Below are 72,089 nucleotides of genomic sequence, written 5' to 3'. Positions count from 1 at the left end.
GACGTTCCTCTGGGGCGAGCCGGGCTCGTCCAAGCTGCATGGGTTCGTCCCCTTCAGCAGTGGGGGAAGCTGGAAAAGGAACAGGCGTTTCATGAAGGGAGGATCTAGGAAGAACTGGCCTCGGGGTCAGAGCAGGACGTGACGACCGCTCCCGGCGGCGCTCCCGGAGCCGGCCGTCCAGACGAATAGCCAGGTCAATGAGACCCTGAAGACTAGAAGGCTCATCCCGGGCTGCCAACTCATCTTTAAGACGCTCTTCTAGGCCACGGCGGAAAGCTCCCCGGAGGGCGGCGTCATTCCAGCCGGCATCAGCCGCAAGCGTCCAGAACTCAACGGCATAATCAGCAACAGACCGGGAGCCCTGGTGTAGCCCCAAAAGACGACTGGCCGCATCTCCGGCATGATTCGGGTGATCGAACACCGCCTGAAACCGACAGAGGAAATCTTCATAAGAACCCACATGTGGACCCACAGATGACTGGGCGGCCTCGGCCCAAGTTAGGGCTCTTCCCCTGAGGAGTCCAATCACATAGGCTATCTTGCTAGCGTCGTTGGAGAAGGTGGTGGGTCGCTGGCTAAAGACCAGGCCGCACTGGTACAGGAAACCCCGGCATTTATCCAACTCACCATGGTAAGGCTCCGGATGGGTGGTGAGACCCTCAGCCAGGGACGGGGCTGGGGAACCAAACTCGGAAACAGGTACGTGTGGCGCGGTGCTGGGGTTCAGGGACGAGATAGGTTGGGCGGAGGTAAGGGCTTCAACCTGCCGGGAGACCTGCCCTAATTGCTGCACAAGCTGGCGGTTGCTCTCAATGAGAGACCTGAGCAATTGGTCGTGCTGAACCAGCTGAGTGGCCTGGTGGCTCAGCAGGGACTCCAGGGTTCCCTGTCCATCTGTGGAAGGGTTCGCGGGTTCCATAGTGATGACCAGATTGTACTGTTAAGAGGGGTTTGGAATTGGAACCACGATGCGAACACAACCACAGAGACAGGAGCAGGGTTTAAGTGATTTATTAAGAATAATAGTCCAGAAAGAGAACCAGGGAACGAGGGTGAAGGCGAGGGTACGAGTGGCTACGCTTGGGGGTAGGAGGCTGACAGGAACCGCAGGTGGCAGGTGGATGAGAGATCCAGGGACCAGGCAGGGAAGGCAGGAACACAGGAACAGAGAGCCGGTGAGGGATCCAGGAACCAGGCAGAGAAGGCAGGAACACAGGAACTGAGAGTCGGCGAGGGATCCAGGTACCTAGGCAGAGAAGTCAGGAACACAGGAACAGAGAGCCGGCGAGGGATCCAGGTACCAGGCAGAGAAGGCAGGAACACAGGAACAGAGAGCCGGCGAGGGATCCAGGTACCAGGCAGAGAAGGCAGGAACACAGGAACAGAGAGCCGGCGAGGGATCCAGGAACCAGGCAGAGAAGTCAGGAACACAGGAACAGATTGCAGGCGCAAGGGAAACCAGACAGTGTGCATAGCAAACAACAACTGACAATCTGGTCCTGACTGAGAGGAAGGCATGGGCTTATAACCAGGAGGCTGATGAGAAGGTAATTAGGGCCAGGTGAGTCAAATTAGGCAGGGGAGAGATCTATTGGCTGGAATGGGAGGAGAAGTACCTTCAGCCACCGCTAGATGTCACCAAAACCACCAGAGGAGCGGCCACAGAGAACAGCAGCTCAGGAGGAGCTCTTAACAAGTATGTTGCTGTATTTGTGTATTTTGTGTATTTTGTATTTGGTGTAGTACACAATATACATTTCAAAAGGTTCGAATCTACAATTGCGGCTTGGTGGTGGGTGGGACTGAAAGCCTTGACTTTCTGAGTGGCAGTACTGCCCCTTATGCCAAGTTCACACTACATGACTTTCCAAGTCATTAGGTCACTGTACACAACTGGATCTCTTGTAATCGGGAGTCTTTCAAGTCGTGGCTTTCACACTACACGATCTATCACCAACTGGAATCGCAGGCGAGCTTCTCTGGTCTCCCAAACTACGTTTTGTCATGAAAACAAACGCGAGAAGTGACGAGGGGTTTAATGATATCACGTCTAAAAATGCACGTCAACAAGTAGCGAGCGATCAAAGTTTGTGCGCTGATGTGCAGCGTAAAATCAAGGAGAAAAAATAAATGAATGAGTGGATTTGGCTATGTGAACAGCATGGATTGTTCTATAGTGAGTTGGAGGTTAATAAATATTTTTGCAATGCAACATTGGTGTTTTGTTTTGTAGAGAACGATAAGGTCAGAAATACTGTAAAACGTTTGTCTGCCGATGTATTCTCATATAAACTATATTATGCCCCTGTACAACCTTTTTACACTCCTACCCCACGTTTCCCCTCACCCCGTATCTTGCGTTCTCATTGGCTGTTCGACACCGCACTCACTGCCGGTTGGGCAACTTAGATCCAGATATTTGACAAACTTCAGTCACTCAGATGGAGTTGTTGAGTAACTTCAGTTACTTCAGTTGTTGACAAACTTCAGTCGCTCAGATGGAGTTGTTGAGTAACTTCAGTTACTTCAGTTGTTGACAAACTTCAGTCGCTCAGATGGAGTTGTTGAGTAGTTCACACATAGCGATTGAGAGCCGAGTTTCGATCACAGAGCAAATGCCAAGTTGCTCCTGAGACGACAAATCTAGTGCCGACCAGTCGGCGAGCGAAAATCAGGGCAAAAATCGTCTAGTGTGAACTAGCACATTCAACTGCTTCCCATCTAGGCCACTATGAATGAGGCAAAGGAGAGAGTATTTGTCTTTATGTAAATAATAATAATAAAAAGCCCCAGTTGCTTTGTGCAGGGTTTTCTTAACAACATGGTAATTTGAAGTAAGTGTTTTTTAATGTAGGCATGTAGTTTGCACAGTGCTAAAGTGATGGCCCATCGTGTTCCTTTATTTGTTAATGACATTAGCTTTATAGCTCTAATGTAAAGCTAAGTAAGCAGGCATATTGTCTGTTTCCAATCTACTATATGGCTAATAGTATACACCGATCAGCCATAACATTAAAACCACCTCCTTGTTTCTATGTTCACTGTTCATTTTATCAGCTCCACTTACCATATAGAAGCACTTTGTAGTTCTACAGTTACTGACTGTTGTCCATCTGTTTCTCTGCATGCTTTGTTAGCCCCCGTTTATGCTGTTCTGCAATGGTCAGGACCCCCACAGGACCACTACAGAGCAGGTATTATTTAGGTGGTAGATTCTCAGCACTGCAGTGACACTGACATGGTGGTGGTGTGTTAGTGTGTGTTGTGCTGGTATGAGTGGATCAGACACAGCAGCGCTGCTGGAGTTTTTTAATACTGTGTCCACTCACTGTCCACTCTATTAGAACCTCCTACCTAGTTGGTCCACCTTGTAGATGTAAAGTCAGAGACGATTGCTCATCTATTGCTGCTGTTTGAGTTGGTCATCTTCTAGACCTTCATCAGTGGTCACAGGACGCTGCACACGGGACGCTGTTGGCTAGATGTTTTTGGTTGGTGGAATATTCTCAGTCCAGCAGTGACAGGGAGGTATTTAAAAACTCCATCAGCATTGCTGTGTCTGATCCACTAATACCAGCACAACACACACTAACACACCACCACCATGTCAGTGTTACTGCAGTGCTGAGAATGATCCACCACCCAAATAATACCTGCTCTGTAGTGGTCCTTTCGGGGTCCTGACCATGGAAGAACAGCATGAAAGCGGGCTAACAAAGCATGCAGAGAAACAGATGGGCTACAGTCAGTAATTGTAAAACTACAAAGTGCTTCTATATGGTAAGTGGAGCTGATAAAATGGACAGTGAGTGTAGAAACAAGAAGGTGGTTTTAATGTCATGGTTGATTGATGTTTGTGATAACAGATACTGGAAAATGGGACCGAACATGGACACAGGTATTAATTTACAATAGTAAATACAATACACAAACACACAATACTATATGCAAAACCCACTACCAGAGACTAGAACTAAACACCCCAGTGAGCTAATAAGTGCCTATGCTGATAAAAACCCACAGTGACATCTAAGTATCAATGCTAATATGTTAACAAAGTTAATGCTATATCAAAAGAGAATATACTACACTAACGCTAAAATTTTTACAGACAATACGGTTAAAAGATCACACAGAATACTAGGAAATATAAAGCAAGGCGAATTAGCACTAGAGCACACAGGAAAGGGCAATGCTGTGTGAGGAGCCCATGGAATTGGAAGCTGTTTGTGAAGGGATAATCAGGTATGCGATGAGCCTCAGGTGTCAGTACTCAGGTGATAAGGGCTGTGATCTCACAGCCGAGAGCTGAATGCTGAGCATGTTAGGACTTAAAGTTCAGTACAGTATGTGGACGCCTGACCATGAAATTCCTGTTCTAAAGCCAAAAGCATTAATATACTCTGTATTAATATGGATTTATACAAAATTATCACTAAATTATTATTGTAAGCACAAAACCCATTCTTTTTAGCGTGTGTTTTACATATTTGATTAAAAATTAATGGATACAGCTTAAATGATTTTCCAGCTTACTGAACTACTGGGTGACATCAACATTCCAAGCTTAGAGCCTGTAGTGTTCCATTATAATATAAACCATATCACAGAGTTTCATATCAACAAGTGGTTGTACTTTATTCAGTGAAAAACAGTGTAATGTACACTATATTGCCAAAAGTACTCACTCGTCTGCCTTCACACACATATGAACTTGAGTGACATCCCAATCTTAATCCATAGGGTTTAATATGATGTCGGGTTTACCCTTTGCAGCTATAACAGCTTCAACTCTTCTGGGAAGACTTTCAACAAGGTTTAGGAGTGTGTTTATGGGAATTTTTTACCATTCTTCCAGAAGCACATTTGTGAGGTCAGACACTGATGTTGGAAGAGAAGGCCTGGCTCGCAGTCTTTGCTCTTATTTATCCCAAAGGTGTTCTATCGGGTTGAGGTGCACAGGACTCTGTGCAGGCCAGTCAAGTTCTTCCACACCAAACTCGCTCATCCAGGTCTTTATGGACCTTGCTTTGTGAACAGGAAGGGGCCATCCCCAAACTGTTCCCACAAAGTTGGGAGCATGAAGTTGTCCAAAATTTGTTGGTATACTGAAGCATTAAGAGTTCCTTTCACTGAAACTAAGGGGCCGAGCCCAACTCCTGAAACACAACATCACACCATAATCCTCCACCACACTTTACACTCGACACAATGCAGTCAGACAAGTACCGTTTCTCCTGGCAACCGCCAAACCCAGACTCATCCATTGGATTGCCAGACGGAGAAGCATGATTCGTCACTCCAGAGAACACATCTCCACTGCTCTAGAGTTCAGTGGCGGCGTGCTTTACACCACTGCATCTAACGCTTTGCATTGCGCTTGGTGATGTAAGGCTTGGATGCAGCTGCTCGGCCATGGAAACCCATTCCATGAAGCTCTCTACACACTGTTCTTGAGCTAATCTGAAGGCCACATGAAGTTTGGAGGTCTGTAGCAATTGACTCTGCAGTTGACTGTGGAATATTTAGTAGCAATGAAATTTCACAACTGGACTTGTTGCACAGGTGGCATCCTATCATGTACCATGCTGGAATTCACTGAGAGCGACCCATTCTTTCCCAAATGTTTGTAGATGCAGTCTGCATGCCTAGGTGCTTGGTTTTATACACATGGAAGTGATTGGAAAACCTGAATTCAATTATTTGGATGGGTGAGTGAATACTTTTGGCAATACAGTGTAGCATGTGAGGCAGTAATGTAGAACTGCATGATGAACACAAACACTTTGAGCAAAAACACAGCATTTAGAACATAGATTATAAATGGTAGTCTGTAGCAAACCATTTATTACAAGCGCTAGCAAAAGATGCAAACAAAAAATAGATGCAGTTGATATCATAAACCTCTATTTAGACATTAGTGTAATTATTCTAAGCTAATAAGCAGAGTTTTATCTTCAAACTGCAACATGATGCAAAATATCCACATAATTTACGTTTACGAATATACACAAAACATATATTGGAAATGTAGCGTAGAAATAAACAAATAATGTATTGTAATGTAATAATGACTGTATTTTGCCGTCTTTACTTTCCTAGTCATTGTGCAAATGAATGTAATTTCCATTACAAGAAGGTACCAGTTAAAAGCTTAAACTGATACGTTTTGTTTTCATTGCAAAACAAAAGCGTGCGATAAATCACGGCACGGCAGCCCAAATCCCAAACACAGCAAAAAAATCATAACCACTGCTTACCTTAGCTTATGTTCTTCTAGATACTATTAAATGTATGACCGTGTGTCCCATTAGGAATATAATCCATTATTTTGTAAATGTGCTTACAATTAAAAACCTTCAAACTTTTCCCGGTTATGAAGTAAAACACAAACCCGTTAGAAAACCAAACAAGCGTTTCATTAACACATCATCTGTGTGACGCAAACTGAATAAATGCAAATAACCTCATTTCTTACTAAAAATTTAAATCAGAAGGTCTGATTGGTTCAGAAAGCGGTCTTTCAACCATTAGCGGCAATTCTGTAGGAACGTTCCATTCACCCCAGTTGTTCCTGTGAAGTGCACTACGTAGGGTATTCCACCATTCCAATCCAAAGGTAACAAAAATGTTCAAATAAAGTGAACTTCAAACTGTGTAGGGAGCGACACTGGCTGTAACATTTACCCATTGTGTGCATTGTGGGTTAAGACAGCCGGAGCGTTGTTAGAGAGCAGAATATTTATAATAATAATAATTATATATATATATATATATATATATGTATATATACATAATTGTCACATGTAACTAATGTTAAAACTTGCTGATCTCGTTGTTTGCGCATCATTTTTTGCGAGTCATGAGTCCAGTCTGAGTCATTTGAAATGAGTCTGAGTTGAGTCTGAAGTCGCTGTGTGCGCGACTCACGTGCGACTCGGACTCGAGTCCCCATCTCTGGTTTATGGTGCTTTTATCCAAAGCGAATTACAAGCAAGAGAGTGTACAATGTAAGCAATTGAGGGTATAAAGGCCTTGGTCTAAAAAAAATAATAAAGTTGACATGGATCCTCATGTGCTGATTTTAATTTAAAACTGCTTCACTGTTTGTGATTTTAATGTGTTATAGTTGCATCATTCCTGATTTATATAATAGTTAATAAAGCTTGTCTGTTTGATTAGAACTGCAGGGCTCTCACTGAATCAGTATGCAAACTGGTGCATGAGCACCGAGGGTGGGCCAGACTGAGTCTCAAAAAACAGTCTAAACTGTAGCTGCACTCCCAGTTCAAATCAAGTAGCAGCTGTTTGTCAGAAATGTAAATGTCTTTTTTAACCAACAGCATTAATTAAACAGTGATTACTTTTCAGTTAGCTGTTAAACAGTTCATTATTATCACCTTCATTATCATAGTGTTGTGTTTTCCTGTTTTTCAAGATTATTATTTGACTTTTGTATTTGAATCTCATGACAGTGGAACATCAAGATAATTTTACTGATACAGAATAACATAAAAACTCGTATTAAAAATATTTGCTATCAAATCCAGCTAGGTTCATCATTAAATATTTAATAGTAATTTAGCATAGAACGAGAGTACCTCTGCCAGACAAACCTGCCAGCAATTGTGCAGTAAAATAACACAACAAATTAAGCATATTGTTACATTTGTCCTTTGGCTTCGTTTATGGAACAGACTAGCCACAGTATTACTGAGAAAGAATGGAAAGCTGGATAGACACTGCCTCCTTCTGTCTGAGAGCAGAAGTGCACCGCATACACATTATACAGCTTTAACGTTTTTTAGATCTGTAATCAGTTTATTAATTTATAATATTGTGTGCATATGTGAAGAACTAAAAGTTGTATGTAGGCATTGTGTCTGTTATCTTATTTATTTATTAAGGGCCATGCACCACCCAAAAACACTGGGAGCTTGATGGAAATACATCCTGTACCTGAGACAAATCTATTTCAGAGCAAAACAGTTTCAGTTACTGTTTATGTGCTAACTGAAAAAAAATTTAATAACAAGTATGGCAGGAGCAAAAAGTATTCAGTATTATTCATCTTATTTTGCTACTTAAGACACTACTTAAGAAACTAGAATATAGGAGAAATGATTTATTCATCCTAAAGTTATTTATTATTATTGTATTATTATACAGTATGGTGGCTCGGTGGGTAGCACTGTCGCCTCACATCAAGAAGGTCCTGGGTTTGATCCCCAGGTGGGGCGGTCCGGGTCCTTTCTGTGCAGAGTTTGCATGTTTTCCCCATGTTCGCGAGGGTTTCCTCCGGGAGCTCCGGTTTCCTCCCACAGTCCAAAAACATGCAGTCAGGTTAATAGGAGACACTGAATTGCCCTGTAGGTGAATCAGTGTGCGTGTATGTGTGTCTACCCTGCGAGGAACTGCTCCACTTACAATATAGAAGCACTATGTAGTTCTACAATTACTGACTGTAGTCCATCTGTTTCTCTGCATGCTTTGTTAGCCCCCTTTCATGCGGTTCTTCAATGGTTAGGACTCTCCCAGGACCACTACAGAGTAGGTATTATTCGGGTGGTGGATCATTCTCAGCACTGCAGTGACACTGACATGGTGGTGGTGTGTTAGTGTGTGTTGTGCTGGTATGAGTGGATCAGACACAGCAATGCTGATGGAGTTTGTAAACACTTGACTGTCACTGCTGGACTGAGAATAGTCCACAAACCAAATATACTCAGCCAACAGCGCCCAGTGGGCATCGTCCTGTGACCACTGATAAAGGTCTAGAAGATGACCAACTCAAACAGCAGCAATAGATGAGTGATCGTCTCTGACTTTACATCTACAAGGTGGACCAACTAGATAGAAGTGTCTAATAGAGTGGACAGTGAGTGGGCACGGTATTTAAAAACTCCAGCAGCACTGCTGTGTCTGATCCACTCATACCAGCACAACACACACTAACACACCACCACCATGTCATTGTCACTGCAGTGCTGAGAATGATCCACCACCTAAATAATACCTGCTCTGTAGTGGTCCTGTGGGGGTCCTGACCATTAAATAACAGGGTGAAAGCAGGCTAAAAAGTATGTAGAGAAACAGATGGACTACAGTCAGTACTTGTAGAACTACAAAGTGCTTCTATATGGTAAGTGAAGCTGATAAAATGGACAGCAAGTGTAGAAACAAGGAGATGGTTTTAATGTTATGGCTGATCAGTGTATATATATATATATATATATATATATATATATTCAGGGGTTGGACAATGAAACTGAAACACCTGGTTTTAGACCACAATAATTTATTAGTATGGTGTAGGGCCTCCTTTTGCGGCCAATACAGCGTCAATTCGTCTTGGAAATGACATATACAAGTCCTGCACAGTGGTCAGAGGGATTTTAAGCCATTCTTCTTGCAGGATAGTGGCCAGGTCACTACGTGATGCTGGTGGAGGAAAACTTTTCCTGACTCGCTTCTCCAAAACACCCCAAAGTGGCTCAATAATATTTAGATCTGGTGACTGTGCAGGCCATGGGAGATGTTCAACTTCACTTTCATGTTCATCAAACCAATCTTTCACCAGTCTTGCTGTGTGTATTGGTGCATTGTCATCCTGATACACGGCACCGCCATTGGATGCACATGGTCCTCCAGAATGGTTCGGTAGTCCTTGGCAGTGACGCGCCCATCTAGCACAAGTATTGGGCCAAGGGAATGCCATGATATGGCAGCCCAAACCATCACTGATCCACCCCCATGCTTCACTCTGGGCATGCAACAGTCTGGGTGGTACGCTTCTTTGGGGCTTCTCCACACCGTAACTCTCCCAGATGTGGGGAAAACAGTAAAGGTGGACTCATCAGAGAACAATACATGTTTCACATTGTCCACAGCCCAAGATTTGCGCTCCTTGCACCATTGAAACCGACGTTTGGCATTGGCACGAGTGACCAAAGGTTTGGCTATAGCAGCCCGGCCGTGTATATTGACCCTGTGGAGCTCCCGACGGACAGTTCTGGTGGAAACAGGAGAGTTGAGGTGCACATTTAATTCTGCCGTGATTTGGGCAGCCGTGGTTTTATGTTTTTTGGATACAATCCGGGTTAGCACCCGAACATCCCTTTCAGACAGCTTCCTCTTGCGTCCACAGTTAATCCTGTTGGATGTGGTTTGTCCTTCTTGGTGGTATGCTGACATTACCCTGGATACCGTGGCTCTTGATACATCACAAAGACTTGCTGTCTTGGTCACAGATGCGCCAGCAAGACGTGCACCAACAATTTGTCCTCTTTTGAACTCTGGTATGTCACCCATAATGTTGTGTGCATTGCAATATTTTGAGCAAAACTGTGCTCTTACCCTGCTAATTGAACCTTCACACTCTGCTCTTACTGGTGCAATGTGCAATTAATGAAGATTGGCCACCAGACTGGCCCAATTTAGCCATGAAACCTCCCACACTAAAATGACAGGTGTTTCAGTTTCATTGTCCAACCCCTGTATATATATCAGTGGCGATTTCTCTAAGACTGCAAGGGAAGCTCAGCTTCCCCTAAAATGTCAAAAATTAAATGGTCAAATATGTACAGTTGTGTTAACATTTCATTGACTACAAATGCGTTAGAACACGTTCATCTCGAAGACGAGTTCGTTCAGAATCAGCTACTTATCACAAATTGACTCGATTTTGTTAACTTAACTCATACATTCCCGGAGCGTCAATGCATTTACCCGCAGACGCTGAGCGTCTCTTTGCTTCTATGGGGCTGCATGGGCGGTCATTGGATAAATGCCACGATTTTGTCCGCCCCCGGACGCTGAGCGTCTCTGGGGGTGAATGGGGCTGTGGGCGGGTCTGGACGCTGAGCTTCTGCAAGATGATTGGAGGATCAGTCGAAAGGCTGAATCCCGTTTTGATTGACAGCTGTCGCTGGGAGCTTCAGTACCATCGCGGATTTTGCGAGTGAAGTCGGAAGACAAACTGCAACCCATTTCATGCCATTTTCTTGAAAACTAACAAAGGGGAGAATTTATACATTTATATATAAATAAATTGACAAATTTTATGATGTAAGCCGAAAATGAGCTTCCAATGAGCTTACATTTTTGGTACTTAGCAGGTACTTTTATCCAGAACATTTTTAAACTAAGCAATTGAGGGTTAAGGGCCTTGATTAAGGGCACAACAGTGGCAACCTGGCAGTGGTGGGGCTTGAACCGGTAACCTTTCTATTACTAGTTCACTTCCTTAACCACTAGGCTACAACAATGTCTGTGTGTGGTAACTATTTAGTATGTAATTATGATTTCTATGATTGTATATGAATGGTCAGAAACTTGTATTACCGTTTGTTTTAATGTGAATATTCTTGTAACAGTTTTCTGCGATCTTGTGTGTGTGTGTGTGTGTGTGTATTGGGATTTTTACTCAGCCGCAGCCGCAGCAGCAGCACACAGTATGGCAGAGCGTGAAACGCCCAGCGACACTCACACCCTTCATACAGGCCTGATCTTGGCCATGCTCATGCTAATCCTGCTGATAGTGGGAGTGGTGCTGGTAACCGTTTACATCTACCACCACCCCAGCTCTGCAGCCAGCCTCTTCTTCATTGAGGTTTGTCTTTAATATTATTCTTATTTTAGTTGAATTGAAACAGATCAATCTTGATCCCAGTTAATAAGACAATTTATTAAATCATGAAATTGGAATGTGACGTGTATTACAGTCAGCAAACAACTGTTTTTTATGATATTTGCTTTTGAATTGCTTTTTAAAGTCTAAAGTTACTTTTACTTAAGTAGCTTTAATGTGCTTTAACTTGACTAATTTTTCATCAGTATTATTTAAGTATGTATTGTGGGTGCTTTTTTATTGTGATCCCTCTTTGATGTTACACACTTTCCTTCTAATGTAATTCCTTAGCCTGATGTTACCCATATACTTAATGTGATATGTTTTGCATTCTGGTTGCTTCATGCTATTATTATTCTTGTTCTAGTGTAAATTATTCACTGATTACATTATTCTAAACTTGCTGCTTTAAATAGCATTCAGTTAAATTCTAATCAGTTTTTTACTTTGATAATATGCAGCCTAATTTACATTTATTAATTTATTTATTAGGATTTTAACGTCATGTTTTACACTTTGGTTACGTTCATGACAGGAGAGCTAGTTATTCGTTACACAAGATTCATCAGTTCACAAGTTAAATGTCAAACACAGTCATGGACAATTTTGTATCTCCAATTTACCTCACTTGCATGTCTTTGGACTGTGGGTGGGAAACCGGAGATCCCAGAGGAAACCCACGCAGACACGGGGAGAACATGCAAACTCCACACAGGAAGGACCCGGACCACCCCACCTGGGGATTGAAGCCTAATTTACGTTTACAGCATTTAGCAGACGCTTTTATCCAAAGCGACTTACAATTATGACTGAATACAGTTTGAGCAATTGAGGGTTAAGGATCTTGCTCAGGGACCCAACAGTGGTGGTGGGGAGGCTTGAATCGGCAACCTTACGATTACTAGTCCAGTATCTTAACCACTAAGCTACCACCAATTTAATACATTGAGCCTGAGGAAGTGTGTTTGAAATGAACATTATGAAACAACAAACTAAACGTACCTGTTTTGTGATTCTGTAGCGACGACCAAGCCGGTGGCCTGCTATGAAGTTCCGTCGCGGTTCGGGTTATCCTGCGTACTCTGAGGTCGAGCCTGTAGGTCAGGAGAAGGAAGGCTTCGTTGAGTCTGAGCAGTGCTGAGGTCATGATGTTTGACCTTGTGGTCTCATATACTGTCCTGCTAAGAGGTCCCAGTTTTATTATCCCTCCACATCAGAAACAACAGTATAAGTAAAAGATCGCTCCTGAAGAACCTGATCATTGATGATTAGTAGCACAGATTTACATTCCTGAGGCTCAGCGAGGCCACATGAAGAGATGCTGATTATGAAACACTTATTGCTTGTTTCTGAACTGCACAATGAGCTCTAGATCTGATCCGGGATTGATACTTAAATCGCAGAATCCCTCTTGAACAGATTTGGACTGTAATTGGGTGCATTTTTTATTTTACCATGAACAGTTTTGACTTCCAGTTTTTGTTTAGGAGGAATTATTTAGGTCTTTATATATCTTTGCAATGGGTTTTGGGTTGTTATTTTTATGTCAATGTCTTTTTTTTCTCCGATTTTTTTTAGTTCGTTTGATGGTTTTAAAAAATATATCATCAGAAAACCTTTATGAATCTGATAATTGCTTTATCTTTAATGCAGTTTTAAACATATAGAAATGACCATTGGTTCCAAAAGTTACCAAAAGTTCTGCTTACTGTAACCAATCTTGCACACAGTAAAGAAAATATAACTCAACCATATGTTACTTCTTGCACAGGCTTGTATGATACATATATATTTTCATTTGTTGATTTCATTTGTTTGGGGTTTTCTTCTTATCAGTGCAAAGTTACAAGACAGGTGCTTGGTATCTTTGTGTCCTGTATGTGTACAAATATAAATGAGCTAGTGATTGGATTAATTCCTTTGTTGATTTGTTTTTTTTGTTCTCTAACATACATTCATTGGAATTGTACCTGTTTTTTATTGATTCATATTCATCCTGCAATAAACATGTCTATGGATTTATTTGACCTCCTAAATAAGAATATATATTTGATATAAGTGCATATGTAATTACTTCTCAGTTAATAAGACAGTTCATTAAACATGAAATTGGAATGTGACATGTATTACAGTCAGCAAACAACTGCTTTTTTGTGGTATATGGTTTTGAATTGCTTTTTAAAGTCTAAAATTACTTTTACTTATCTTCCATGTGTATTGCTTTAACTTCACTAAATTTTCAGAAAAGTATGTATAAAACATCAAGAATACTATAAATAAGAATATATATTTGATATAAGTGCATATGTAATTACTTAAGACAAATATATACAATGCTATAAAATAAAATGCCCCCTCATTTCCTTTATTTTTGCAAATTACTATTTTTTTATCCTCAAACTAAATGTTATATGAAACAAGGAAAACATAATGAAACACATGTACATTTATTATATAATTTATGATTGAAAGGATTATTTAGTATCTACAGTAAGGGACCGAAAGGGCCACAAATCATAAAATCAGCATATCAATTTAAGTAAAAGCTTCTTTTTGTACAAAGTTATTTTTGTGTGTATTTATAATTGATGAAAAAGGCTACAAACATTTTGATTCATCAGGGCTGACATAATTAAACCTGGGTGTGTCTTGTCTAATTCAACCTTATTGTCAATTGGATGACAGAGTAACTAAAGGGGCTTTTACTTTTTCATACAGGATATATTGGGTTTAAATAACTTTTCACCCTTTATGCTTTTATTAAGTTTTGAAATCAGAAAGGAGACATTTCCATGGTACTGTAAGAAAAGCAGTGTTTAAATATTACATTTCATATACTAAATTCATAGGGAAAATGTGCTCAATTTCTTGGACCTCGTTTTTCAAAAATCACAAATTTCATGGATGTTTGAAGAAAGGTGCCATATTTCACCGCAGTCATTTCATAATACTCAGAAATTGAATGATAAAATAAATGGAAGCTACAATACACAGCACAGCCTACCCTAACGATTGAATGTACAGTGGAGATCAAAATTAGAGAACAACCTACAATTTCCTAAATGTCAAGGTCACTGCATAGTCCTATTTGAAATTATCCAAACAGGAGTAAAAGAGCAGTATTTTAAGCATATTTCATACGTTACATATATTCTGAAGCACAGTATAAAAAACTTAAATGAGATATTTCAAAAAGAACACTGATCAAAATTGGAGAACACTTTCAGATACCTCCCAGTTATTGGTGTTAATCTGGCACCTGGTGCTAATTTCCATAATTATCTGACAAACCCTATTTAACTGGCAGCCTAACTTTCCATTTTTCACTGACTTTGCAAAATGGTGAGCCGTTCTAAAGTGACTGAAACCCTCTGGCAGCAGGTTGATAAAATGCAAGAGAGGACAGGATAATGCTGAGAATCTCAATGGGCAATCGGTTCAACACTGCAGCTGGAATTGCTCTGCACTGAACATGGTAAGGATCTGTCTTGTCATACAGTGTCTCAACATTTAAGAGCATTTGGACTGAAAGCCCACTCAGCAGTGACCAAACCTCTCATTAGCTGAAAGAATCAAAAGGCTAGACTAACCTTTGCTGAAGAGCATGTTGTGTGGACAGAGGAGAAGTGGTCCAAAGTTCACTTTAGTGATAAAAGCAAGTTTAATTTATTTGGGTCCGATGGGAAACATTATGTTCATCGTCAAACTGGGGAAAGACTGAACCGTGTATAAAGAAGTCAGTGAAAGGTGGAGGAGGAAGTGTCATGGTTTGGGGAATGTTTTCGGCAGCAGGAGTTGGGCCTCTTATACAGCTGCATGGCAGAGTAAATGCAAATGTTTATCAGAACCTTCTTTGACAACATGTGGTTCCTTCCCTGCGTTCATCACCCATTCAGACAGCAATTTTCATGCAGGACAATGCCCCCTGCCACACAGCAAAACAGGTAAAGCAGTTCCTTGAAACTGAAAACACTGAAATAATGAAATGGCCAGCCCAGAGTCCTGATCTAAACCCAATAGAAAACCTCTGGAAAATCCTTGGCGACAAAGTTATGGCCAAGAAACCCGCTACAGTCACTGAACTGTGGAAGAGATTGGAAGAAGAGTGGACCAAAATGCCAGAGCAGTGTGAGAGACTAGTGATGTCCTGCGGCCGCAGATGTGCTGAAGTCATTCAAAACAACGGCCTGTACACTTCCTACTAATTGTTGACTGTTGTAACCTTCAGAAAATTTTGTTGTAATTGTTCTCTGTGCTACAGTCATTGCTGTTCTATAATTTTGATCATTGTGTTTTCTGCAAAATAAAGGTTTTTTGTTGAAATGCCTTGGTTATTTTGTAAAACACTTTTATAGTAGCATGGTACAGTCGACCCTTGACTTACGAACTTAATTGGTTCCAAAGAGCTGTTCTTAAGTCAAAAGAAATCATGTAAATACAATCAATCCGTGCCAGACCTCCCAAACCACCCCCTTACCTAACCTCTCTAATGTCTTAAATGCTCTTTTTTGTTATAAATACTAAAAAAGTATATTTTATATTTTTATAATCGTAAATTATAGAATAGACCCGTGTTTCCCAATCATCAGGTGTGCCGTGGAAGATTATCCAATTTGGTACTCTAAGCGAGCGGCGTGTAGTGACAGGCAGAACAATTACATTGTCTTCCACTAGAGGGCAGTACAACAATACTTTTTGTGCCTTTTTTATTTGGTGGTGTGCCTTGTGATTTTTCTAATGTGAAATATGTGCCACGGGTCAAAAAGACTGGGAAACACTGGAATAGACATTCCTGTAACAAACAATAATAAACAAAAATACACAGTAGTACTGTACGTACATAAAACACACATCACATTTCATACACCATAATACACCATCACATACATCATAATACATTTCCTTCTTTTCATATATAATGTATCTACCAGAAACAACAATAACTCTCTATTATCTCCTTCTTTATTTCAATAGTGTTGTATTTTGTAGGTGTAATTGCACAAAAGAAACAATATTTTAGTCAGCGGACTTTCTTCCTCTCTCTCACTCACTGTCCCCTCTGCCTGATACACAATGACAGCTACTGGCAGGAGTAATTATACAACAACAAATGTAATGTTTCTCAGCTCTGCGCTTCCACTGCACCTTATTTGGGGACATTTTAATATTGAAAACACCGGAAAAACACCGTCCACTGTGCGAATGTTCGCTCACTGTATATATATACAGAGAGAGAGAGAGAGAGACGCTCGGAGTGAACTTGTGAACTCGGTTCGTAATCTGAAATCTGTTTGTACGTTAAGTTGAAAAAGATCGTTCGTAACCCAAAATGTTTGTATGGTAAACCGTTCGTAACCCAAGGGTCGACTGTATAGCCACAACAAAAATTCCTTCAAATGATGAGCAATGAAGATTACATTATTTCTGAAAAAATCAAATGTTCATAAATTGTTCTCTAATTTTGATCTCCACTGTAAACCTAGAAAATCCTCGTCCATTTAATACACACCCCTCTGCGTCCACAGAACTGGTTGGGAGTTTTCCAAACTCAGTTACCCAAGTCATGTTTTTAGCTGGATATTTTGACTAACCGATTGCTTACTGAATTGCTGTATGATTGCTAGAACCACCTCATAGTGCAAATTAACCAGTAAACACGAGGCACTTGAATGCTACGCGAATTAAAAACGTAAAATTTATTTTACAAAATTGCATATTACAAAATTGCATATTACACAGGAAACAGCTTATTTCAGGTTTGTGACGTGAATTAGGTAGGGCTTTACATATGAGTAGAGTGTTGCAACAGAATACACGATGTTCCTTAAGAACACAAAACAGTCGTCACTATTGAACAGAAGGCAATAACAAATACTACATTTTGGTTACTGTAGCATCCCCCATTAAATGATGGCTTGAAACTTGACTGATGGTATGAATGCATTTATTGTTCTCCTTGAATGCTAACGTTAAACCTTCTAACCAATCATACAAAATAAACCACCGTAAGAGCTGAAAGAAATAAAACATACAAACATTTGTCACGACACATTCTGCTATAACAACATTTCCGTATAAACATGTACATAAGCAAATAACTAACATAAATTTTTAATACTTTTACAAACATACAAAACTTTACACTTTTACATTACATAACAGTACGTTGAGAAATGTTAGCTTTAGCACTCGCGCCAACTTACGGATTCTCCGACAAACGGATAACGCATTCATCAAACCTTAATTAAGAATAATATAAACATACTAATTAATAATATAACATAGCATACACACCTTGTGACTCTTAAAGGGGGGGGCCTAAAACCATATAAAAGCTGTCTTATTTGCTCTGTGAATGCTTCAGTTCTGCCGCCAAAACTAACCTGTTACCTGATCACCCTCATAAGGTCCCTCATAGTGGTGGTAAATTCGGTTCATTTTATTACTGAGTCACTCAGTAATCTGATCCGGTTCACCTGAGTCACTTGTACTGACATCTTGCTATTGATTTACTGCATGAAAATGCATCCAAATTTCACTTGTCTTTCGTGCACTTATCTTCTGTAAATAATCCTTCTCTCTTAATTCTCTTGGCACCTCACACTTCTCCTGTCAGTGACAAGTTGACACTTTTTTCTAAGTGGAAACTTGATTATGGGGGATAGAGACAAGGAGAGGGAAGAGGGGGGTGGACTCACCTACCAATCAGATGGAACTATTAATGGATCAAGGGTTCAAGGGGGATGGTTAACAACAAATTACCATGGTAACTTGACCCAGTCAGGCAGCCACAGTGGCACCACAACAAACAGTCAATAAATTACCATGGGGGCTATTTACATTTTTACATTTTCAGCATTTAGCAGACGCTTTTATCCAAAGCGACTTACACAATGAGTGGAACATGATGAGCAATTGAGGGTTAAGGGCCTTGCTCAGGGACCCAACAGTGGCAACTTGGTGGTGGCGGGGCTTGAACCGGCAACCTTCTGTTTACTAGTCCAGTACCTTAACCACTGAGCTATCACTGGCCCTATGATACTTGGTACAGTCCTAAAGTAGCCTGTAAGCATTTGCATAAAAAAAAATAAAATAAATAAAATAACCTATATTTTGTTGTTGTTTAGCTTACAAGAAAATATGCTGCATTACTAATCTATTGATACTGCTACTACTACTAATAATAACAATAATAGCATGTGCATAAAATCAGCCACATAACACCAGTGTGTTTAACCGCTTGTTTATTGGAATATTTAACTTATTACTTAGATTCACAGACTAGAGTGAAGCAGTTCAGCCAAATAATCTGAGTCTGCTGTGTTTCGGTAAGCCTGCTCACCCGCCTTGTGTACTTAGCAGCCAGTCAGAGGACTCATAGGATCCGGGTTAATTGAGATTTCAGACTCGTGATTCCTGATTCAGTACGAAGATTCGAATCATTAACCGGGGTGATTCAGGAACCGCCCAGCTCCTCACACAAACACATGTAGTGGTTTAATTCAGAGACAATAAAACACTAAATAATTAGCACTTACTTAACAAATACAAAAAAAACAGTTATTAATTTGGGGTTATTTACAGTTATTGTCATTGCCATTATTGTAAAAGCTGTATGTTATTATAATCATAACAGTTTTAAAACATCCATAATGACATTACATACTCATTTTATGACCAAAGACCTGTAGCACACACAAACATACGCCACTAAAGCTTAACATTTTTAACAACCGAATAAAAACAAATCAAATTAAGCTTCTCGCTTCCAAATCCTTCCAAACTCTGGGCTTTATTTATTTAATTATTATTGACAGACAATAAGAACCCCTCCTTAAGCTGAATGGTTGAATGTTGCCTGTCAAAGAACCACAGAGGTTCTTTTTTTAAACATTATAAATGGAAGAAAGTATTCAACTTTTTTATTAACTTAAGATATGAAAAGGGCCACTTGTTGTACTTATAAATATCAATAAATGTATTTATATGCATAAAAGATATTGTCACGCGAGGCTACGGACGAGACAAAGGGGCAGACACACACGCAGAGATTAAACAAAAACAAAAACAAAGACAAAACTAGGCAAACAAGGCAAACATGGCAAAACAAAGGGCTAGCATGACAAGAGTTAAAAACATGGCTAGTAACAAGAGCTAGGAACATGGCTAGTAACAAGAGCTAGGAACATGGCTAGTAACAAGAGCTAGCAACATGGCTAGTAACAAGAGCTAGCAACATGGCTAGTAACAAGAGCTAGCAACATGGCTAGTAACAAGAGCTAGGAACATGGCTAGTAACAAGAGCTAGAAACAAGGGCGCAAAACAGGGTTAAGAAACATGCCAAACAAAACAGAGTCACCAACAAAGCCAAGAACATCCTCCATACAGAGCCAAACAAAAGTCAAGTCAAACAAAAGTCAAGTCAAACAAAAGTCAAGTCAAACAAAAGTCAAGTCAAACAAAAGTCAAGTCAAACAAAAGTCAAGTCAAACAAAAGTCAAACAAAAGTCAAACAAAAGTCAAACAAAAGTCAAACAAAAGTCAAACAAAAGTCAAACAGTTCCCAACCTGTACTCTCCAGCTGTCCTCTTTAATAGAGGGCAGCTGGAGCTAATTAGTCCAGGGGAACCAATCATTGAAGGGGTGTGGCAGGAGACAGTGTGTGCTCATGGAGAGGGGTGTGTGGCACACAGGAGATCATTGTCACATATTTAGTAACTATACTATGTATAACATAGGGTGTGTTCGAAAACCTAGTGAGCTGTTTTGCTGTCTTACTGTCTACATAGGCAGCTGCCTAAGTAGAGAGGTTTCTAATAAGTAATTGACTTATAAGGCAGGTTATTTGAACGCGCTACTCAGACAGTGATTCCATCCGTTTTTGCTAACTAAGCTAACACAGTTAGCCTCATGCCATTCAAACCAATGACACCTGTGCAAGTACTAGGGTTTTCAACTTTCAGAACTGGAAATAAGGAACACCCTGGGCTGGCGGGTTGGCGGAAGGCATAGGGTGGGGGGTGGTATGGCGGGTGTTCACCTGAGCGGGAGCGGGTTAGGCGGTTAGGGTTGCACCTATAAAAAATATAACGGGTCTTACACCGTCATAAGAACATTATCAAATTGTTTTATTTAGACTGTTTAACATTTATTATTTTCATTCTTTATAATAATAAATCAGAACCATATTTTAGGCAAAACAACATGCATTAAGAACCTCATGTAACATTTTTTCTCAATAGTGCAAACAACATTTGTACATAATCCATCTTCACACTGACATGCAGCCCCAGTTCTGGACTGCGTTGCTTGGGGGGGCAATGCCCACCCCAGCGCCCCCATAGCGCCGGCCCTGCTTGTGTTACTTTAATTTCTCCCTAAGCCGGATTCGAACCTAGGGCGGAAAAATACGCACAATGCGCTCTACCCACTGCGCTACTCAAACAAATTAATATACAGGTTGTTATGCTGATATGCCTGCGCTTACACGGCGTCACTAAGACTAAAAGTGGATACACTACAGTACTTAAAATAATAACCAAACGCTTTCTAATCCCACGGTAGCAGCAGTTTTCTTCTGTTTCATACATATCACCGTGTCTCAGTCTAAGCTGCAGCATTTCTCTCCCATTGATAAAAATACGGAACAAAGTGCGTCCTGTATCAGTTCAATACGGAACACGGCGTTTAGTTTCCAAATAAGGAACAATTCCATATTTTACGGGACGGTTGGCAACCCTAGTTGCTTTGTTCAGCACTTGGCTTGGTGGTGAAACGTCATCAAAGTGCGCGTATGAGACGAATCTGCGTTATAGCTCGGGGTTCTGAGAAATTGTGAGAATCTTTTTCGAGTTTAAATGCTTATCGGGAAAAAAAATAAAGCTTAATGTGGATTAATGTACTAAAAGAACGACACAGGAACACTAAACTTCTCTTAATTATTACAGCTCATAAGTTCTCTCCATTAAATTCCTCGCTCGTTGTTTTAGTACATGAGTCTATATAAAAACACTAAAATACAATTGAAAAACAGTTAAAAAGCAATATAAAATACAATAAAACCTGCACTTTAGCTTTACCTCTTTATTGTTTCCTTATGCTTCTTAATCGTGGAGATGCTTGATCTTGGAAAAGCGTATTCCGTTCAGTACAGGCGCATTCACAGACGGTGCATTAATACGTAACTGTTTTCAATTGCATTTCAGTGTTTTTATATTATACACCAATGAGGCATAACATTATGACCACCTTCCTAATATTGTGTTGGTCTTCCTTTTGCTGCCAAAACAGCCCAGCAACTGTGATGCACTGTGTGTTCTGACACCTTTCTATCAGAACCAGCATTAACTTCTTCAGTAATTTGAGTTACAGTAGCTCGTCTGTTGGGTCGGACCACACGGGCCAGCCTTCGCTCACCACGTGCATCAGTGAGCCTTGGCCGCCCATGACCCTGTCGCCGGTTTACCACTGTTCTGTAGATAAGTCTGGCTGTTATACTATACAGTATTCTCTCTCTTTCACTTTTTTTCAAACCCCTTAAATAATTTTGTGTACGTATACTGGTGCTGGTCATAAAATTAGAATATCATGAAAAAGTTGATTTATTTCAGTAATTCCATTCAAAAAGTGAAACTTGTATATTATATTCATTCATTACACACAGACTGATATATTTCAAATGTCTATTTCTTTTAATGTTGATGATTATAACTGACAACTAATGAAAACCCCAAATTCAGAAAATTAGAATATTGTGACAAGGTACAATATTGAAGACACCTGGTGCCACACTCTAATCAGCTAATTAACTCAAAACATCTGCAAAGGCCTTTAAATGGTCTCTCAGTCTAGTTCTGTAGGCTACACAATCATGGGGAAGACAGTTGACAGACTTGACAGTTGTCCAAAAGACGACCATTGACACCTTGCACAAGGAGGGCAAGACACAAAAGGTCATTGCTAAAGAGGCTGGCTGTTCACAGAGCTCTGTGTCCAAGCACATTAATAGAGAGGCGAAGGGAAGGAAAAGATGTGGTAGAAAAAAGTGTACAAGCAATAGGGATAACCGCACCCTGGAGAGGATTGTGAAACAAAACCCATTCAAAAATGTGGGGGAGATTCACAAAGAGTGGACTGCAGCTGGAGTCAGTGCTTCAAGAACCACCACGCACAAACGTATGCAAGACATGTGTTTCAGCTGTCGCATTCCTTGTGTCAAGCCACTCTTGAACAAGAGACAGCGTCAGAAGCGTCTCGCCTGGGCTAAAGACAAAAAGGACTGCTGAGTGGTCCAAAGTTATGTTCTCTGATGAAAGTAAATTTTGCATTACCTTTGGAAATCAAGGTCCCTGAGTCTGGAGGAAGAGAGGAGAGGCACAGAATCCACGTTGCTTGAGGTCCAGTGTAAAGTTTCCACAGTCAGTGATGGTTTGGAGTGCCATGTCATCTGCTGGTGTTGGTCCACTGTGTTTTCTGAGGTCCAAGGTCAACGCAGCCGTCTACCAGGAAGTTTTAGAGCACTTCATGCTTCCTGCTGCTGACCAACTTTATGGAGATGCAGATTTCATTTTCCAACAGGACTTGGCACCTGCACATAGTGCCAAAGCTACCAGTACCTGGTTTAAGGACCATGGTATCCCTGTTCTTAATTGGCCAGCATACTCGCCTGACCTTAACCCCATAGAAAATCTATGGGTTATTGTGAAGAGGAAGATGCGATACGCCAGACCCAACAATTCAGAAGAGCTGAAGGCCACTATCAGAGCAACCTGGGCTCTCATAACACCTGAGCAGTGCCACAGACTGATGGACTCCATGCCACGCCGCATTGCTGCAGTAATCCAGGCAAAAGGAGCCCCAACTAAGTATTGAGTGCTGTACATGCTCATACTTTTCATGTTCATACTTTTCAGTTGGCCAACATTTCTAAAAATCCTTTTTTTGTATTGGTCTTAAGTAATATTCTAATTTTCTGAGATAATGAATTTGGGGTTTTCATTAGTTGTCAGTTATAATCATCAACATTAAAAGAAATAAACATTTGAAATATATCAGTCTGTGTGTAATGAATGAATATAATATACAAGTTTCACTTTTTGAATGGAATTACTGAAATAAATCAACTTTTTCATGATATTCTAATTTTATGACCAGCACCAGTATATACTGTATATACAGTATATTAGTGCTGAGAATGATCCACCACCTAAATAATACCTACTCTGTAGTGGTCCTGGGAGAGTCATGACCATTGAAGAACAACATGAAAGGGGGCTAACAAAGCATGCAGAGAAACAGATGGACTACAGTCAGTAATTGTAGAACTGTAATTGTAGAATTGTAGAAAGTGCTTTTATATGTTAAGTGGAGCTGATAAAATGGACAGTGAGTGTAAAAAACAAGGAGGTGGTTTTAATGTTATGGCTGATCAGTGTACAGTGTATCACAAAAGTGAGTACACCCCTCACATTTCTGCAAATATTTCATTATATCTTTTCATGGGACAACACTATAGACATGAAACTTGGATATAACTTAGAGTAGTCAGTGTACAGCTTGTATAGCAGTGTAGATTTACTGTCTTCTGAAAATAACTCAACACACAGCCATTAATGTCTAAATAGCTGGCAACATAAGTGAGTACACCCCACAGTGAACATGTCCAAATTGTGCCCAAATGTGTCGTTGTCCCTCCCTGGTGTCATGTGTCAAGGTCCCAGGTGTAAATGGGGAGCAGGGCTGTTAAATTTGGTGTTTTGGGTACAATTCTCTCATACTGGCCACTGGATATTCAACATGGCACCTCATGGCAAAGAACTCTCTGAGGATGTGAGAAATAGAATTGTTGCTCTCCACAAAGATGGCCTGGGCTATAAGAAGATTGCTAACACCCTGAAACTGAGCTACAGCATGGTGGCCAAGGTCATACAGCGGTTTTCCAGGACAGGTTCCACTCGGAACAGGCTTCGCCAGGGTCGACCAAAGAAGTTGAGTCCACGTGTTCGGCGTCATATCCAGAGGTTGGCTTTAAAAAATAGACACGAGTGCTGCCAGCATTGCTGCAGAGGTTGAAGACGTGGGAGGTCAGCCTGTCAGTGCTCAGACCATACGCCGCACACTGCATCAACTCGGTCTGCATGGTCGTCATCCCAGAAGGAAGCTGACGCACAAGAAAGCCCGCAAACAGTTTGCTGAAGACAAGCAGTCCAAGAACATGGATTACTGGAATGCCCTGTGGTCTGACGAGACCAAGATAAACTTGTTTGGCTCAGATGGTGTCCAGCATGTGTGGCGGCGCCCTGGTGAGAAGTACCAAGACAACTGTATCTTGCCTACAGTCAAGCATGGTGGTGGTAGCATCATGGTCTTGGGCTGCATTAGTGTTGCTGGCACTGGGGAGCTGCAGTTCATTGAGGGAAACATGAATTCCAACATGTACTGTGACATTCTGAAACAGAGCATGATCCCCTCCCTTCGAAAACTGGGCCTCATGGCAGTTTTCCAACAGGATAACGACCCCAAACACAACCTCCAAGATGACAACTGCCTTGCTGAGGAAGCTGAAGGTAAAGGTGATGGACTAAACCCAATTGAGCACCTGTGGCGCATCCGCAAGTGGAAGGTGGAGGAGTTCAAGGTGTCTAACATCCACCAGCTCCGTGATGTCATCATGGAGGAGTGGAAGAGGATTCCAGTAGCAACCTGTGCAGCTCTGGTGAATTCCATGCCCAGGAGGGTTAAGGCAGTGCTGGATAATAATGGTGGTCACACAAAATATTGACACTTTGGGCACAATTTGGACATGTTCACTGTGGGGTGTACTCACTTATGTTGCCAGCCATTTAGACATTAATGGCTGTGTGTTGAGTTATTTTCAGAAGACAGTAAATCTACACTGCTATACAAGTTGTACACTGACTAAGTTATATCCAAGTTTCATGTCTATAGTGTTGTCCCATGAAAAGATATAATAAAATATTTGCAGAAATGTGAGGGGTGTACTCACTTTTGTGATACACTGTATGTATATACTGTATATACACACCGACCACCTTCCTAATATTGTGTTGGTCCCCCTTTTGCTGCCAAAACAGCCCTGACCCGTCGAGGCATGGACTCCACTAGATCCTGAAGGTGTCTGGCACTAAGATGTCAGCAGAAGATCCTTTAACTCCTATAAGTTGTGACGTGGGGCATCCATGACTTGTTTGTCCAGCACATCCCACAGATGTGATTGGATTGAGATCTGGGGAATTTGGAGGCCAAGTCAACACCTCAAACTGGTTGTTGTGCTCCTCAAACCTGAATTCCTGAATCATTTTTACTTTGTGGCAGGGCGCACTATCCTGCTGAAAGAGGCCACAGTCATCAGGGAATACCGTTTCCGTGAAAGGGTGTACATGGTCTACAACAATGCTTAGGTAGGTGGTACGTGTCAAAGTGACATCTACATGGATGGCAGGACCCAAGGTTTCCCAGCAGAACATTATACAGATCAAAGCTATATATTATACAGTACAAACCAAGCTTTTTAAACAAAGTGACCAAGTTCCTGACCCAGACAACCTGAAGTTGTAGGGCAACCAAAACTACCTGCTGTGCCACAACGACTCCATAAAATAAAAATTAAAATTAAAAAAAACATTTGAGTGAATGGAAAACAGAAGAAACCCCAAATGGATGGAGGAAAACATGCCAAATATCTGTGATCCCAAGACAATCAAAGGCCCAGGACCCTGGTACTGTGCAACACTTAACACAATGCTTAATTTACATTTAAAGATGTAATAACTATGTAGGGATATAAGCTCAATTGTAAATTGTTTGTTTTTATCTCCATATGTAAAATTTCAGCAGTAACAATAATTACAAGTGAAATGTGAGTGAAATAGTGAATTTATTAAGGATTATGTGAATGTGAGACCCAAAAATATAAAGGGTTAAAATTAAATTTTCAGCATTTAGCAGACGCATTTAGCAAAGCGACTTACACAATGAGCGGAACACGATGAGCAATTGAGGGTTAGGGGCCTTGCTCAGGGACCCAACAGTGGCAACTTAGTGGTGGCGGGGCTTGAACCGGCAACCTTCTGTTTGCTAGTCCAGTACCTTAACCACTGAGCTATCACTGGCCCTAGTTAAATGAGTGTGTAGGGGTGGTTATGTTTCTTGTATTTATATTTATAGTTACATTCAGGAGTAAATATAACAATATTTAATATTTATATATTTTCAGTAATAAGAATCAGGACTGCTAGAATAATATGAAAGCTGAACAGACAGGTGAGCTTGTAAATGAGCAGCTCCTGTGCTCTGATTCAGAGTGATTATGACGTAAAACTTTTTAGAACGGTGATGACGTAATGAACTGTATTTAAGGGTAACTCGTTAACAGATCGCATCATTTCTCCTCAGCGATCTCAGCGGACAGGTGCGATTAAGAGCTTCTCCAACTTTCGGTGTCTACGGTAAGTCAACGCGCTTTCTAGTGGCATTTGGCTCTTCATGTGTCGGCATTGGCTGTTCTGTTTGTCGGTGTGCTGTCAAGCCTCCGGGCAGCCCCGGTTCTGGACCGCGTTGCTTGGGGGGGATCTGGGGGAGCAATGCCCACCCCCGGCGCCCCATAGCGCCGGCCCAGCCTCCGGGTATTCGATTCTTTCATCGTATTGATTCAATTGATTCAGGTGTCCACAATAATTCATGAACATGATTAATTTAGTGAGTCATATGGTGAGTCGATTCTGTTAAAGCGGCTGTGAAATTGAAATGATTCATTTCGATTTAATCACAAAAATTCCTTGGTGATTGATTGATCAATCAGAAAACTATTGTGCTGTTGTTAGCCTTTTCAGTAAAAACATGACACATTAAAATATCTTATTAAAAGTTTGTGTATCATTGATTTTGTCCCCTAATGCACTTTGTTTGAATTTCTAATTTCTTTATTACAGAGGATCATCTCTTTGGTGGTTATCCAACAATGGATGATATTCCAGGTACTGGGAAGGCAAAGAATAAATCTAAGAGACAAGAGCAGCAGAAGAAAGAAGTTGATAAGAGGAGCGATGTAGTCGTTCAGACAAAGCCTTCTTCGGACGCTGTGAAAAGTGTGCTTGTGGACCTGATCTCAACTGAAAAGGTCACCACTGATCAGGGAGGTATCATGACAGCATCTGTGAGTGGTCCTAAAACTGTGCCTTACTTTCTTAAGACTGATAGATGCCTGCTTCTCTATAGTGAACTTCTAGACTTGGTCTCTTTTGAGATAACAGAAGGTGTTATTAGAGAAATCCAGGAATCAGTGAGGGAGCTTAATAATGGAACTACAGGTGAACAAGAGCCAGACATTCCTGTTATCAAAAAGAAGCCAAAGATTGCAAAAGCGGTCACTCACATTTTCCAAAACTTTGGCACAAGAGTGACAAGAGTGTACCGTCGATTTGCCAACAGGAATAAAGTTTTTGTTGCACCTGAACCTGAAACAGGCAGCACACAGCTGGAGAGTGCACCTGAATTCACTGTAGTGCCCAGTTCAGGAAATTTGGCTTCCTTTGAAACTTTTAAAGCGATTGAAGAATCTGAGCCTTCTCCTCAAAAGCAGGAAGCCCAGCTGGGACTTCCTCACCAATCGCAGGATATTCCTGCAGAAAGTCCATCCTCACCAGCAGCAGTTGATGCCTTAGCTGCCATGAAATGGCTTCATGGGGGACCACAGTCTCTCAATGTCAACACTCCACAAATCTCTAGGAGTGCCCCCATTATCCTGACTCCGTATAGGGAATCCGAAACTGTAGTTGAGAGCCTTCAGAAAAAGTGGAATTTCCTGAAGAAATCAAACACAGGGAAAAGAACAACTGGTGATGCCTTAAAACCCAAACTCCTGTCTACAGTTCAACGCTTTTTCCGCCATTTTCCCCATAAACCAGCGCGTCTACCAAACAATCCTGACGCACCAATATTTCAGACAGAGCTACAGTGTATCACAAAAGTGAGTACACCCCTCACATTTCTGCAGATATTTAAGTATATCTTTTCATGGGACAGCACTGACAAAATGACACTTTGACACAATGAAAAGTAGTCTGTGTGCAGCTTATATAACAGTGTAAATTTATTCTTCCCTCAAAATAACTCAATATACAGCCATTAATGTCTAAACCACCGGCAACAAAAGTGAGTACACCCCTTAGTGAAAGTTCCTGAAGTGTCAATATTTTGTGTGGCCACCATTATTTCCCAGAACTGCCTTAACTCTCCTGGGCATGGAGTTTACCAGAGCTTCACAGATTGCCACTGGAATGCTTTTCCACTCCTCCATGACGACATCACGGAGCTGGTGGATATTCGAGACTTTGCGCTCCTGCACCTTCCGCTTGAGGATGCCCCAAAGATGTTCTATTGGGTTTAGGTCTGGAGACATGCTTGGCCAGTCCATCACCTTTACCCTCAGCCTCTTCAATAAAGCAGTGGTCGTCTTAGAGGTGTGTTTGGGGTCATTATCATGCTGGAACACTGCCCGAGACCCAGTTTCCGGAGGGAGGGGATCATGCTCTTCTTCAGTATTTCACAGTACATATTGGAGTTCATGTGTCCCTCAATGAAATGTAACTCCCCAACACCTGCTGCACTCATGCAGCCCCAGACCATGGCATTCCCACCACCAGGCTTGACTGTAGGCATGACACACTTATCTTTGTACTCCTCACCTGATTGCCGCCACACATGCTTGAGACCATCTGAACCAAACAAATTAATCTTGGTCTCATCAGACCATAGGACATGGTTCCAGTAATCCATGTCCTTTGTTGACATGTCTTCAGCAAACTGTTTGCGGGCTTTCTTGTGTAGAGACTTCAGAAGAGGCTTCCTTCTGGGGTGACAGCCATGCAGACCAATTTGATGTAGTGTGCGGCGTATGGTCTGAGCACTGACAGGCTGACACCCCACCTTTTCAATCTCTGCAGCAATGCTGACAGCACTCCTGCGCCTATCTTTCAAAGACAGCAGTTGGATGTGACGCTGAGCACGTGCACTCAGCTTCTTTGGACGACCAACGCGAGGTCTGTTCTGAGTGGACCCTGCTCTTTTAAAACGCTGGATGATCTTGGCCACTGTGCTGCAGCTCAGTTTCAGGGTGTTGGCAATCTTCTTGTAGCCTTGGCCATCTTCATGTAGCGCAACAATTCGTCTTTTAAGATCCTCAGAGAGTTCTTTGCCATGAGGTGCCATGTTGAAACTTTCAGTGACCAGTATGAGAGAGTGTGAGAGCTGTACTACTAAATTGAACACACCTGCTCCCTATGCACACCTGAGACCTAGTAACACTAACAAATCACATGACATTTTGGAGGGAAAATGACAAGCAGTGCTCAATTTGGACATTTAGGGGTGTAGTCTCTTAGGGGTGTACTCACTTTTGTTGCCGGTGGTTTAGACATTAATGGCTGTATATTGAGTTATTTTGAGGGAAGAATAAATTTACACTGTTATATAAGCTGCACACAGACTACTTTTCATCGTGTCAAAGTGTCATTTTGTCAGTGTTGTTTCATGAAAAGATATACTTAAATATCTGCAGAAATGTGAGGGGTGTACTCACTTTTGTGATACACTGTACAGATCTCTGAAGAGGCCGAAAGTCTGCAAGAGCACCAACTGATGGTGGTAGACAATGTGCCAGAAAAGATTCTTCTGGAAGGTTCCCAGGTGGATAACGATAGACTCTCCATGGCTGAACTATTCATCAAACATGAAGCAACTGCAGAAGCAAAACAGGACAATGCCCTTGAGTGCAGCACGCCCTTGAGTTGCACAGACATGGTATCTCATGAAGCTCCATCTGACAAGTACATGGAGAATTGTGTTCCACCTACCCTTCCAGAAGACGATTCAGCTGATGATGACACCATTGGCTTGGCTTATGTACTTCTCTTGCAGCTCCTGGCCAAAATAGAGAAACTCCATCTCCTAACAGCTCCTGACATTTCACAAAGAGCGGGAGAACTTCTCAGTCAATTCACCACTGAGTTTTCACTTGGGTCTGGCCTTGAGAGCTCGAAGGATTCTTCTGAAGCTCTGAGGAACATTTTCCAGACCTTTTACAAGGACCTCTTGCATAAAATTGGACTAATGTGTCTAACTGGTAAAGTTAAGAATTTCCAGGATTCCACTGTTGATGAGGATCTAATCAGGTCTCTGACAAGAGCTGTGCAACAACACAGGAGACCTACTGCTGCCAGTTCTGAGCAGGGACACAAGAAAGGATGGTTCAACTTCCTAAAATCGCTTAAATTCAAGATGACCTTAAAGGTAATATATTTATCTTTATATTTATATTATGATATTAAAATAAGCGCACACATTTTCACACCCTCTGTGATCTTTATATAATTCTCTGTTCTTTTGTAATTATTAGAAATCCATCAGAAACAAGAACGTTCAGTCACACTTGGCTGCTGCTGCTGATGCGAAGACAGGTAAGTTGACATTAAGCACTCACACTCATTCCTACAGGTATTTTGATTATTATGTCACACTAATTTCTACATCTTCCTGTTTCTAGAAGATCGTCCTTCATCAGAGAAACGTCACCCTTACTGAGCAGACTGACCTCGTTCCTCCTGAAGAAGACCTTTTTAAAATAACATCAGAAGTAGATTAACCAGGAGTTGAATTCAAATAAAAGACTTGCATTCATTTATGGTGTGTTGAAATGTGTTTGATACAGTCAGTATTATTATATTGAAGTGGGTAAGCAAGCTCTGATTAGAGATAGTGAACCACAATCAGTGCTGCAGAAGTGGCTTTGGATAACGTTCCAGTGAGAAATGAATGGGATCCCACTAAATCATGAGCGAGGATGAGTTTCAAACCTTCAAAATCAAGGTCTTTTGTGCTGAAGAAAGGGAAAGTCGTGGACAAGTTTCACTTTACAATTTCGGAGACCACCATTCCGACACTGTCAGAAAAGCCAGTCAGGAGTTTGGGGAAACTCTTTGATTGCAGTCTAAGGGAAACAAGCTCCATCCATAAAGCCTGTGGTGACCTTGAAGTCTGGCTCGCCAAGATTGACAAGTCATTTTAAGGCGTGGATATGTGAGCATGCCATCCTGCTTGGTATTCTGTGGCCCCTATTGCTGTATGACGTCCCCATTTCAACTGTGGAGTCTCTAGAGAGGAAAATCAGCAGTTATTTGCTTGCCAAGGAGCTTAAGCAGCACAGCTCCCCTTCACCAGTCTTTCAGAAGATTTCATGGTGAGCCCAGGGAAGCCATGCAGTACAGAGACTCCAGTGACGCCAAAGTAGCAACAGTCGGCATTGAGGTCCGCACAGGAAGGAAGTAGAGTGCCGCAAGAGCGCTCCAGGTTGTGGAGGTACGGCTAAGGCAGAGGGCTCTTGTTGGGACAGTCGCAGTAGGGCGAGTAGACTTGGGTGGTTTCCCTAGTCAGCAGAGCAGCAAAGGGGAAGGAAAGGAGAGGCAACATCTTCTCCAGGGGGAAATGCGTTCGGGTATAGAGGAGGCACGAGTCAGCAAGATGGTGGGACTCGGTCAGCAAGGCACCTGGACAAGGAGGGAAAATATAATGCATCGAAAGATCACCTGGACAGATTTCTGGAGGTCAGATTTCTGGTCCAAGCTGTTTGACACCTTACCAAGCCCGGCAAACCTTTATACCTGGAGTAAGACAGAGACTCCTTACTGTCCCTTGTGTTCTGGGAGAAGATCTCTTCAATACCTCTTCAGCAGCTGCCCCAAAGCCCTGGCTGATGGGCGATACAGCTGGCGCCACGACCACGTGCTCAAGGCAATTGCGGAAACTCAGCTCAGCCATTCGGGCCAGTAAATACCACCCCAGGAAAAAGACCATCTCGTTCATCAAGGCTGGAGAGAAGCCCCCGTCCTAACTACAGACAAGAGCCAGCTGACTGTCCACAGCTCCTGACTGGGAACTAAGAGTAGACCTTGTGGAAACAGCTCAAATTCCCTGCTCACATTGTGCACACCAGTCTCCGGCCAGACCTGATCATTTTTTCAGATACCACAAAACAAGTGATCACGTGGGAACTGATGGTGCCATGGTAAGAGAATATGGAGGAAGCTCATTAGAGGAAGCTGGCCAAATATCAGGAGCTAGTAGAGCAGTGCAGGAGCCAAGGCTGGCAGGGGGTTGCTGGGCTCTCACTGAGTAATTTGATCGACCCAGGATGGGTCACCTGGGCGAGGGGGTCTGATGTTGAAAGACCCGAAACCCCCTGTGACCCCAGGAACATCACTGATGATGCATCCCAGCGCATTCCAAGTGTTTCTCACCTGCCAGATAGGGCTGCACCCTTAAATAATTCAAAACAAAAGTTTGTCTCATAAAATCTAATTAGAATTGTTATGAAAATGTTTTTTTCCCACTACTTGCTCTTGTGTGTGTGTTCCTGTAGGTGTAGCCTGGGGCGTTAATCTCCTGACTGGGCCGGCTTTCTTCTGTTTAAACCAGCTCGTTACAGGATGGCTCTCTCTCTTGCTGCTACTTCTTCCCTTTGGCCTTTTGGGCAGACACCACATTGGGCACATTTTTAGTTTAGTTGTTTTATGCCTAGTTCATACTACACGACTCTTGCTCTGATTTTCGCTCCTAGATTTGCTGACTCGGGAGCAACTCGGCGTTCGCTCGGCAATTGAAACTCGGCTCTCAATCGCTATGTGTGAAATACTCAACAACTCAATCTGAGCGCCTCGCCGAGCACTCGCTGAGCACTGGGCGACCGAAATAAGATTTCTAGCATGTCAAATATCTGGATCTGAGTTGCACGACTTGCAATGAGTGCTATGTCGAACAGCCAATTAGAGCGCAAGATACGGGGTGAGTGGAAACACAGGGGAGGAGTGTAAAAAGGTGGGACAGGGGCATAATATAGTTTATATCAGAATACATCAGCGCACACACAAGTTTTACAGGATTTCTGACCTGATCGTTCTCTACAAAACATAACACCAATGTTGCACTGCAAATAAAATATTCATTTACGCTGCACATCAGCGCACAAACTTTGATCGCTCGCTACTTGTTGACGTGCATTTTTGGACATGGTATCATTAAACCCCTCGTCACTTCTCGACAGACCATAGTTTGGGAGACCAGAGAAGCTTGTCTGCAATTCCAGTTGGTGTAGTGTGAAACCCTCTATCGCCGATCAGTCGTGTAGTATGAAATACACACCGACTTGTAAGACTCCCGATTACAAGAGATCCAGTCGTGTAGTGTGAACTGTACAGTGACCTGACGACTTGGAAAGTCGTGTAGTGTGAACTTGGCATTAATCTATTCTATAATTGTGATATTTGGGGTGGCACAGTGGGGCAGTGGGTATCGCTTTCACCTCACAGCAAGAACAGCCTGGGTTTAATTTCCTAGCCCGGTGGAGTCCGTGTGGGTTTCCTCCGGGTGCTCAGATTTTCTCCCACAACTGTAAAGACATTTACAGGCAGTTACTAAAAATGTGACTGTGTTTGTAAATGTGTGTGTCTGTCTTGTAACAGACTGGCGACACATCCAGGGGATTCATCAGTTCAAGTTTAATGTCACCTCACTTGCATGTCTTTGAACTGTGGGAGGAAACCGGAGCACCCGGAGGAAACCCACGCTGACACGGGAAGAACATGCAAACCCACTGAGCCACCGTGCCGCCCCAAAGAAAGAAATAAAGGAAAGAAAGTATCCTACAAGCCGCAGCTCCATGTTTCACCCATAAAAAATGTGCCTATCAGGGATATATTATATCTTGGACTGATGATATTTACTCATAGTACATGTATAAAATGCATCAGATATGATCAGCATAAAGACCTGAGTGAGTCCAGTGGCGTAACTAGGAGCTCATGGGCCCCAGTGCAAAAAACATTTTGGGCCCCCTCAACAAATTTCATATATACATATACATATATATATATATATATATATCATGTGAAAAAGTTAGGACACCCCATGAAAACCTTTGTTTTTTTTTTACATATTTAAACATATAAACATTTGAGCTTCATTTGAACAGTACTGAGAGATGAAGCTTATACTGTATAGGATTTAAAAAGGATTAAAAAGGATTTAAAAAGATCTCAAAACAATTAGAAATCAGCCATTCCACTGTCAGGAAAATAATTTACAAGTGGAGAACATTTAAAACAACTGCCAACATGGCCAGGTCAGGCCGTCCTAGCAAGTTCAGCCCAAGAGCAGACCGAAGTCTCCAGTAATCCTTCAGTGTCATCACAGGACCTACAGGTAGCTCTTGCCATAGTTGATAGGAAGGTACATGCATCTATCATCAGAAAGAGACTGCATAAGTTTGATTTCCATGGGAGGTGTGCAAGGAAGAAACCCTTGCTGTCAAAAAAACATCAGGGCAAGAGTAAAATTTACCAGAGAACACCTAGACAAAGACCAGGACTTCTGGAACAATGTGCTTTGGACAGATGAATCCAAAGTTGAATTAATTGGGCACAGTAACAGAAGACATCTTTGGCGCAAACCAAACACAGCATTTGAGCACAAGAACCTCATACCAACTGTGAAGCATGGAGGTGGAAATGTCATGGTTTGGGGCTGCTTTGTAGCAGCATGGCCTGGCAAGCTCTCCATTACAGAATTTACAATGAATTCTTCACTGTATCAGAGGGTGCTTGAGGAAAATGTAAAAAACTGTCCAAAAACTGAAGCGGGAGTGGACCATGCAGCAGAACAACGACCCAAAAAATTCCAGTAAATCCACCAAGGAATGGCTCATAAGAAAGAAATTGAGACTTCTGGAATGGCCAGGTCAAAGTCCAGATCTTAATCCTATTGAGATGCTGTGGGCTGATTTGAAACGGGCTGTGCATGCAAGAAACCCCTCAAACCTCACACAGCTGAAGAAATTCTGCATGGAGTGGGAAAAACTTTCCACCAGTCGATGTCAGAGACTGGTAGATGGTTATAGGAAATGTCTAATTGAGGTTATTTCAGCCAAATGGGGAAATACCAGCTATTAGGGCATAGGGTGTCCTAACTTTTTCCTCACAATAAATTTCCATTTTTGTTCATTACATTTTACAACTTGAGTTTAAAAGTATTTTTTAACATTTTTGTTGTTTAGTTATATAAGCTCCATCTTTCAGTACTGTTCAAATGAAGCTCAAATGTCCATATGTTTAAATATGTTCAAAAAGACAAAGGTTCTCATGGGGTGTCCTAACTTTTTCACATGACTGTATATATATACACTTAAATAAACTGATACTTAAGAAGGCTTAATCTATTCTACAATTGATATATGAATATATATATGTATATACAGTATATATATATATATATTTCATATATTAATTGTAGAATAGATTAAGCCTTCTTAAGTATCAGTTTATTTAAGTGCCATTATTTTTGGGTGGCTGTTTGTATTGTACACTTCCATCCACATGACATAAAGACTATATATGTCAATGCAATCATTTATAGCGATGCCATACAGCTTTAATTTATCGTACGAGTCCATAAGGCTAGGTTGAAGTATTGCTGACAACGCAGACGCCGAGGGCACCTGTGGGGAACGTTCTTCCAAATAAACACATCTTATTGCAAAGCCGTTTCAGCGGCCTTATACTAATAACAAACTGGTGCTGATGTGCAGGAGATTGGGGATTCCTTTATTTGTGAAACCCACATGAAAGTATAACAAATCATGAACGTCCCTCATTTTAACACAAGGAGGTTGCTATGGCCATAATATTTCGACTTTAATCTCGTAATTATTTCGACTTTAATCTCGTAATTATTTCGACTTTAATCTCGTAATTATTTCGACTTTAATCTCGAAATCGAAATTTATACGACTTTATTCTCAAAATCGAAACTTAAAAAAATATTTTTCTTTAAAGTGGCCCTAATACGCCGTCGTAGTTTATAGTAAGCCTGCTAAGTTTAGCACAACTGATGACGTCACATCCGCGCGACTAGCCGCGGTGCGCTAGCAGAACAGCTTCTGTTAGCTAGTGAAGTGAACATTTATTTACATTATATTTGGAGAGGAACAGTCAATACAACACACAGATAAGGGATTTATTCAGACTCACCATGGCTGAAGCCTCAGTGACTGGTAAATATCTAAAATTTTTACTATATTTGTTTTGGATAGAAAACAGGAGTAGCTGCTCGCTAGTTTTCCTAATACTGTACTGTACGTATATAGGAACTTTAGCACATTACTCAACGGCAGAGTCAAACAACTTAGCTTAGTTAGTTTTATTGTTCTGACTTCATTATTATGTTTGTATATTTAATTCATGTTACAGTTACATGTGAGTGAAACTTTCACTTCGAAGCAATAACTTGGCTGTATCATGACATGGCTGTTTAGTGACAGCTAAAAGATGATTATTCAGTCTTAACTATTAGTCAAAATCCTGTTCAAACCAGGTCACAGTTTATATGTAACACCTTTTTATGTACCAGCTTTTAAAACGCGTTAATGTATATTGATGCTTGTCTGTTTCAAAAAAAAAAAAAAACATCGGACACCCAGTTTGCATTTAGTAATAATTAACGTACACTGATCAGCCATAACATTAAAAGCACCTCCTTGTTTCTACACTCACTGTCCATTTTATCAGCTCCACTTACCATATAGAAGCACTTTCATTGATTGTAGTCCATCTGTTTCTCTACATACCTTTTTAGCCTGCTTTCACCCTGTTCTTCAGTGGTCAGGACCCCCACAGAGTAGGTATTATTTAGGTGGTGGATCATTCTCAGCACTGCAGTGACAATGACACGGTGGTGATGTGTTAGTGTGTGTTGTGCTGGTATGAGTGGATCAGACACAGCAGTGCTGCTGGAGTTTTTAAATACCGTGTTTACTCACTGTCCACTCTATTAGACACTCCTACCTAGTTGGTCCACCTCGTAAATGTAAAGTCAGAGACGATCGCTCATCTATTGCTGCTGTTTGAGTTGGTCATCTTCTAGACCTTCATCAGTGGCCACAGGACGCTTGCCCACAGGGCGCTGTTGGCTGGAAATTTTTGGTTGGTGGACCATTCTCAGTCCAGCAGTGACAGTGAGGTGTTTAAACTCCATCAGTGGTGCTGTGTCTTATCCACTCATAACAGCACAACACACACTAACACACCACCACCATGTCAGTGTCACTGCAGTGCTGAGAATGATCCACCACCCAAATAATACCTATTCTGTAGTGGTCCTGGGAGAGTCCTGACCATTAAAAAACAGCATGAAAGAGGGCTAACAAAGCATGCAGAGAAACAGATGGACTACAGTCAGTAATTGTAGAACTACAAAGTGCTTCTGTATGGTAAGTGGAGCTAATAAAATGGACAGTGAGTGTTGAAACAAGGAGGTGGTTTTAATGTTATGGCTGATCAGTTTATGACAGTCTGTAAATGATAAACATGTAAAATATATTTGCACTTCATAAGTTAGTACTTGTTGTAACATTGATAGCATTATTTGTTTTTATCAGGCCAAACTGGCTTTTTCAATTTAATTTAATGCCTGACATAGGAGACTGTTGCTGCACTTTGTACACCTAAAAATTGCATAACAGATCTAATAAAATTGCAACGCAAATCTTAGTTGTTAAGTTATCATGTACTTCTAGTTACTAACTATGTGTACTTGGCTGAAACAGGCCTAAAAGCTAGTTTGGTATCTAATAAAGTTTGATACTTTTTTTAACATTAACATTGAACACTAGCTGTCTTCAAAACATGACATAATCACTGCATACATTATAGTCAAAAGTAATTTAAGATCTAAGCATGAGCTTGTTGGATATCTCATTTCTAAATGGTATTAAAATGGAGTGACTCTTCTGAGAAGTCCTATCACAACACTTTGAAGTATGTCTGTGAGAATATGTTCCCATTTAGTCAAAAGATCATTTGTATGGATGGGCACTAACATTGGTCAAGAAAGCCTCAAAAGATATTTCAAAAAGCCAGAGACCAACATCTGTCATGGTATAGCGTGCCTCACAGCCCACAGCATGAGTGACTTGCATATGTGGGAACATATTAAGATATGTCAACATCTGTTACTTGGAACTTTATGGTTATTTCAGCAAGACAATGTCAGGCCTTGTTCTGCACATGCTACAACGGTGTGACTTTGTAGCCATTTAGTGCATGTGCTTGACTGGCTTGCATGCAGTCCAGAGGTGGCAGAAGTAAACAAGTTCCTTACTTAAGTAAAAGTACTAGTAATCTGGTAGAATAATTGCTCAAGTAAAAGTTGAAGTATGCATACATTTTTTAAATAAAAGTACATCACCGTTAATGTACTTCAAGTATAAAAGTAAAAGTAATTTTAGAAAAAATCATTTTAAACACATTAAGTTTTGTGAACTTTTTTTTTTTTTTTTTTTAAGTTGGAGGTACACAAGCACCATCACACAAAAGCAGCTTAGGTTTTACACTTTAAGTTTTACACTTTTTACATTTAAGTACACTTAAGTCATCAGCTGCTAGGGCCACCTCATCTGGCCTGCTAACAACAGCGCAAGACTGGGAGTTGAAAGTTGACCTGGGGAAGCAATTGAAATTCCCAGGAACTGTCACCACCACAACACTGCGGCCAGACATGCTACTTATCTCGGGGACCTCCAAGCAGATTGTTCTCCTGGAACTCACTGTACCCTGGGAGGACCGTATCAAGGAGGCCAACGAGAGGAAGAGGGCAAAGTACACTGAACTAGTGGAGGAGTGCCAGAACAACGGGTGGCGAGCACAGTGTGAGCCCATTGAGGTGGGATGCAGAGGGTTTGCTGACCAGTCTCTCTGCAGGGCCTACAACATCTTGGGCATCACGGAGCCCAGTAAGCGAAGGGCCATTAAGGAGGTCACTGAGGCAGCAGAAGTTGCCTCAAGGTGGCTGTGGATAAGGAGAGGAGAGCCGTGGGTGGGGTAGCGCTACCTGGACACAAGCTGGGGCCCGATCAACCCCAGCTCGGTCACCTGGGTGAGAGTGTATGATGTTTGAAAGACCCGAAACACTCCGTGACCCCAGGTAACATCACTGATGATGTGTCCAGGTTGCATCAAGTTGATGTATGTTACAAGCAAAAAAAAGTCCATTCAGTCAAACAACATCTACGAAGATACCCAGAATGTCTTATTTAGTTTCAGAAGTAGCTGGTTCTCAAAGTTCTGTGAATCCAAACGTGCTCCTAAAATAAATAAATAAATAAATACATTAAATAAAAAATAAATTCATGGTTCACTTTCGTAAATCGTAAGCGGTTCTTGCTTTTGATGAAGATGAGAGCAGAAAATGTTACTTCACATAGCCAAGCAGAGGCCAAAGTACATCACTTGCTAATAGGGATGTCCCGATCCGATCTCAAAGATCGGGATCGGGGCCGATCAAAGCATTTTTTAACTGATCGGAATCGGCTTTACTAAACCCGATCGTAATCCCGATCTTTTGTTTTACATCAGCATGTCCGCTGTGTGGAAATAGTTTGAATTGGAGAGTGAAACAAGTCCAACAGTGAAGTGTAATGTCTGCACTGCGAGCGTTTCACGAGGCGGTAGTAGCAGAGCTGCGTTCATTACTGTAGAATTTTACTGTTTATATGGTGTGTGAGTCAAGGATCACTCCGGTTTACAAAACAACGTAGTGATGCACTCGTTTAATAAAGAAATAAATACACGGTGTATTCACATATTGTCGGGAGCAGAACACTTTATTAACTTCTTCTGTTACGGTTCCGAATAGCGGACAGCTTGAGTCAAGCACACTATTCCATGCACTATGGAAGTCCCAAAGGGTCAAAACACACTCACTTCGCATAGAAACGTCCATCAAACCATTGTCACAATACAAGCACTTTAAAAACTGGCTGTCCTTCATAACAAAAGAGCCTTTCCATTTTATTTTGGTATTCCGGATTTTACTGTAATGCTTTTAAGTAACTTTTTTTCTTATATTCAAGTTAAGCTGCTACACAGATTTCTGTTAATTTTTAGTGTATCACTGCATTAAACAGATTTTTTTTCTTCGAATGTAAAGTTTAAAGTAAAACTGTAATTATCTCACTCATTTTGATTGATTTTTGTAAAAATACAAAACATTAAGCCAATAGCTTTGATGCAGCATTTTTCCCTTCAGCACTGCAGAGCTATTTAGTTGTTAAACATGTACATTGGATTAATTTGAATAACTGTAATGTACTTGAAGTGTGCACTGTGTGAACAGTATTATCCAGTTCTTATCTAGACAATATCTAGAAAATACAAGTATCGGTTTGAGACTCGGTATCGGATCGGGATCAAAATTAATAATCAGGATCGGTATCGGGAACAAAAAAACGTGATCGGGACATCCCTACTTGCTAATTTTGTTAGTTCAGCATAATCTGCTGACAGAAAACTTTTAGCTCCACGGACAGAACGAGTCTGACTTGGCTACCGCTCTGTGGTAATACTCAGTTTAATTAAGCCTGAGATTTTTAAGGTAGGCGAGTCGCACAAAATGTTCCAGTAGCTGGAAATAATAATAAATTAATAAATAATTAATAACAGCAAAAACGGAAAGATGTCTCGACTCACTTATATCGATACTGTGAACAGAGCATCTCCCACTATACACCTCTCTTAAAGACACACACACACACGCCCTATAACAACAGTCACCGATTCATCTTCACTGTTAGCTTTGTTTTTAAGTTTTTTTTTTTTCAGACTGAACTGGATAACATTAAACGCGCGTGTGGTCAGTAAGACTAATCAAATTTTCCTGTGGGTGAAAAATTAATTGCTTTAGTTTTAGAAGTAAAAAAAAATCTCGTAATGTCACGCCCCCCTCCACGATAAAATAAACCGTGTGTGGTAGGGTTGGGCGGTATGACGGTATTGTGGTATACTGCGGTATTTTAAAAATGTTGACGGTATTTTAAAAAATGTGAATTTGGCTCGGTTCCTTTTAAAGAGCCATTAAAAAAAATTTCTCTTCGGGAGGCGCTACTGGGTAAACTATAAGACAGCCCTGATATTGATATCAATGATGAACAATCATGCAAATTTTGCTACCTTGCCTTAAATGTAGGCATAATTCAAACAACACTTAAATGAGAAAAATAGATTCATTTTAAAAGAAAAAACACTACAGGGAAGAGACGTACTGTGGTTGCATTGCATTAAGTTTCAGAAAAATCCTCTCTTGTGCGCCATGAATCAGATTTAACATAATTAAGCAAGTTTATTTCTCAATTATTTGTCATTATACTACTATCACTGCTCGTATTCTGCATGTTCTCTCTGTAGCTCGGTTACGGCTCTCTCTCTCTCTCTCTCTCTCTCTCTGTGTGTGTGTGTGTGTGTGTGTGTGTGTGTGTGTGTGTGTGTGTGTGTGTGTGTGTGTGTGTGTGTGTGTCTCGCTCGCTCTCTGCGATATTAAAAGTGTTTTCGGATTTGAATTTCGACAATAAACAGCTCTCATTATGACTGACTGATTCCCTCTACTGATGCGAAGCTGAATGGGTGGATTGCTGCCGATAAGAACTGCGCAAAAATAAAAATATATATAACAGCTCCCAGAGACGCAGTTACACTTACGCGTAAAATATTTATTATAGACGCTATGAAAATCGGCAATACCGCCCAACCCTAGTGTGTGGTAGTTGTAGCCTAGCGGTTAAGGCACTGGACTAGTAATCCAAAGGTCACCGGTTCAAGCCCTACCATTGCCAGGTTGCTGCTGTTGGGCCCTTGAGCAAGGTCCTTAACCCTCAGTTGCTCATACTCTATACTGTCACAGTACTGTAAGTCACTTTGGATAAAAAGCGTCTGCCAAATGTAAATGTAAATAAACCAGTAAATACATTTATGTAGTTAAAACTAAAGTAACGAGCCTGTTTTGAACATGTAGTGAGTAAAAAGTACAGATTTTTCTTTTGAAATGTTGTGAGTAAAAGTAAAAAGTATTAATGACAGAAATACTCAAGTAAAGTACAGATACCTAAAAAAAAACTACTTAAGTACAGTAACGAAGTACTTACCACCTCTGATGCAGTCCAGATCTGTCTCCTATTGGAAATGTATAGAGCATCATTAACAGGAAAATCAGACAACTGCAACCATGACTGTTGAGCAGCTGAAGTCTTCTATCAAGCAAGAACAGACAAAAATTCTACAAAAATTCTACTGTATCACACAAATGATTAAAAAGTGTAATTATTATGAAAGGTGATGTAACACAGTGGTAATTATGCCTCTTTTATAACCTTATAAAGTATTAAAGTTAAAATGCCCCAACTTTTCCGGAAGGACTTTGTATATATGCACACACTGCTGTTTATAAAACCAGTTTAAAGTGACTAGTGTGACATGGTGCATTATATTGCTAAAAGTAGCTATCATAAGATGGTCAATTGTGGCTATAAAGGGATGCACATGGTCAGTTACAATACTGAGATATAAATAAGATATTAAAATGATGCTGGATTTGTATTGGATGGCCCATTGTGTTCTGAGTTAATTTTTCCTTTCACATTACACCAGCATTACCAGCCTAAACTGTTGACACAAGGCAATACTTTAACGAGAATAGAACAACTTCACGCTGGCTTTAAAATGCATTTTTAGGCTGTAAAATCTGCTAAAAGAGTTTTACTACTAGGTAATAAAGTAATAAATCAAGGAACATTTTCCTGTGGAATTCTGTATGCTTTATACCACTGGCCAACTGTCCTTCATGTTCTGTTTGTTGATAAATCGATGATAAAACCTTATTTAAGTCAGACACTTTATTCTTTGACCTTGAACTTTGTGTGTTGCACACATTGTTGGTTATTACACGCAATTCTGTCATTCAGTTATGTCAACAGTTTTTTTTTTTTTTTTTTTTTTTTTTTTTTTTTTTTGGTTCCAGGCAGTGTCAAACTGAGCCCAGAAGCTGAAGAGTTTGTACCAGGGAGACTAAGCCAGCCGCTGCCCCGAAGAGGCCGCCCATGGTCAAACCACAACAGAAACTGGGAAGGTCGTGATCGACCACATCCAAGGTCAAGTCAATCTAGTTCAGCCCTATATGCAAATGAGCAACAGCAATACTATGACAACACTGCTATACCATTACATGGCACTTCATCTACAAGGCATGACATAAGAGGAGGGAGAGGAAGAGGGCGTGGAGGAAGAGGAGGCAACCACAACAGTGATCTTCCAACACAGGGTCCAAGATTTGCAAGGCCAAAAAGTAACAATGACCATTTAAGGCAGGACAGGGGAACTAATTGTCCACCTGTCCACAATTTTCTGGATGCGGAGAATCTTCAAAACCCCACTGGTGAAGCTCACATGAGAGAGACCCAACCTGACACCAGAGAAGCCTTGCCAAAAAAGTCCAGAAGAGGGAAAGGAGATGCAAGGAAGCCATTAACCAGAGAAAAGGCAACGAATCAGGCCAACCCTGCAGCAGCTGATGCTTATCCAGCTACAGATGTGCTAGTTGAGCATGTGGAACCAGAGAACAACCCAAGAAACAATAAAGAATGGAGAGGAAGTGGAAGGTTGGCCAATCATAGGAAGAAAGGGCCTGCCATACACCCTAGTATCCAAGGAAACTGGAGAGAGAGAGCACCACAGCACATGGATAAAGAGGATGATGACTTAAAAGAAGACAAGGCCAGAGGAAGCAAAGAGGACCCTAACTGGAGAAGTGGGACTGGAAGAGATCAAGAAAAAAGGGCACGGATTCATGAGCAAGGGCCGAGGCGAGCGGGCGGTGCTGAAAGGAGGACAGGACCAATCAAACGAGTGGAGCTTCCCAAGAGCAAAGAGACACAGACAAGTAAGATACAGCTTGAATTGTTATTGAGTTAAAATAATAAACAAACACATTATGCCACATTATGCATTGTGGGCAGGGGTAGCTCAGTTTTTTAGATACTGGACTAGTAATCAGAAGGTTGCCGTTTCAAACCACATCACCGCCAAGTTGCCACTGTTGGGCCCTGAGCAACGTCCTTTATCCTCACTTGTTCAAATTGTTATTGGTCACAATTGTAAAGTGTCTGATAAATGCGGTAAATGTAAATGTTAGGGCAGTTGTAGCCTAGTGGTTTAGGTACTGGACTAGTAATCAAATGGTCACTTGTTCAAGCCCCACCACTGCCAGGTTGCTGCAGTTGGGCCCTTGAGCAAGTCCCTTAACCCTCAATTGCTCAGACTGTATACTGTCTTACTACTATGAGTCGCTTTGAATAAAGGCGTCTGCTAAAAGCCGAAAATGTAAATGTAATGAAATGTAAACACAATATTATGAACAGTGATGATTATAGGTTTTTATTAAACATACTGTGTAATCATTCACAGTTCAGGAGAAAACCAACTGGTAGAAGCTTTATTAGCAGCAATACTGTTCACTGCTGATCAGACTTGCACAGTTTCATTTGTGTTGATGTCTCCTAGATTTACCTTAATACTTTCCCCACTTCTTCTTTACCACTTACACATTTTTTAAACTGCTTACATCGTATTAAACGGGGAGGCACGGTGGCTAAGTGGGTAGCACTGTCGCCTGACAGCAAGAAGGTCCTGGGTTCGATCCCCAGGTGGGGCGGTCCGGGTCCTTTCTGTGTGGAGTTTGCATGTTCTCCCCATGTCTGCGTGGGTTTCCTCCGGGAGCTCCGGTTTCCTCCCACAGTCCAAAGACATGCAGGTGAGGTAAATTGGAGATACAAAATTGTCCATGACTGTGTTCGATGTAACCTTGTGTGAACTGATGAACTTTGTGTAATGAGTAACTACTGTTCCTGTCATGAATGAAACCAAAGTGTAAAACATGACGTTAAAATCCTAATAAACAAACAAAACAAACATCATATTAAACACTGGATGTCGTTTTTGAGTTGAACTGCAGTAAAACTAAAGTGATGCTGCCTAGGGCCCAAGGCTTCTCTAGTCAAGACTACAGATCTTTTTCTTACTCTGGATGGTTTTACAGTAACTCCCTCCACTCCAAACTCTCTTTTCAATCACATATTAGTTAAAAAGCCCATTTCCTATTGCAAAGTGCAGGTTTGTGTCATTGTAAAAGTTGTGTACACATTGTGTTTGTGTTCAGTTCTGTTTTACACTTTTGTTTTTTTAAAAGAGTGTATTAAGCTGTTTATTTTTTATGTTTTAATGTTGGTGGGATTGTTTATGGTTTACCCTTTCTTTTTTATTTTATTATATTCACATTATGGTCTAATTCCCCATAAGTAAACATTTTTGTGCTGGTATGCCCTGCACTTGTGGGTGCAATGTGAATTAAGTTTTGTTTTATATATTATTAATAGTACAAATTAATGACAGAATGACTTCTAAATTTGCAGTGTAATGATGATTATTATTGTTATCGAACTTTAATAAGTGCATGTGTTTGTGTGCAGGCTGCCTGATTGAGCAGCTGACTGAGGAGAAGTACGAGTGTATGGTGTGTTGTGATATAATCCGTCTGATGGCACCCGTTTGGAGCTGTCACAGCTGCTTCCACGTCTTCCACCTAAACTGCATTAAGAAGTGGGCTCGCTCGCCTGCCTCCCAGGCTGATGGTACTGTGTGTTATGCAGTGTGACCTGTTATACATTTCACATGAGCTTCTAATATCAGGAGAAAATAAAGTGAATTGTTCTCCCTATCATGCTTATGTTTTGCAGAGAGTGGTCAGGGCTGGCGTTGTCCGGCTTGCCAAAATGTGTCCATTCAGCTTCCAAGCTCGTATATCTGCTTTTGTGGTAAGAAGCCACTGTTTTTAATCTAAAAATCCATACACACAGCTGACTGAAATGGGTTTAGGTTATGCGTATGTTAATTGCATCCTTTTACATTTGAATTAACAGGGAAGGTTACCAATCCAGAGCATCAGCGCAATGAGATTCCACACAGCTGTGGTGAAATTTGTGGCAAGAAAAGGACTGGGGAGGACTGCAATCATCGCTGCAATATGTAAGAATGATTTGACCGTCCTTGAACTAGTATTGTCTGATTGAATTTGATGCATTTTTAGTCCAATTCAATCCACTGGTATAAGTAATGGCAGGTTAACATATAGACATAAACATTTTTATGCAGTTTTTCCCCTTTTTTTCCCAATTTTTAGCGCGTCCAATTTTTACCCAATTGCATTATGCTTCCTCTCTACTGGTGCTGACCCCCGCCCCACTTGAGGAGTGCAAACTGACACGCCCCCTACGACACACGAGCATCCGACTGCATCTTTTCACCTGCACGAGGCGAGTTCATATGCGGATCAGCCTTGCGCACGGAGAGCCACACCCTGATCAGCATTATTTTCCAACTCCGTGCAGACGCCATCAAGCAGCTAGTAGAGGTTATGAGGTCCCTATCCCTGGCTTCCTTCCCTGGATGAACAACAGCCAAACGTTCATATAGTCGCCCAGCCGGATGGCAGAGCTGTGATTCGATACAATGTATTCGAAATCCCAGCTCTGGTGTTCTAGCATATTTTACCGCTGCACCACCTGAGTGGCTAATTTCAAAGCTTTTAAAAATCACATTATTTGCCATCAAATGAACCAATTATATTGTTCTATATAATGCAAGATAGTTCTGTTGTGACTGTGTAACAGCATTCTGGTAAATAATGTGGTAATTTTTTGTCTGCAGTTTATGTCATCCAGGCCCGTGCCCACAGTGCCCAGCTTTTGTCACAAAATCCTGCATTTGTGGAAGAACAAGGTAATAAATGTTCTAAACTGCACCAGTGAGCCAACTATTACATTTTTTCTGACATTCTCTTGTGTGTGTGTGTGTGTGTGTGTGTGTGTGTGTGTGTGTGTGTGTGTGTGTGTGTGTGTGTGTGTGTGTGTGTGTGTAGTAAGCAGGTGCGCTGCAGTCAGACAGGAGCCTTGCGATGTGAGCAAGTGTGTGGTGCTCAGCTGAACTGTGCTGAGCACTCCTGTTCAGAGATTTGCCACCAGGGCCAGTGCCAGCCATGCCAGGTCCGCGTCCAGCAAGGTTTGTGAACAGCTGTGTCAGGAAAATGTTTTTATATAAACATATATAAAATATGAAAATATGAAAATCAAAGTACAAATTTTAAATCTCAGACTCCAGTTTGCAGGAATTTCCTCACAGTAACTCATAAAGTGACTCAGTAGTTTGTATGCCCCCACGTGTCTGTATGCACTCCCAGCAACGTGTGGCCAGGCTCCTGCTGAGATGACAGATTGTGTTCTGGGTGTTTGGACCAGGGCATCAGTAAGCTCCTGGACGGTCTGTGGCACTACTTGGTGGCATTTGCATGACAGTTTGGTCGGAAACACTCACACCAGTAGCCCACTAAAGGTCATTTTATAGGGCTCTGGAAGTTCTCCTCCTGTTCCACCCTATACAAAAGAGCAGGTACTGGTCCTGCTACTGGGCTGATGCCCTTCTACGGCCCTGTCCAGCTCTCCTCATGTAACAGCCTGTGTCCTGGTATCTCCTCCAATTCAAGACTGTGCTGGGAGATTTTCTGGTGATGACACATGTGGATGTGGCATTCTGGAGGAGCCTCTACCAGTAGTGACAAGGACACTAAGTAAATGCAAAACTAGATTAAATCAGAAAAGGATAAGGAGAGAATAATAGTCTGTGGCCAAACCAGTGCCTCATTGGAGGTTGGAGGTCTTTCTGTTGCTTCTCCTGTGCACCTGTTGTCACTTTTATTTGCACCAAAGCAGGTGAAATTGATTCAAAGTTGCTTGTGCTTCCTAACTGGACAGATAGATATCCCTGAAGTTCAATTGTCATGGTATTATACTGTTATTTACTAAGCATTTCCTATTTTTTGATCAGTGTATATACAACCCTCAGCCCCCAAAACCTGCTCCAATTATATCATAGAAGCAGTTAAAAAATAAATACCTCAGACTGCTTTGTTACTAATATATTATGCACACACTAGTTTTTGCTGCCAACTTCTGTTGTCCCATATGCAAGATATACACACTGTGATGTTGATATGGCAAAAATATAATTGATGATTATTGCTAGGATTTTGGTGTGCCCAGATTGCAAATGAATTTGACCATACTCATCATTTAAAAGTAAAAAGGGCCGCTTATGTCATTAATGTCCAAGCCACATCAATGCATCAGTGAACACTGTGTCTTTCTGCATATTCTAATTTCGGTCTAATTAAGTTGTAGTTTACACACCCTGAGTGTGATTGTCTGTGTAACCTAGTGTGTTACTGTGGAGTGGTGCACAGAGAGGTGGCGTGTGGAACTGACAGGGAAAATTTTGATGGGTCTGGACATTTCTCCTGTCATAAACCATGTGGAAAGTAAGTTTTCTTTTTTTTTTCCTTAATTCATAGCTGAAAATACACAAGTAGAATATATCAGTGTAACTGTAAGAGGTTTGAAAGTATCAAGTGTTTGGATATTACACTCTTTGTGATTTGTGTACACTAGCTTAATTAAAGTGCATTAGCTCTAAAATGCTTCCCAACCCTCGTCTGTATCTCCAGAATGCTGGAGTGCCAGTCTCACCGCTGCCAGCAGATGTGTCACACTGGTGATTGTCAGCCTTGCCCTTTATCACCCAGCCGGGTGCGCAGCTGTCCATGTGGACAGACATCCCTGGCTAAGCTGCTGGAGCTGGGCTATTCAGAGAGAAGGACCTGCACTGACCCCATTCCATCCTGTGGGAAGACCTGCAACAAGCCATTGCCCTGTGGTGACGATGGTGTGTGTGTGTGTTTATGCATAGTATGCATGCATACTAGGTACTTGTCAGAACAGAATCATGTAGGATTTTTATACATTTAGTTATACTTTGGTTCTGTCCTGCTGCAGACACTGTTCATCTGTGCAGCAAGCTCTGCCATGAGGACAGATGTGGCCCATGCTCTCTCACCTCTACCATTAAGTGCAGATGTGGAACTAAGACCAAGGTTAGTCTGTAATAAGTTTTGCAGAACTTTAGTCTGCACTTTTCTTGACAGAATAAAATGTAACATATGCCCTGCCTCCTCTTAAAATTACTAGAACCCGTTTTTGTATAAAGGTGGCCTTCCGTTTTGTCCCACCTCCTAAAAATATGCAGAAGGTAGTTTGGCAACTGTAGACTGGCCCTGGCTATAGTGATGTAAATGCATGTGTGAGTACAGTTTGGGCCTTTTTGGCCAACTTGCTAGTTAATTGATGTGAGGTAAAACGTACTAGTTTAAATAAATAAAATAATAAAAATAGTCTATTGTGCTATACAAACAAATTGACACAATTTCCAGTTGTAAAACCTCTGAACACCTGCAGATATTTTTTCTGATGGTGGTGATGGCTAGCTGTGTATAGCAAAGCTAGCAAGAAAAAAATAAACAAGGTAGTCTACAAACCCCATTTCCCATTTTTTTCATCTTTTCTCAATACAAAATTGTTAATTGGTTTTCATCATTTATCATACAGTACATACTATTGTGAAAAGATGTAGGGAATCAAGAGAAATGTCACAGTAAAATGTGTGTGACCCTCGAGCCCTTAGACGGTATTGCATAATAATCAATATAGCTACATTGGCTCATGAGAAACTTGTTGTCAATGCAGTTCACCACGGTATTGAGAAATGCAACATGGATGAGTTTAAATCTCAGCTGTGCTGATGTGGTCACTGTGTGTCCCACTGTTTAAAGCCATGGACTGTGTGGTGTGAATATTCACACGAACATTAATTTGAGCAAAGCTGCTCAAGCATTTACGTGCTGTATAGGCATTTGATGTGCTGTGTTGTGTCTAGTGTTTCAGGGGTGGCACTGGACCCACCAGGTTAAAGCAGTTGTTCTAAATGATGATGATGTATAGAATATACAAATGAGTTGTGTATGACGTTGATGCTGTAATACATTACTGTTTTTGCAATTAAATTATGTTTCTTTACCAATACCAAAGTGCATTGCTGGAGTATATTATAATGTCCAATCCTTTTTTCTTTTCAGGCGGTTCCATGTGCAGAAGTTAAAAGTGAAGGTAAGGGATATCTGTAGAACTTGATGTATTATCTATGTATTCTATTATATGATTTATAATTGTTAAACATACACGTTTTCTCTGTGACTAAAAGAGTTGACGTTTACCTGTGAGAAACGTTGCAATAAGAAGCGCTCGTGTGGCAGACACAAATGTGGAGAGCTGTGCTGCATAGTAAGTTTCTTCTGACTGGCTGCACTCAAAGCCAAGCATTGTTGAAAGCACTGATTTTTAAACACATATATTGTTTCTTTAACCCAGTTTTCTTTTTTTCCTCTTATATTAGGACATTGAGCATAAATGCACTTTAATCTGTGGCTACAAACTCAACTGTGGTCATCACCGCTGCCTGGAAGTGTGTCACCTTGGAAACTGCCAACAGTGCTGGCAAACCAGTGAGTCTTTACTCCTTATAACACATTTTTACATCACATTCTGTCCACACATTTCTTTTAATAATAATTGCTTATGTTATCCTATAGGTTTTGATGAGCTGACCTGCTACTGCGGTGAAACAGTGATGTATCCTCCTATCCCATGTGGCACCAGACCTCCTGAGTGCAAAAAAACATGTTCCCGTCAGCACGACTGTGATCATCCAGGTACCCTGCAAGGCTTTTTTTTTTTTTTACTGCCTGGTTTACTAAATGCTTTTTAAAGTAAATATTCACATTTTCTTGCACTAATATACATAAACTAGGTGACTAAAAAAGAGACTATTCTCTTTCTATGGGGTGGCTAGTCAGCCATTTGTTCCTTTTTTTCGTATTTTAACTGTGGAGCCACACATCTGGTTTGTCTGATGCACCCCTCAGAACTTAAGGAAGACTGGCAAGGCTTTTCTCTGTACTTACACCTGAGTGGTGGAACTTTTTTGGGGCTTAGGAAAACTCTAAGGGCCTGTCTGTCTATCATAATTAATAAAATGTTTCATTTAAATCAGTGTTTCACAACCTTTTTTGCACCACGGATCAGTTTCATATAAGATATAATTTCACGGACTGGCGGGGGTGGAAGGATTTAATAATATTGCTCACAAACGATGTAAAATGAGCTTTTTTCACTTCAATGAGACGCTGCTCCCACCTAGGGGTGACGATAAGACAATAACACCCGAAATAGAAGCAGTAAAAAACGCTTTTCTAGCGATTTCTAATTATTCATTATTTCTGTGCGGCACAGTAATAAATAGCCCAAGGACCAGTACCGGTCCGAGGCCCAGTGGTTGGTGACCCCTGATTTAAACAACTTCATGCTTGATTGGCAAGAATTAAACATCCTCAGAGCCTCTGTATTGCACAGTGTTACATTTTTAGAGTTTATCATGCGGTCTGACTTCATACTAATGCAAACTGGCCTCACTGCTAATAATTTTAATTATATAATAGTTATATTATTATTTAATAGTTTAGATCTCCAAATGCAGCTTGTAAACAGAGCTGGTGCATATGCACTGGGCATGGTCAGAGTGTGTTTTAAACTGGTGCTTTTACTCTGTCCTTACTGTTGCTTTGCTTTCAATTAAAGTCAAGAGTCAGATATTTGAAATAAATAAAAATTACGGTAGACCCTTGACTTAAGTCAAAATGTTCGTTAGTTAAACCGATTTTGCCCATAAGAAATAATGTAAATAGAATTAATCCGTGCCAGACCCCCCAAACCAACCCCACCTAACCTTTTTAATGTCTTTAATGGTCTTTTTTTGTTATAAATACAACTATATTTCCCCTTAAATCTTAAATTATAGAATAGACATTACTGTAATAAACAATAATAAACAACAATACACAGTAGTACTGTACATAAAAAACATGATCCTATTTCAGTACAGTACGTGTGCCATACCATACACCATAATACATTTCCTTCTTTTTTTATAAAATGTATCTACTAGAAACAACAATAACTCTCATATTTCTCTATTATTTCCTTCTTTATTTCAATAATGTTGTATTTTTTAGATGTAATTGCACGAAAGAAAGAATACTTTACTGAGCCGAATTCTTTCTTCTCTCTCAATCACTGTCCCCTCTGTCTGAAACACAGTGACAGCTACTGGCAGGAGTAATTATACAACAACAAATGTAATAGATTTGTTCATTTTCTTTGCACCTTCTTTGGGGACATTTTAATATTGAATTTTACAAAATATTAAGAAAACACCAGAAAAACACCGTCCGCTGTCCGAATTCCCGCTCACTGTATATATATATATATATACAGTGTATCACAAAAGTGAGTACACCCCTCACATTTCTGCAAATATTTCATTATATCTTTTCATGGGACAACACTATAGACATGAAACTTGGATATAACTTAGAGTAGTCAGTGTACAGCTTGTATAGCAGTGTAGATTTACTGTCTTCTGAAAATAACTCAACACACAGCCATTAATGTCTAAATAGCTGGCAACATAAGTGAGTACACCCCACAGTGAACATGTCCAAATTGTGCCCAAATGTGTCGTTGTCCCTCCCTGGTGTCATGTGTCAAGGTCCCAGGTGTAAATGGGGAGCAGGGCTGTTAAATTTGGTGTTTTGGGTACAATTCTCCCATACTGGCCACTGGATATTCAACATGGCACCTCATGGCAAGGAACTCTCTGAGGATGTGAGAAATAGAATTGTTGCTCTCCACAAAGATGGCCTGGGCTATAAGAAGATTGCTAACACCCTGAAACTGAGCTACAGCATGGTGGCCAAGGTCATACAGCGGTTTTCCAGGACAGGTTCCACTCGGAACAGGCTTCGCCAGGGTCGACCAAAGAAGTTGAGTCCACGTGTTCGGCGTCATATCCAGAGGTTGGCTTTAAAAAATAGACACATGAGTGCTGCCAGCATTGCTGCAGAGGTTGAAGACGTGGGAGGTCAGCCTGTCAGTGCTCAGACCATACGCCGCACACTGCATCAACTCGGTCTGCATGGTCGTCATCCCAGAAGGAAGCTGACGCACAAGAAAGCCCGCAAACAGTTTGCTGAAGACAAGCAGTCCAAGAACATGGATTACTGGAATGCCCTGTGGTCTGACGAGACCAAGATAAACTTGTTTGGCTCAGATGGTGTCCAGCATGTGTAGCGGCGCCCTGGTGAGAAGTACCAAGACAACTGTATCTTGCCTACAGTCAAGCATGGTGGTGGTAGCATCATGGTCTTGGGCTGCATGAGTGTTGCTGGCACTGGGGAGCTGCAGTTCATTGAGGGAAACATGAATTCCAATATGTACTGTGACATTCTGAAACAGAGCATGATCCCCTCCCTTCGAAAACTGGGCCTCATGGCAGTTTTCCAACAGGATAACGACCCCAAACACAACCTCCAAGATGACAACTGCCTTGCTGAGGAAGCTGAAGGTAAAGGTGATGGACTAAACCCAATTGAGCACCTGTGGCGCATCCTCAAGTGGAAGGTGGAGGAGTTCAAGGTGTCTAACATCCACCAGCTCCGTGATGTCATCATGGAGGAGTGGAAGAGGATTCCAGTAGCAACCTGTGCAGCTCTGGTGAATTCCATGCCCAGGAGGGTTAAGGCAGTGCTGGATAATAATGGTGGTCACACAAAATATTGACACTTTGGGCACAATTTGGACATGTTCACTGTGGGGTGTACTCACTTATGTTGCCAGCCATTTAGACATTAATGGCTGTGTGTTGAGTTATTTTCAGAAGACAGTAAATCTACACTGCTATACAAGTTGTACACTGACTACTCTAAGTTATATCTAAGTTTTATGTCTATAGTGTTGTCCCATGAAAAGATATAATAAAATATTTGCAGAAATGTGAGGGGTGTACTCACTTTTGTGATACACTGTATATATACAGTGTATCACAAAAGTGAGTACACCCCTCACATTTCTGCAGATATTTAAGTATATCTTTTCATGGGACAACACTGACAAAATGACACTTTGACACAGTGAAAAGTAGTCTGTGTGCAGCTTATATAACAGTGTAAATTTATTCTTCCCTCAAAATAACTCAATATACAGCCATTAATGTCTAAACCACCGGCAACAAATGTGAGTACACCCCTTAGTGAAAGTTCCTGAAGTGTCAATATTTTGTGTGGCCACCATTATTTCCCAGAACTGCCTTAACTCTCCTGGGCATAGAGTTTACCAGAGCTTCACAGGTTGCCACTGGAATGCTTTTCCACTCCTCCATGACGACATCACGGAGCTGGCGGATATTCGAGACTTTGCGCTCCTCCACCTTCCGCTTGAGGATGCCCCAAAGATGTTCTATTGGGTTTAGGTCTGGAGACATGCTTGGCCAGTCCATCACCTTTACCCTCAGCCTCTTCAATAAAGCAGTGGTCGTCTTAGAGGTGTGTTTGGGGTCATTATCATGCTGGAACACTGCCCTGCGACCCAGTTTCCGGAGGGAAGGGATCATGCTCTGCTTCAGTATTTCACAGTACATATTGGAGTTCATGTGTCCTTCAATGAAATGTAACTCCCCAACACCTGCTGCACTCATGCAGCCCCAGACCATGGCATTCCCACCACCATGCTTGACTGTAGGCATGACACACTTATCTTTGTACTCCCCACCTGATTGCCGCCACACATGCTTGAGACCATCTGAACCAAACAAATTAATCTTGGTCTCATCAGACCATAGGACATGGTTCCAGTAATCCATGTCCTTTGTTGCCTTGTCTTCAGCAAACTGTTTGCAGGCTTTCTTGTGTAGAGACTTCAGAAGAGGCTTCCTTCTGGGGTGACAGCCATGGAGACCAATTTGATGTAGTGTGCGGCGTATGGTCTGAGCACTGACAGGCTGACCCCCCACCTTTTCAATCTCTGCAGCAATGCTGACAGCACTCCTGCGCCTATCTTTCAAAGACAGCAGCTGGATGTGACGCTGAGCATGTGCACTCAGCTTCTTTGGACGACCAACGTGAGGTCTGTTCTGAGTGGACCCTGCTCTTTTAAAACGCTGGATGATCTTGGCCACTGTGCTGCAGCTCAGTTTCAGGGTGTTGGCAATCTTCTTGTAGCCTTGGCCATCTTCATGTAGCGCAAAAATTCGTCTTTTAAGATCCTCAGAGAGTTCTTTGCCATGAGGTGCCATGTTGGAACTTTCAGTGACCAGTATGAGAGAGTGTGAGAGCTGTACTACTAAATTGAACAAACCTGCTCCCTATGCACACCTGAGACCTAGTAACACTAACAAATCACATGACATTTTGGAGGGAAAATGATAAGCAGTGCTCAATTTGGACATTTAGGGGTGTAGTCTCTTAGGGGTGTACTCACTTTTGTTGCCGGTGGTTTAGACATTAATGGCTGTATATTGAGTTATTTTGAGGGAAGAATAAATTTACACTGTTATATAAGCTGCACACAGACTACTTTTTATTGTGTCAAAGTGTCATTTTGTCAGTGTTGTCCCATGAAAAGATATACTTAAATATCTGCAGAAATGTGAGGGGTGTACTCACTTTTGTGATACACTGTATATATATATATATATATATATAGATATATATAGATATATAGATATATATAGATATATATATATATATATACAGTGTATCACAAAAGTGAGTACACCCCTCACATTTCTGCAAATATTTCATTATATCTTTTCATGGGACAACACTATAGAACTAAAACTTGGATATAACTTAGAGTAGTCAGTGTACAACTTGTATAGCAGTGTAGATTTACTGTCTTCTGAAAATAACTCAACACACAGCCATTCATGTCTAAATAGCTGGCAACATAAGTGAGTACACCCCACAGTGAACATGTCCAAATTGTGCCCAAATGTGTCGTTGTCCCTCCCTGGTGTCATGTGTCAAGGTCCCAGGTGTAAATGGGGAGCAGGGCTGTTAAATTTGGTGTTTTGGGTACAATTCTCTCATACTGACCACTGGATATTCAACATGGCACCTCATGGCAAAGAACTCTCTGAGGATGTGAGAAATAGAATTGTTGCTCTCCACAAAGATGGCCTGGGCTATAGGAAGATTGCTAACACCCTGAAACTGAGCTACAGCATGGTGGCCAAGGTCATACAGCGGTTTTCCAGGACAGGTTCCACTCGGAACAGGCTTCGCCAGGGTCGACCAAATAAGTTGAGTCCACGTGTTTGGCGTCATATCCAGAGGTTGGCTTTAAAAAATAGACACATGAGTGCTGCCAGCATTGCTGCAGAGGTTGAAGATGTGGGAGGTCAGCCTGTCAGTGCTCAGACCATACGCCGCACACTGCATCAACTCGGTCTGCATGGTCGTCATCCCAGAAGGAAGCTGACGCACAAGAAAGCCCGCAAACAGTTTGCTGAAGACAAGCAGTCCAAGAACATGGATTACTGGAATGCCCTGTGGTCTGACGAGACCAAGATAAACTTGTTTGGCTCAGATGGTGTCCAGCATGTGTGGCGGCGCCCTGGTGAGAAGTACCGAGACAACTGTATCTTGCCTACAGTCAAGCATGGTGGTGGTAGCATCATGGTCTTGGGCTGCATGAGTGTTGCTGGCACTGGGGAGCTGCAGTTCATTGAGGGAAACATGAATTCCAACATGTACTGTGACATTCTGAAACAGAGCATGATCCCCTCCCTTCGAAAACTGGGCCTCATGGCAGTTTTCCAACAGGATAACGACCCCAAACACAACCTCCAAGATTACAACTGCCTTGCTGAGGAAGCTGAAGGTAAAGGTGATGGACTAAACCCAATTGAGCACCTGTGGCGCATCCTCAAGTGGAAGGTGGAGGAGTTCAAGGTGTCTAACATCCACCAGCTCCGTGATGTCATCATGGAGGAGTGGAAGAGGATTCCAGTAGCAACCTGTGCAGCTCTGGTGAATTCCATGCCCAGGAGGGTTAAGGCAGTGATAATAATGGTGGTCACACAAAATATTGACACTTTGGGCACAATTTGGACATGTTCACTGTGGGGTGTACTCACTTATGTTGCCAGCTATTTAGACATTAATGGCTGTGTGTTGAGTTATTTTCAGAAGACAGTAAATCCACACTGCTATACAAGCTGTACACTGACTACTCTAAGTTATATCCAAGTTTCATGTCTATAGTGTTGTCCCATGAAAAGATATAATAAAATATTTGCAGAAATGTGAGGGGTGTACTCACTTTTGTGATACACTGTATATATATATATATATATATATATAGATATATATAGATATATAGATATATATAGATATATATATATATATACAGTGTATCACAAAAGTGAGTACACCCCTCACATTTCTGCAAATATTTCATTATATCTTTTCATGGGACAACACTATAGACATGAAACTTGGATATAACTTAGAGTAGTCAGTGTACAACTTGTATAGCAGTGTAGATTTACTGTCTTCTGAAAAGAACTCAACACACAGCCATTAATGTCTAAATAGCTGGCAACATAAGTGAGTACACCCCACAGTGAACATGTCCAAATTGTGCCCAAATGTGTTGTTGTCCCTCTCTGGTGTCATGTGTCAAGGTCCCAGGTGTAAATGGGGAGCAGGGCTGTTAAATTTGGTGTTTTGGGTACAATTCTCTCATACTGGCCACTGGATATTCAACATGGCACCTCATGGCAAAGAACTCTCTGAGGATGTGAGAAATAGAATTGTTGCTCTCCACAAAGATAGCCTGGGCTATAAGAAGATTGCTAACACCCTGAAACTGAGCTACAGCATGGTGGCCAAGGTCATACAGCGGTTTTCCAGGACAGGTTCCACTCGGAACAGGCTTCGCCAGGGTCGACCAAAGAAGTTGAGTCCACGTGTTCGGCGTCATATCCAGAGGTTGGCTTTAAAAAATAGACACATGAGTGCTGCCAGCATTGCTGCAGAGGTTGAAGACGTGGGAGGTCAGCCTGTCAGTGCTCAGACCATACGCCGCACACTGCATCAACTCGGTCTGCATGGTCGTCATCCCAGAAGGAAGCTGACGCACAAAAAAGCCCGCAAACAGTTTGCTGAAGACAAGCAGTCCAAGAACATGGATTACTGGAATGCCCTGTGGTCTGACGAGACCAAGATAAACTTGTTTGGCTCAGATGGTGTCCAGCATGTGTGGCGGCGCCCTGGTGAGAAGTACCAAGACAACTGTATCTTGCCTACAGTCAAGCATGGTGGTGGTAGCATCATGGTCTTGGGCTGCATGAGTGTTGCTGGCACTGGGGAGCTGCAGTTCATTGAGGGAAACATGAATTCCAACATGTACTGTGACATTCTGAAACAGAGCATGATCCCCTCCCTTCGAAAACTGGGCCTCATGGCAGTTTTCCAACAGGATAACGACCCCAAACACAACCTCCAAGATGACAACTGCCTTGCTGAGGAAGCTGAAGCTGAAGGTGATGGACTAAACCCAATTGAGCACTGTGGGGCATCCTCAAGTGGAAGGTGGAGGAGTTCAAGGTGTCTAACATCCACCAGCTCCGTGATGTCATCATGGAGGAGTGGAAGAGGATTCCAGTAGCAACCTGTGCAGCTCTGGTGAATTCCATGCCCAGGAGGGTTAGGGCAGTGCTGGATAATAATGGTGGTCACACAAAATATTGACACTTTGGGCACAATTTGGACATGTTCACTGTGGGGTGTACTCACTTATGTTGCCAGCCATTTAGACATTAATGGCTGTGTGTTGAGTTATTTTCAGAAGACAGTAAATCTACACTGCTATACAAGTTATACACTGACTACTCTATGTTATATCCAAGTTTCATGTCTATAGTGTTGTCCCATGAAAAGATATAATGAAATATTTGCAGAAATGTGAGGGGTGTACTCACTTTTGTGATACACTGTATATATAGATAGATAGATAGATAGAGAGAGAGAGAGAGAGAGAGAGAGAGAGAGAGAGAGAGAGAGAGAGAGAGAGAGAGAGAGAGAGAGAGAGACGGTCGGAGGCAACTTGGTCGTGACGTCACATGTTTCGTGAATTTCGGTTCGTAATCCGAAATTTGAAAAAGATCGTTCGTAACCCAAAATGTTCGTATGGTAAACCGTTTGTAACTCAAGGGTCCACTGTATGTTAATCAAACAATGACTTCTTTGTCAATTACTGGTTAGTCATTGACATCCCTAAATCAAATGTTAATGTCTCCTTATTTAAAAAAAAAAAAAAAAAAAAAGCAGATTTGTGAACTTAGACTGTAGTCTACTTGTACAGGAGTAAGCAATTGTTTACTGAGAGAAGCACTATTGTAAATGGCTCAGAATAAATGCTGCCTAAAATGTAGCTAAATCACATCCTGTATATAAAAGAATTACATTTATATATTTAAATATATAGAAAAATTCAGTTCTGCAGTTGATTAGTTGCCAATAGCTAGGTGTTGGCCATCGGAAGGAAGTAATGCCTCAGACACAGCCAGACATGTCTGTATAGATTCACAGACATCTGATAGCACCGCTGAGACTTAAACCCCAGATCTCAGTGGTAGTGAGCATGCGCATGTAGCAATATTTTTATGTTAAATTTAAGTTATAATAATGGTGTGTAAATTAATGTTTCTCTTGCAGTTTTCCACTCTTGCCACAGTGAGGAAAGATGTCCTCCTTGTACCTACCTCACCAAGAAGTGGTGCATGGGCAACCATGAGGTAAAAGAACAATATGATGAACTTAACTGTACGTAGATTTGATTTATGTACATAGATTTGGTTGATGTAAATACAAGTAACTTGTGAATGTGTGAGCTACATGGCTTATAAACAAACACACACACACATATACATACAGTGTATCACAAAAGTGAGTACACCCCTCACATTTCTGCAGATATTTTATTATATCTTTTCATGGGACAACACTATAGAAATAATACTTGGATATAATTTAGAGTAGTCAGTGTACAACTTGTATAGCAGTGTAGATTTACTGTCTTCTGAAAATAACTCAACACACAGCCATTAATGTCTAAATAGCTGGCAACATAAGTAAGTACACCCCACAGTGAACATGTCCAAATTGTGCCCAAAGTGTCAATATTTTGTGTGACCACCATTATTATCCAGCACTGCCTTAACCCTCCTGGGCATGGAATTCACCAGAGCTGCACAGGTTGCTACTGGAATCCTCTTCCACTCCTCCATGATGACATCCCGGAGCTGGTGGATGTTAGACACCTTGAACTCCTCCACCTTCCACTTGAGGATGCGCCACAGGTGCTCAATTGGGTTTAGTCCATCACCTTTACCTTCAGCTTCCTCAGCAAGGCAGTTGTCATCTTGGAGGTTGTGTTTGGGGTCGTTATCCTGTTGGAAAACTGCCATGAGGCCCAGTTTTCGAAGGGAGGGGATCATGCTCTGTTTCAGAATGTCACAGTACATGTTGGAATTCATGTTTCCCTCAATGAACTGCAGCTCCCCAGTGCCAGCAACACTCATGCAGCCCAAGACCATGATGCTACCACCACCATGCTTGACTGTAGGCAAGATACAGTTGTCTTGGTACTTCTCACCAGGGCGCCGCCACACATGCTGGACACCATCTGAGCCAAACAAGTTTATCTTGGTCTCGTCAGACCACAGGGCATTCCAGTAATCCATGTTCTTGGACTGCTTGTCTTCAGCAAACTGTTTGCGGGCTTTCTTGTGCGTCAGCTTCCTTCTGGGATGACGACCATGCAGACCGAGTTGATGCAGTGTGCGGCGTATGGTCTGAGCACTGACAGGCTGACCTCCCACGTCTTCAACCTCTGCAGCAATGCTGGCAGCACTCATGTGTCTATTTTTTAAAGCCAACCTCTGGATATGACGCCGAACACTTCTTTGGTCGACCCTGGCGAAGCCTGTTCCGAGTGGAACCTGTCCTGGAAAACCGCTGTATGACCTTGGCCACCATGCTGTAGCTCAGTTTCAGGGTGTTAGCAATCTTCTTATAGCCCAGGCCATCTTTGTGGAGAGCAACAATTTTATTTCTCACATCCTCAGAGAGTTCTTTGCCATGAGGTGCCATGTTGAATATCCAGTGGCCAGTATGAGAGAATTGTACCCAAAACACCAAATTTAACAGCCCTGCTCCCCATTTACACCTGGGACCTTGACACATGACACCAGGGAGGGACAACGGCACATTTGGGCACAATTTGGACATGTTCACTGTGGGGTGTACTCACTTATGTTGCCAGCTATTTAGACATTAATGGCTGTGTGTTGAGTTATTTTCAGAAGACAGTAAATCTACACTGCTATACAAGCTGTACACTGACTACTCTAAGTTATATCCAAGTTTCATGTCTATAGTGTTGTCCCATGAAAAGATATAATAAAATATTTGCAGAAATGTGAGGGGTGTACTCACTTTTGTGATACACTGTACATATGATACATGCATCTCTTCCCTATTTGTCTGCATTTTTTGTTACTCTTACTCTTACTTCTTTTAATTTACAGCAAAGGAGTAATATTCCATGTCACCTGCAAGATATCTCCTGTGGTTTGGTCTGTAATCAATCCTTGTCCTGTGGCTTTCACTGCTGTAAGAAAATATGCCACCGTGGCGATTGCCAAGCTGAAGGGGAGTGTAAGCAGCCCTGCCCTCAACCAAGACCTGAATGTGGACACCCCTGTAATGCCCCGTGCCACTTTGGCTCCCCCTGCCCATACATCTCCTGCACTGCCAAGGTAGAGCTCTCTCTATAGCCTAGTAAAAGAAGGAATTAACTAACAAATAAATAAATAAAGGCATTTATTAATAATTATTTCTTTCAAAAAGCTTTTATCTAACAATCTCACCATCTTATTTTTATCAATATAATCTTCATACTTCATATTGGTCAGTTTAGGATTGGTTAAAGTGATTATTCCTTTTATCGTTTGTCCACATGTTTGCCCCCAAATTGACTAGGTTCATGTAACGCCATGCACCTTCTGTATATGTGTGTGCCCAGCCCGGGAATCAACCCCCTGAGACTGTAACCAGCACCATGGCTATTATTACACAAGCTCACTAAACTACTATACTTCATAATGCTCAGTTTAAGATTGCTTAAAGTAAATACAAAAATGTGAGATGAATAAATGTGCTTGACCTCCTAGGTTGCCATTCAGTGTGATTGTGGCCGCAGAAAAGAGACCATACCATGCACAGAGGCGACTAGCCATTCCCAAAGGTCAGTAGTTTGCTAACTAACTGTTCAAAGACACATTTTACATGATGCCTTAAACTATATTTAAAAAAGCAGCACATTCCACACATTAATCGTAACATGTTTTACTATCTCTCTTTGATGATCTATAAGTTTAGAATCTCTGACCTATTAGTGATTTAACCGAAGTATTTGCTCATGGAAGAAAAGATTTATTTGCTGTTTGTTGTGCAGACATGCAGCCATTGCCATGGCAAGCAAGTTGTCAGATTTGCAGCTGGGAGACTCGGTCAACATTGCTCAGCTCACCAAGAAGGATCAGAAACAGGCCAGGTAACAGCTGAGCAGTTAATTTAGCTTCTTTTATGGCTCTCTGTTTTTCAAATAACTTTTCACCCTACTGTTGTATAAAGATGTTGCATGGCTGGTAAAATTAAATTCAAATGTCTGCTGAATGTCTTTTAAAGGCTGGAATGTGATCAAGAGTGTGCAACCCTGGAGAGAAATCGGTAAGTTACTTGAGATGTCTGATTATTCAAGGGAACATGTAAACAATATTCTGAGAATCTTTAAGCACCTCATGATTTAATGCATTTGCAACGTAGGTCCAAAAATTTTGATGTATCTTAACAGATATCTCAACTGTAATAATATAGGAAAAAACGTACAATATTTGTTATTTTTTTTACATTATCACTGTGGATGTAGTGTCCCTGGGATCATACATGCAACCCTTCTTTCTCAAGATGGAATAAGCTAATTTGTCAAAGAATTTTGATGCTGCTTTTGGGTCAGCCTGCAACTCCTTTCCAGTGACTGCTGGCCTCTCTTTTACCTAATACCTAATTATATCTATTACAGCACATAGTAAAATCCTTTGGGGCCCACCTGAGATTTGTGGGACATATTCATCAGCCACTTTATCATAGTCTGGGTTGCGGTGTCTCCAGAAACAGGACTTCAGCCAACAAGACACAGCGAATCATGTCTGTTGTAGATGCCCAGCCAGTCGATAGCACCCCTGAGATAGCAAACCCAGATCTCAACAGTGGTGGGCTAAACATAACAACACTGCTGTGCCACCAAGCACTTATTTGTGGTTCCATGTACTTTTAATTTATAGATTATTGAACCAGTTGTATTAATGGATGTTTAAGGTGTTTACTATAGCTTTGTGGTTTTTTTTTTTTTTTTTTTTTTTAAATATAGGTATTACATAATACAGATACATATACATTTATATTTTTTCTGATCATAACTGCATAACTTCTCACACATAACAGCATAACATCTTCACAACTAATGAGGCACAATTTGCAATAAAACCTTTTTTGCAGCATTAAAAATATTAGTTCTTATGCAATACTGGAAAAATACACTTTAATGTGTATGAGTATAACTTATTTGCTTATGCTTATACATATATACTTTTTCATATGCTTCTTTTCTGTTGTAGTGTTCAAACTAGTCTTGTAGTGTAAAATAGTTATTTGCTTGGTAGTTATTTGCTAGCTACTCAATTAAAAAAGAAGTGATGAAAGGATGCTTTACTCTTTCTGTTGGAAAATAAACTAAAGCTTTACTACTTGTAGCCAACCACACTGAGAAATTAAATTATTGATACTCAGTGTAGCCTATACCATTCTAATCTACTGATATTGGAAGTAGAAGGGTTTTATGTCTTGATATGCATAGCTTAGCGATTTCAAATAATTTATTTATTTATTTATTTTTTTTACAGGCGACTGGCTGAGGCGCTGCAAATTGATCAGACCGTTGATGCATTTAACAGCAAATCCTCATCTGGCAAATATAGTGACTCCCTCAAAGAAGATGCCAGGTTGGTCTTAGTTTCTCTCCCTGTTAGCAAATGAATGGATTGTGTTCTGCTTCCTATACATTTCAAATCTTTTTCAGTCACCTTTATGCCAAGTTCACACTACACGCAAGATACGTGTTCCATATATTTGACAAGCTAGATGTGCTCGGCGAGCCGCTCGGATTGAGTTGTTGAGTAGTTCACTCATAGCGATTGAAAGTCGAGTTTCGATCACCAAGCAAACGCAGAGTTGCTCCCGAGCTGGCAAATCTAGCGCAGACCAGTCGGCGAGCGAAAATCAGGGCAAAAATCGTGTAGTGGGAACTAGGCATTAGAGAAAAAAGTAAATAATAACTAATACATAAAAGAACATTTTTAGCATATTGTTATAAGCCCAGCATATTTCTTCTGTTAAACTGTTCCTCTCTTACAGAAAAGAATTCAAGCTTGTCAAGGAGGTGGAGGAGGAGATCAGAAATCTGGTTGAACTTGCAAACAAGGTAATTTTAAAACAACTTTTAAGATTTGCCTGGAAGTCTTTAAATATTTTATTATATTTATAGTTTCTCATTTGATGGTGTTTGTGTGTGTGTGTGTGTTTCAGGGTAAACAACCAAGGAGAGTTCACAGTTTTCAGCCCATGAAGCGTGAGCACCGGAGAATTGTCCACGAGCTGGCAGAGGTGTATGGTGTGGAGAGCGACAGCTACGATAGTGAACCCAAGCGCAATGTTGTCATCACCGCCATCAAGTCAGTGCAAACGATTTTGAGTGTGATATTCAATTGCTATCATTAAATAATAACATGAGACCAGTAATCACTGATGAAATACTGACCCATTTTACACCTGAGCTAATCGTGCTTAATCGTGTGTACACAAGCACAGTCCAACCTTCTAAAATATTTAAATTAAGGGTCAGAGGTTCTCCAGCACGGCACTAGCTGGGTCTGCATCCAAACCTTTTAAACTTTAAATTCTGCTTACTACTAGTGATATGTGAAAATCTTTTTTCACATTATATGATTACATTACACGATTAGGGGAATTTTAATACAATACCCAAATTCACTGCTGTAAAGTATATTATTGTTGCATTACACAGGTTGAACATCTATAGCATAATGGTTAAAATATTAAACACACGAGCAACTGATGTTTATACACTGATCAGCCATAACATTAAAACCACCTCTTTGTTTTTACTGTCCAATTTATCAGCTCCACTTACCATATAGAAGCACTTTGTAGTTCTACAATTACTGACTGTAGTCCATCTGTTTCTCTACATACCTTTTAGCCTGCTTTTACCCTGTTTTTTAATGGTCAGGACCCCCACAGGACCACCACAGAGTAGGTATTATTTAGGTGGTGGATCATTCTCAGCACTGCAGTGACATGGTGGTGGTGTGTTAGTGTTAGGGATGTCCTGATCACGTTTTTTTGTTCCCGATCATTAATTTTGATCCCGATCCGATACCGAGTCTCAAACCGATACTTTTCTAGATATTGTCTAGATAAGAACTAGATAATACTGTTCACACAGTGCAGTTTGATGGACGTTTCTACGCGAAATGTGTGTGTTTTGACCCTTTGGGGCTTCCATAGTGCATGGAATAGCGTGCTTGTCTCTAGCTGTCCGCTATTCGGTCCCATAACAGAAGAAGTTAATAAAGTGTTGTGCTCCCGACAATTTGTGAATATACCGTGTATTTATTTCTTTATTAAGCAAGTGCATCACTACGATGCTCGGTTACATACAGTGTATCACAAAAGTGAGTACACCCCTCACATTTCTGCAGATATTTAAGTATATCTTTTCATGGGACAACACTGACAAAATGACACTTTGACACAATGAAAAGTAGTCTGTGTGCAGCTTATATAACAGTGTAAATTTATTCTTCCCTCAAAATAACTCAATATACAGCCATTAATGTCTAAACCACCGGCAACAAAAGTGAGTACACCCCTTAGTGAAAGTTCCTGAAGTGTCAATATTTTGTGTGGCCACCATTATTTCCCAGAACTGCCTTAACTCTCCTGGGCATGGAGTTTACCAGAGCTTCACAGGTTGCCACTGGAATGCTTTTCCACTCCTCCATGACGACATCACGGAGCTGGCAGATATTCGAGACTTTGCGCTCCTCCACCTTCCGCTTGAGGATGCCCCAAAGATGTTCTATTGGGTTTAGGTCTGGAGACATGCTTGGCCAGTCCATCACCTTTACCCTCAGCCTCTTCAATAAAGCAGTGGTCGTCTTATAGGTGTGTTTGGGGTCATTATCATGCTGGAACACTGCCCTGCGACCCAGTTTCCGGAGGGAGGGGATCATGCTCTGCTTCAGTATTTCACAGTACATATTGGAGTTCATGTGTCCCTCAATGAAATGTAACTCCCCAACACCTGCTGCACTCATGCAGCCCCAGACCATGGCATTCCCACCACCATGCTTGACTGTAGGCATGACACACTTATCTTTGTACTCCTCACCTGATTGCCGCCACACATGCTTGAGACCATCTGAACCAAACAAATTAATCTTGGTCTCATCAGACCATAGGACATGGTTCCAGTAATCCATGTCCTTTGTTGACATGTCTTCAGCGAACTGTTTGCGGGCTTTCTTGTGTAGAGACTTCAGAAGAGGCTTCCTTCTGGGGTGACGGCCATGCAGACCAATTTGATGTAGTGTGCGGCGTATGGTCTGAGCACTGACAGGCTGACCCCCCACCTTTTCAATCTCTGCAGCAATGCTGACAGCACTCCTGCGCCTATCTTTCAAAGACAGCAGTTGGATGTGACGCTGAGCACGTGCACTCAGCTTCTTTGGACGATCAACGCGAGGTCTGTTCTGAGTGGACCCTGCTCTTTTAAAACGCTGGATGATCTTGGCCACTGTGCTGCAGCTCAGTTTCAGGGTGTTGGCAATCTTCTTGTAGCCTTGGCCATCTTCATGTAGCGCAACAATTCGTCTTTTAAGATCCTCAGAGAGTTCTTTGCCATGAGGTGCAGTGTTGGAACTTTCAGTGACCAGTATGAGAGAGTGTGAGAGCTGTACTACTAAATTGAACACACCTGCTCCCTATGCACACCTGAGACCTAGTAACACTAACAAATCACATGACATTTTGGAGGGAAAATGACAAGCAGTGCTCAATTTGGACATTTAGGGGTGTAGTCTCTTAGGGGTGTACTCACTTTTGTTGCCGGTGGTTTAGACATTAATGGCTGTATATTGAGTTATTTTGAGGGAAGAATAAATTTACACTGTTATATAAGCTGCACACAGACTACTTTTCATTGTGTCAAAGTGTCATTTTGTCAGTGTTGTCCCATGAAAAGATATACTTAAATATCTGCAGAAATGTGAGGGGTGTACTCACTTTTGTGATACACTGTAACTAAGCCAATCAGAGTGCTTGATACTGAGATGTCGTGCAGTCTCGTAACACGTAAACTCGTGAAAGCTGTATTTTATGGTCCTGAAGTTTTCATACTCGGATTAAAAGTTATTGTTTTGTAAACCGGAGTGATCCTCGACTCACACACATTACACTTCGCTGTTGGACTTGTTTCACTTTCCATTTTAAAGTTTTTTCACACAGCGGACATGCTGACAAAACAAAGGATCAGGATTACGATCGGCATTAGTAAAGCCGATACCGTTAAAAATTGCCTTGATCGGCCCCGATTCCGATCTTTGAGATCGGATCGGGACATCCCTAGTTAGTGTGTGTTGTGCTGGTATGAGTGGATCAGACACAGCAGCGCTGCTGGAGTTTTTAAATACTGTGTCCACTCACTGTCCACACTTTTAGACACTCCTACCTAGTTGGTCCACCTTGTAGATGTAAAGTCAGAGACGATCGCTCATCTATTGCTGCTGTTTGAGTTGGTCATCTTCTAGACCGTCATCAGTGGTCACAGGACGCTGCCCACGGGGTGCTGTTGGCTGGATATTTTTGGTTGGTGACAGTGAGGTGTTTTAAAAACTCCAGGAGCCCTGCTGTGTCTGATCCACTCATACCAGCACAACACACACTAACACACCACCACCATGTCAGTGTCACTGCAGTGCTGAGAATGATCCACCATCCAAATAATACCTGCTCTGTGGTGGTCCTGGGAGAGTCCTGACCATTGAAGAACAGGGTGAAAGGGGGCTAACAAAGCATGCAGAGAAACAGATAGACTACAGTCAGTAATTGTAGAACTACAAAGTCCTTCTATATGGTGAGTGGAGCTGATAAAATGGACAGTGAGTGTAGAAACCAGGAGGTGGTTTTGATGTCATGGCTGATCGGTGTAAATGCTGTGTGAGAAACAGCGGAGGGGGCACGGAGGCGCAGATGATTGATGCTTCAGTTTCTCATTCGCGTCATGTTAGCGTTAATATGCCCCACTTGCGGCATTTTGAGCCTCACATTGGATTGCCCAGAGGTGGCGTGACAATTCTAAGAGTTCCCTGTCTTTCCTCTTTTTTGAGAACTGAGTTTTCGCAGACGGCAAGAGCAGCCTGTCATATTGTAACAAGTTCATTATTCTGCACTGTCCTTGTTCTGTTCACTTTCTCCGTCCCAGCTTGCAGATTTTTTTTGTTTTTGTCTTTCATTTGTTACATACTTAACATTATTTTGGCCATCTTGTATATTTGTGATTGTCCCCTCATTGTTAGTGACAGTATTGTTCTACCTTGTATTAAACCTTGTAAATTTGGATTTATTCTTTCAATTCTTGCAGATGCGGGGCTTCACCTCACGTTTCATTCACATGTACTATGTTATACACTATCCACACACCCCAAATATATAAAATACATTATTATTTTTTGTAATATGGTTTGGACAGTGATGTTCCCTGTTTCATCATAACTGCTTTTGTCCAGCTTTCCTCCAGAATTGCTTTGACATTATGCAACTTCTTCTGCTTTGAAAAATACTCAACCATGATTGTTCCTCTTTAAGCAATTTTTGATGACAGTAGTAGGATTATGATATTCACTATATACACACAGCAACAATAGAGATGATGGTTTGTGCCTTGCTCTTGAGTTTGCTTATGATGTGCTTATGCTTTGTGTGTGTGTGTGTGTGTGTGCAGGGGGAAATCTGCATGTCCCACCTCCACTTTGACGGCCCTGATTGAGAGAGAAACTGCTGCCAGAGCCCCTCCACCCATTGCCCATTTTAAACAATACAGCAGCAAGTACGTGCTACCAGACTTAAACACATACATTAACTGGTTAAACAAAATCATATTCAGTGTTTAATATTTTATTTATTACACCAAAGTTTATAAAAAGTAAAAAATAAGTAGGATAACAACTTGTTTTATGATTAAATTAGTGTTCAAAATACACAAGAGGGCACATATTATGAACATCAGTCATCAAATGTTTATTATGGACTCAACACCAACAATAAATGTAGAAGTAAAGACTTACTCTAGCACTGCTTGGTGCATGTTCTTACATATTGTCATATCTTTATCATCCCCCAAAGGCAATTTGTTGCATCGTCCACTGCTCTGCCTGGACTATATGCAATTTAAAACAAGCAAAAAAAACTGCCTACATGTTCTTTTTGTTGTTGTGGTGGTGTTTTTTTTTTTTTTTTTTTGCGAGTTGACAATTTTCTTAATTGATTTTTGGCAGAGCAATAATGGAATCTTACCAAAGATAATGGATCCTGTGAGGTGGAATGACAACTGTTCGAAAACCTAGTGAGCTGCCTTGCTGTCTACTGACTGCATAGGCAGCTGCCTCAGTAGAGAGGATTCTAATAAGACATCGACTTATGTGGTTATTCGAACACACTACTTATACAGCGATTACATCAGTTTTTACTTACTAAGCTAACACAGTTAGCCTTATGCCATTCAAACCAGTAGGATGAGGTGGCACAACACCCTCCGTGTTTCGAAAACAGTTAAATTGTCACTGACAAGCCTGAATTTGCAAATAAATGACACTTGTACACGTTTATACAAATTTGAAAATAACTCCGTTCATTGCTCCGGATTCGTCTGCCGTATTAGTAATTTTTTTGTGACTGCATCGCGAACCCAACGCAACAAAGTGTGCGCCCCAACTAAACCCACTTAGAAATACAGTATTCCAAGATCTATATTGTTTCATTAAGCTTCTTAATCGCGCAGAAGTAAAAATGCGCCCTAACTGGTACCATCAAAGCTTTGCACAGTGTACAAACCACATTTTTATTTTGTGCCAGTTGTAAGTATTCCCAAACTTTTGATGATTTAGGTCTTGAAAAACTTTTAGCTTTTCTTTAAAAGCTCTCTACAATCGGCTTCTGACTCTGCTGCAGACGGCATCTTTTAAGACTGCGCTTAATGCCGGCAACCAGTGACTGGACCAAATACAACTTGGTCATGCACACAGCAAGTAGTGCTGAGGGAAATCATGTAAACGCTTATATGAATAGAAACGTTGTAGAAATTAAAAAGGATCATTTATAAACATAGTTTTAAAAACAATGCATCGACCAATCGCAGCAGCCCTAATATTTTTATACCAAAACATTTAAATGTTAAACAGTTTTAACTAATCATCACATCACTATTTAAACATGGAGAGTTTTTGAATTTAACTGTTTCTTTGGGGGGTTGTCATATTTGCTTTTTTATTATTATTTTACATCAGCAGTGTAGTATGATTTAACTTTGTGGGTTTTTTTTTGGTTTTTTCAGGACTGACAGTAGCAATGCCTGGCCTAAGCATCCGAAAGATGAGCCCTCGATTGATTACTTTGATGTTCAAGATTAAGAAACACTGACATGTAATCACTGTAATAGTCACTTAGAGTGATGAAAATCATATGAATGAAACTGGGCACTTAATGAGTCTGCAATCTGCATTTTCAATAAAGGCATCTTCTGTCAGATTATTGTGGTCTTTAAACACTTACGCAGTGTGTTTCGATTTGTATAAAGCTAATTTTATACCTGATAGCTGGTACCTAATGACAGTATACATGCTGCATGGGGTATTACACACTGGATCATGATTTCTTTTCCAAATGCAAAAAAATGTGTCCAAGGAGGGAATATTTGTCTGACACCTGCTTCTTATTCACCCATACTTGTGCATTCGCTTTTGAGACCAGTCTGCGTTCCTCCACTTGGGCTAATAACCAGGGTCCACCCCCTTTTAGGGCCAGCTGTAGCCTAGTGGTTAAGGTACTGGACCAGTGATCAGAGGGTCGCTGGTTCAAGCCCCACCACTGCCAGGTTGCTGCTGTTGGGCCCATGAGCGAGGCCCTTAACCCTCAATTGCTTAGACTGTATACTGTCACAGTACTGTAGATCGCTTTGGATAAAAGGCATCTGCTAAATGCTGAAAATGTAATATGTAGTCCGGTCTTTTCCCACCCAGCAGACCAGTGTACAATTTCTGTCTGCTGCACTGCCAATTGGGCCTACTAGGGGCTGCCCAGCTGACCGGTAGCAGAGCTGAGATTCAAACTCGGGGAGTTCAGATTCCCAGCACTGGTGTGCTCGCGGAATATCCCGCTGCACCACCTGGGCGCCAAGAAATTAACATTTTAAACTTG

General features: G+C 41.3%; 3 protein-coding genes across 6 annotated transcripts in view; all 3 read left to right on the top strand.

Annotated features, from left to right (window-relative positions):
- plxdc2b (plexin domain containing 2b) overlaps positions 1 to 13,191 on the top strand; it is a 199,841-nt gene extending 186,650 nt beyond the window's left edge. Inside the window, exons 13-14 of the mRNA XM_062994009.1 lie at positions 11,430 to 11,611; positions 12,651 to 13,191. Coding sequence (XP_062850079.1) covers positions 11,430 to 11,611; positions 12,651 to 12,770 — 302 coding nt within the window. The 3' untranslated portion in view covers positions 12,771 to 13,191. The remainder of the gene's footprint in view (positions 1 to 11,429; positions 11,612 to 12,650) is intronic.
- A 13,767-nt stretch (positions 13,192 to 26,958) lies between these two features.
- LOC134311880 (uncharacterized) lies at positions 26,959 to 31,325 on the top strand. The gene is made up of 6 exons (XM_062993527.1): positions 26,959 to 26,963; positions 27,045 to 27,097; positions 27,581 to 27,804; positions 30,249 to 30,938; positions 31,045 to 31,105; positions 31,192 to 31,325. Exons 1-6 carry the CDS (start codon positions 26,959 to 26,961, stop codon positions 31,227 to 31,229), a joined length of 1,071 nt encoding a protein of 356 aa, XP_062849597.1. The 3' UTR covers positions 31,230 to 31,325.
- A 5,286-nt stretch (positions 31,326 to 36,611) lies between these two features.
- On the top strand, positions 36,612 to 71,423 carry nfx1 (nuclear transcription factor, X-box binding 1). 4 transcript variants are annotated; one of them, XM_062994004.1, is made up of 24 exons: positions 36,612 to 36,747; positions 43,539 to 44,456; positions 46,042 to 46,203; positions 46,309 to 46,386; positions 46,492 to 46,597; positions 47,279 to 47,350; positions 47,490 to 47,629; positions 48,842 to 48,941; positions 49,128 to 49,345; positions 49,456 to 49,553; positions 50,592 to 50,622; positions 50,717 to 50,796; positions 50,909 to 51,017; positions 51,105 to 51,224; positions 60,129 to 60,208; positions 62,003 to 62,233; positions 62,648 to 62,721; positions 62,932 to 63,030; positions 63,165 to 63,206; positions 64,439 to 64,537; positions 64,950 to 65,016; positions 65,121 to 65,266; positions 69,619 to 69,723; positions 71,227 to 71,423. In XM_062994004.1, exons 1-24 carry the CDS (start codon positions 36,726 to 36,728, stop codon positions 71,300 to 71,302), a joined length of 3,273 nt encoding a protein of 1,090 aa, XP_062850074.1. In that variant the 5' UTR covers positions 36,612 to 36,725; the 3' UTR covers positions 71,303 to 71,423. The 4 variants fall into 4 exon arrangements, with proteins under 4 accessions (XP_062850074.1, XP_062850076.1, XP_062850077.1 ...); XM_062994005.1 differs by lacking the exon at positions 36,612 to 36,747 and adding an exon at positions 42,836 to 42,853; XM_062994006.1 differs by lacking the exon at positions 47,279 to 47,350 and having other exon boundaries at positions 36,617 to 36,747.
- Positions 71,424 to 72,089: the final 666 nt, after the last annotated feature.

This window comes from Trichomycterus rosablanca, chromosome 4, assembly GCF_030014385.1.
Source record: "Trichomycterus rosablanca isolate fTriRos1 chromosome 4, fTriRos1.hap1, whole genome shotgun sequence".
NCBI lineage: Eukaryota > Metazoa > Chordata > Actinopteri > Siluriformes > Trichomycteridae > Trichomycterus > Trichomycterus rosablanca.
The sequence above is the reverse complement of the archived record's forward strand: the minus strand, read 5'-3'. Positions and strand labels throughout refer to the sequence as shown.

Excerpts from the sequence above, each read along its gene's own strand:
- LOC134311880 (XM_062993527.1), top strand. Across the intron at positions 27,098-27,580 it reads TCCAACTTTCGGTGTCTACG|AGGATCATCTCTTTGGTGGT; the intron begins GTAAGTCAACGC and ends TCTTTATTACAG. Across the intron at positions 30,939-31,044 it reads AATTCAAGATGACCTTAAAG|AAATCCATCAGAAACAAGAA; the intron begins GTAATATATTTA and ends TGTAATTATTAG.
- nfx1 (XM_062994004.1), top strand. The coding sequence starts at position 36,726 with ATGGCTGAAGCCTCAGTGACTG. Across the intron at positions 51,018-51,104 it reads CCAACAGTGCTGGCAAACCA|GTTTTGATGAGCTGACCTGC; the intron begins GTGAGTCTTTAC and ends GTTATCCTATAG. Across the intron at positions 64,538-64,949 it reads TCCCTCAAAGAAGATGCCAG|AAAAGAATTCAAGCTTGTCA; the intron begins GTTGGTCTTAGT and ends CCTCTCTTACAG.